Source organism: Pleurodeles waltl, chromosome 4_1 (genome assembly GCF_031143425.1).
Source record: "Pleurodeles waltl isolate 20211129_DDA chromosome 4_1, aPleWal1.hap1.20221129, whole genome shotgun sequence".
NCBI lineage: Eukaryota > Metazoa > Chordata > Amphibia > Caudata > Salamandridae > Pleurodeles > Pleurodeles waltl.
The window spans coordinates 258,969,052-259,041,140 of NC_090442.1; positions in this window are offsets into that span (position 1 = coordinate 258,969,052).

Genomic DNA, 72,089 nt, shown 5'->3' on the forward strand with positions numbered 1-72,089 from the left:
CTTGTTTTGGGTTTAGACCATCTCCTATAAAATGATGACCTTGATAGTTTATGTCCATCATCCTGGATTTGTACTTACTAGACTTTAATGTCAAAGTCATATATCATGTCTTTCCAAATATGAATAAGTCATCTTGATTAGGTTTGACTCTTTGCACCCCTTTTAGCACCATGCGCATGACTCACTGAAAACCTGAAACTATGAATACAAGCCAAAATGCTATTCTGATAAACTTAAAAGCACCCATAGGAAAAATGAAGGCCATCATTTTTTGTGAATCCTCATCCAACTGAATCTCATGTTAAGCAGAGGAAGGATCGAAAGTGAAAAAATATTTTACCCTTCCAAGGTGGATACCAATATTTCAAAATATGGAAGAGGAAATTTGTCCACTATCTCTTCTCCGATTAAGGCCTTAAGATCTATGCATAAACGGATCAACCTATCCTGTTTCTTGGCTACCACCGTTGGAGGCAACAACTCAACGATGCCTATACACAATCTGTTTAACTCTTTCCACCTAGCCTTGTATGAACAAAGGAAGCCTTTTCACTCTAGAAGAACCAGGTTTTGATTTATTTTCTTAATGTTATCTTACTCTTACATCCTTTCAAACAACCAATCCTATTTTTGAAAAAAAACTCCTTAAATTCCAATTTAAATTCTTCTTTGCTGTTACTTCCATCTTGAATTGTTTGTTACCTGTGGATTACTATTAGGATTTAGAGCGTCAATCGTAGGTGATCATGGTATAAGAAACCAATAATGCTATCTCCTTTGTAAGATACACAAAATGATTTCCACAATCTATACCTATTCATCTATACCTCCTTCCCTTCAATTTGTAAAGTTTCAGATGGATGCTCTTTAGTCTTATTACTCATTGTACCACTCCGTCATCACACACCACGTTGACATCGTTCTGAAATTTCCTTCCTTCCTTGCTACAACAACATTTATAAAAATATGCCTTCTTGACACATTTATTACTAACAGAATTCCATGCTGAATATCTCTGTCACTGGCCTTATGTGCTGAATTACCACAATGTAAACATTCAGCTTTGAATTTGTTGTTCTGTTTATGCACTTCTTCTTTCTTTTTAACCATACAAAGCTGATTTTTATCAACATTCTCTCCCACTTTAACCTCTTTTATAGTGTTTAATTCTGCCAAACTTTTTATGCTATATTACACCCTTTTTTGACTGCAATTCCTTCATCCAACACTGGTTAATCCTTCAACCACAATTCTTTCTTATCTGGTTGCTATTGCATCAAAAAACAAATTGATCACATATTGTGTCTCCTACTAAGCTCGCAATTTTGCAATTTGATGCTAGGTTCCTCAAACTTTACATTCATTGACACCATGTACTCTTTGTCCAAAATTAAATCTCATAGTAGTGCCTACTTTGTACAAAAATGTACATCTATTTTGTATAGCAACCTCATATTCATTGACAGCCCTTTGAGAGCACGCAGGTGCAGGATTTACAGTCTCATATCGGATGGATCTTTTTAAGTTGACTGAGACTCTAAGTGAGTTAGCAATAAAAAAACAATTCAATTTTGATGGAACCTATTTGGCTCTTGACCTGAGGTCCTACCATCTTTTACGAACCTCCTCGATGGAGCGGTGACTGACTCCAATGGCATTGATCTTGCTTTGTATGTTGAGCCAGATGTTTTTTTTTTTTTTAGTGTCAGGGACACTCATTGCTGCCTTCCCAAACAGGACCTCATGGTGTAGGCAGCACTCCTCAGTGAGGACCTCCAACTCTTTGTCAGAGAATTTAAGCTTTCTCTTCCTTCCAGCAGTGTTTGCCTCCTTAGTTTAGCTTGCTATGGCTGCAGTTGCTCCTCTCAGCTGGGTGTGCCTCTGCTGTCTGTCCTGGCTAGACTCCTCCCAATTCCATGGGAGGTACTTCCTAGTTCTGAGGTCAGCATCCAGCACCAGGAAGTGTAATTTCTCTGTTCTTTTGCACCCGTTCGCTAATTGCGACTCAGTCACAATTTGCGATTCAGTTACACCCCCATGTGCAATTTAGGAAATCGCAAAATTGATATGCTTTTTTTTCGTATATTCAGATTTGGGAGTGGGAAATTGCAATTCGCATAGAATCGCAATTTACAACTCGCAAAATTTTAGCTTCATACATGTGGCCCCAAGTTACATGGCAATTTCAAAGGTTCCAAATTCTTCTTCAAAATCTGATTAAATAGTGGCGGACTCTCAGTATACCCCTGCGGAACACAACACCACGTGATTACCTTCTCTTGGAACAAGAAGAAAAATCTGGCTGTCCTCGTGTAAAGGAATAGAAAAGAATGCATTACAGAGGTCAACTACTGTCCACCATTCAGCTGGCATGGCATCTGGTAAAATATGCTGGCTGGATTCAGTATCACGGGAGAACAAGGGATTACAATTCCATAGATTTTTCTCAAATAATGTACTATTATGTATTTGCCATTTGGGTTACTTAATCCCGTGATTGGTGAGTTGCATGGGCTCCCAATCAACTCTTTTACTAGTCCCTTCTCCAAAATGTCATTTATCGGGAGTGTAATTCCTACTATCACTTCTGGCGTCATTGGGTAAGAAGATGTTCTGGGGAAAATTGCACCTGGTTTAACCTTTACTTGTTCTGGCTCAACTCCTTTTATTAATCCAGTGTCTGAATCAGTAATGTCCCAGACATCTGTCTTCAATTTTTCATTCAGCTCCTTAGGCAAATGATTTAATACCAGCATCGGAAAGAACTCTGCATTCTCTCTCAAACCTGGTCTGATTCCCACATTTTCATCATCATCATAAATCTGAAAAATGGCTGTCTGGAGTGCAACTGATGGTGCAATTCAACTTGCACAATAGATCTCTTCCTAACAGGTTAGGAGGGCTTGAATCACATACATCATCTGATGTTTGTCTCTAAAAGACCCAAATCTTACTAGAACTTCTTCTGAAATTGGAATCATAACCAGTTTTTTTACAACACCTATGCTTGTATTATTCTTCCCGAGGGGGTAGGTCTGGCACTTCCGCTGTTCTCACAGTGGAACAGGCAGTCTCGATGTCTATTACAAACACCACTGAATGACCATTCACATTTCCATCTAAATATGGACCTCTCTGGTATACCATTGGGAACTTTGATATTTTTTTCAGGATTTTGGGTTATATTTCAGGATATTAAGGGGAGTTGATTTTGATTAAATCGGGGTCTGTTCACATCAAGCTAAATCACAGGGGGTTGTGGCATGGGCATCAATTGATTCTGATTCTGCATATAGGCTTGAACTTGTCTCATAGGGACATTTGATTGTGGGATCTGAGTGACATCTTGCATCTAATTACCATGATTCTGATCAGGATTAAATCTACATCCCGCTTCCAGTGCCCCACTTTATTGCATATGTGTCAGGCAGTAGTCTTCCTTAGTGTTGCAATATCAACACATGTCTCAGAATCTATAGGAACCCCTCTTCCTTTTCCTTGGTGAGGTCTGAACTCCTGTCAGCTTCACCCATCTCATTCCCTGAATAGCTATTGCATTGTCAACACCTGCAAAATTCTGAAACCCTTGCTATACTAACTTAGTCTGAGGTAGCATTATTTTCTTCCTGTTAGAAATGGGGTCTTTGGTTGGTAGTCAGGTTAACCCCTATCCAAGCAAGGAGCCTCACTCTAGTCAGGGCAAAGGAGAAACACACTTGGTTAACCCCTACTCACCCCATTGGTAGCTTGGCACAAGCAGGCAGGCTTAACTCAGAAGCAATGTGTAAAATAGGTGTACCAACACACAGTAATACAGTGAAAACACTACAAAATTGACACCACACCAGTTTAGAAAAGTAGGCAATACTTATCTAAATCAAACAAGACAAAAATGACAAAAATCCAACATACACAAGTTAAAATATGAATTTTCAAAAGAATAAGAGTCTAACTCCATAGAAAACAATAGAAACGATGATTTTGCACAAAGTACCTGGTTAGAGTAAAAAAATAAAGCCACATGGGCCAGTTTGCATCGGAAAAGTCAACTATGCATCGATTCCTTCCTTGCAAGGGAGGCCGTGCGTCGTTTCTTCTCTGGTCGGGTCGGCGATTTATAGTTTTTCTCCCTCGCAAGGGAGCGATGTATCGATTTCTCGATGGGGCACCTCGGATCCGCACAGAGTCGGCTTGCCTTTGATGCCCAGGGACGATGTGTGGAAAATCCTGTTGCACGGTGTTAGAATACTGCCCTGAGTGGGGTTTGCATTGTTATCAGCAGCTGCAAGAGGGTGTTGCGCGTTGTTTCTCCAGCTGCAATGCGTCGATCTCCCAGCACTGATGCAGGTGGAGCGTTGATTTTAGCCACAAAGCTGGCGGCGCACCATTTATCAGCCGCGTTGCAGATGGTGTGTCAAAAATTTCCCTGCATGATGTTCTGCGCATGGACGTTCAGCTCTTGTCTGTTAACATCACCTGTCAAGGGCCCAGGGACTGGATAGGAAACCACTTGGCAGGGCAGGAGTCTCAGCAGAGTGTCCAGATGTTAGCAGAGGAAGTCTTTAATGGACCTGAGACTTTAAAACAGGAGGCAAGCTCAGTTTAAGCCCTTGGAGATTCTTCACAAGCAGGAATATACCGCAAAGTCCAGTATTTGTCCCCTTTCACAGGCAGAAGCAGCAACTGCAGGATGGCCCAACAAAGATAAATCAAATATGCCAATCATCGATAAGCCAATTTACACATACATTTTGCATAGAACCACTTGCACTTTAGCACTGGTTAGCAGTGGTAAAGTGCCCAGGGTACTAAAGCCAACAAAAACAGGTCAGAAAAATTAGGAGGAAGGAGGTAAAAAGATTGGGGATAACCCTGCAAAAAGTGCCAGGGCCAACACTTCCTAATATTTTGTTGCTTAATTTCCTGTTCATCACTACAGTACTGTGTATGTTTCAAAAGCTCGTCCAATGACTCTGTCTGCCAACAAATTACATTCTGCTGTATATGCTGACAAATATCAAGTCGCAAACCAGGCACAAATTTGTAATAAAGAATCCCATATCTCCTGGATGTACATGTGTTTCTCCTGTATGCTGCAGAAAAGCTTTAATCAATCATTTTTTGAATTCATGTACAGTCTCCTTACGTTCTTGCTACATTCTATGTAATTTCAAATAATTCAGATACTTGGGAGGAATCATCATCTTCAGAATCTCATTTGCATCATTGTTTTTTTATTTGTATTTTGTCATTACTTCAGGAGATGGTGCATTTGTACCAGCTTCCCTCTGTGGTTGGCCATTGAACTGCTGTCTTACAGTCAGCCCACAAATCACTAGGCCCCATATATCAAAGAAGGTATCTAAACCAACTCACAAGACTTTCAACAATTTCACACACCTTTCAACCTGAGTTTATCATTGCATTGGACGGTTTCTAAATTTTGGAAATCATTAGTAAATTACATAAGATCACCTCTGCTCCATGGCACATGCACATATGTACCACTTGGTGTTTCTCTCAAGGGATATGCGCTAGTAGTCTCTTTATCTTCTGACTGCTCTTTTTTTCTTCTCCTCAGCTTCCTTCGCTTGCTTCCTTTTCTTTTCCTGTTTTTGGGCCCACTTAATTTTGTACTTCTCCATCTCACTCCATTTGCATACACATTTCACCAATTCTGTAAGATGTATTCACAAACCTGGCATGAGCATGTTTTTAATAGAATTATCATCTAGTTGTACCCTAAAGCTTCTCTGAAGGGGCACACTTTTTAAAATGTTTATATTGTGTTTGTTTGCTAGTTCTGTCAATTGGTCATGCACCTGTGCTGCTCTTCAGGTGATTTCTTTACATAAATAGTCTAATTCTTTTTATTGGTATGTTCAATAAGCTTGTTGTGTAAGCACCCTCTTAAGATTTCTTATTATTCTACTTTTTACTGTGGAATGTTCATTGATTTCTCTTTTTGGGTTTCTGGACCTGACGAGCCACTGACTACACTGGTGCATTGTGCTCAGTTTCTCTGCTTCTTCTGTCTTTCCGTACTTTCTAATAACTTCCTGTATCCATTCTGGAACCCATCCTTTCCTTACTATTTCATCTGCCTCATTAGGATATGTCATAAGGTCATAACATTTTGTGGTGGTGTCCAAACCATAATTTGTGAATTCTGTGAAGTCGGGATAAATCTGCTCTCTGTATTATCCCCTGAAGTCTGCTGTCTCTACAGTTGGCATAACCTGTGTAGGTTGCTATCTGTGATATTAACCCACTAGCTTGAGTAATTGTAACATGTTTAACTGACACCTCAGATGGAAATATCAACTGGGAAGTTCTCATCTGAGCAGGAGTACTAACTATAGCTTGCTGTCTCAAGGGTTGCATGACAACAGGCTGTGGAGCAATCAGGTGGGCCATTACTACTTGCAATGATATCTGCTGTTCAATTACTGATGGTGTATTTACAGGCATCAGTGTTTGCATTTGTCTAGTAACCTGTGATACTGCAGGATTTACAGGAGCAGTGGCACTTGTCAGACTATTTGTATTGGTTCCTACAGACGATTTATCATACGGAGGAGGACGTGTTGTTAACAGTTCCTCCAATATATCATCCCCTGAATCAATGTCAGTACCTGCCTCAATAAATGTTTGTTCTACCTGCATCTTACTTTCCCCCTTAAACTTCTTTTTAGGAGGCTTTTCCTCTTCCCTCAGTTTTCTCTCTTCTTCTTTTATACGCATAGGGTAAAATCTCCTCCATTCAGCTATAGTCTGTCTCCAAATTTGTGCTTTCTGGTCCCAAACTGCATCCCTGTAATTTTTCACTACTCTTCTTGTTCGTCTAATGTCTCTTTCCCTTGCATGATTTAAAGCCATTCTCTCCATTTGCATTACACTTCAAACTGAGTGGTTCTAGCAGGCAGGTTAGAATCACATAGCATTTCTCTCAAACGTCTTATCATTGCCGAATAAAAAATTCCCTATCTCAAATCTCAATTCACCCTCCTTTTCTGTAATTCTATTCCATTTTCGAAGCCAGAGACACGTATATTATCCCCTCTCAACCTGCATACAATGACTTGGTGTTCCTTCTGGGGGATTTTCTATCCCTCTCTGCCCGAAATCACCACATCTCATCTTACCACTCATCTTATTGCTTTTAAAATCTTCATTGTTATCAAATCTTAGGTTAATTGCAATGACCGGAAACAGTGCATCTTATCCGTCGAACTTCCACCAATCCCAGTGCGAACCTTCACTAACCAATAAGAGTGCAGCACCCTGGTATGTCACAACTCACTCTCTGCAGCAGCTACCCCTCCTTTACATTTTCTCTTTGTTCTTAACAGAAAAATCACTAATTATATGAAGTTTACCAAATCTTTGTCTGCTTCATCTAAAGAAATTGGAGGATACTCTCTCAATTTATCTGAGCAACACTCTTCTTTAAAAGAAGAGTTTATCAAGTTAATATACAATTCATTTGAACGAGTTCTTGACCTGCAATGAATAACCCAATTAGCATTGAGTTACCTTTGTGCATTAGGTTCCCCAACTACCTTTTCCTGTTAGTACATCCACATGAAAGACATTAAGGGGGTCATTACAACCCTGGCGGACGGAGTTAAAGGTGCGGTAATACTGCAAACAGGCCGGCGGACAAAAAAAGGGAATCATGACCGTGGCGGAAACCGCCAACATAGACAGCCACTTTAACACTCCGACCGCCACGGCGGTACAGACAAGCAGCGCGGCGGTCACCGCCAACAGACAGGCGGAACACAATGTACCGCCCACAGTATCACAACCCGCCAATCCGCCACCTTTTCCGGGGCGGATTCACCGTGGATAAAAACACGGCGGAAACAGCTTTTGGAATGGGAAAACAAACGCTCACCTTCTACACATCCCACGAGGAAGGAGGACACCATGGAGCCGGAATTACAAATCCTACCTGCCCTTGTCTTCCTTCTCATTTACGAACACCAGCAATGGCGGCGGCGAAGACAACAGTGAGTACTGCACCTACGACATAGGGGAGGGGGAGGCAAAAGTCAGGGACACACACACGCAACACCCCCACCCCCACCCTCACCCTCGCACATTACAACACACACACCAATGCATTTAAAAACATCACAGTAACAACCCACAACCCCCCCGGAAGAATGCAAAGACCAAAGGAAATCAGTTCAAAAATTGTAATGTATCAAAATACAGTTACCAAATATATACAGATATATATATACACATTCAAAAGTATATACATTACGAGAAGTAGTGCAGGTATGCACATATCAATGTACGTGCACCACTGGTCCAAAAATGCATGTGCGAGGCCCACAATAGATACCTGTCCACAAACTAAGAGAACACTGCTGGGGCATCAGATAGAAATACAACAGGCACCTTAGGGGGAAGGGAAGGGGGGGCACCTCAGCCGGATTACAGCACCACGCCAGATCCAGGACGGGGCTCCATGCCCATTGATGTATCCTGGGGAGTGCAAAGCCACAGTCTCTCAAGTCCATACAGTGGGTGGTTTGCCCACTGTTCCATCCTGGGGAGTGCAAAGCCACAGTTTCTCAAGTCCATACAGTGGGTGGTTTGCCCACTGTTCCATCCTGGGGAGTGCAAAGCCACAATCTCTCAAGTCCATACAGTGGGTGGTTTGCCCACTGTACCATCCTGGGGAGTGCAAAGCCACAGTTTCTCAAGTCTCTACAGTAGGTGGGTTGCCCACTGTTCCATCCTGGGGAGTGCGAAGCCACAGTCTCTCAAGTCTCTACAGTGGGTGGGTTGCCCACTGTGCAATCCTGGGGAGTGCAAAGCCACAGTCTCTCAGGTGGATAACAGTCTCCACTGGTTCTGGAGGGGGAATGGTGCCCACACTGCATTAGGCTCCCCGTGACGGTTCCTGTTCCGTCACAGTCCCAGCTGTACATGGGATAATGATGCTTGATGTGGCGGTGTTTCCTTGTTCAGCGGTGTTTTGCCATGGCGGTCTCTGCCCTGTTCAGCGGTTCTCTGCCCTGTTCAGCGGTGCTTTGCCCTGTTCAGCGGTCTTCACCATGGCGGTGATTCCCTTGTTCAGCGGTGCTTTGCCATGGCGGTCTCTGCCCTGTTCAGCGGTTCTCTGCCCTGTTCAGCGGTGCTTTGCCCTGTTCAGCGGTCTTCACCATGGCGGTGGTTCCCTTGTTCAGCGGTGCTTTGCCATGGCGGTCTCTGCCCTGTTCAGCGGTTCTCTGCCCTGTTCAGCGGTGCTTTGCCCTGTTCAGCGGTCTTCACCATGGCGGTGATTCTCTTGTTCAGCGGTGCTTTGCCATGGCGGTCACTGCCCTGTTCAGCGGTTCTCTGCCCTGTTCAGCGGTGCTTTGCCCTGTTCAGCGGTCTTCACCATGGCGGTGATTCCCTTGTTCAGCGGTGCTTTGCCATGGCGGTCTCTGACCTGTGCATTGGTGTGTGGCATGACGGTCCCTCATTGCCCAGCGGGGCTGGGCACTGACTCCGGCGTTGGTCTACTGACCAGTGACGATACTCCTGCCCTCCTGGGCAATGACTCCGGTGGTGGTGTCCTGACCAGTGACGATACTCCTGCCCTCCTGGGCAATGACTCCGGCGGTCTCCTGGGCAATGACTCCGGCGGTGGTCTACTGACCAGTGACGATACTCCTGCCCTCCTGGGCCAGTGACGATACTCCTGCCCTCCTGGGCAATGACTCCGGCGGTGGTCTCCTGACCAGTGACGACGGTGCTGGCGGTGGCGTCCCGGCCGCCGGGGAGGATGGCGCCCTTCTCCTCCGTGCTGCTCTCACCAGACTGTGCAGACTTCTTCTGGCACTTCACCACCTTTGGAGGAGTCACAGCTGACTCTGCAATCCCCCTGGGACCCTTGTGAGCAGTTTTGCCGCCAGGAGTCTTCACCCTGTCCCGTCGGCCACTTTCCAACTTGAGATGCTTTACAGGGGGTGGACTGGCAGTGCTTTGGCTCCGTGTCACACTGCCTGCCCTGGTGGCCAGTGCACTCCACACACCTGTAACACGCACCACTGGTACTGGAGTCTTTTTGGCTGAGGCGCTACCACAGGACTTATGAATTGGAGGGGTGGGGATGGGGGCAAAGAGGTCAACGTTGCTGAGGGAGAGTTTCTGACGAACACTGGGATGGGTAGCTGGAGGGGGTCTGGGAGTGGAGGAAGAGGATGTGGTTGTAGGAGGTGTCACTTTAGGTGTTTTGGGTGCAGGTACTGGAGGCTGTCGTGAGGTGGATGGATGTTGGGTGTGTGGGTGCCCGCGTTTGTGTACTTTGGGATGGGGCGTCACAGACACACTGGGAGAGGACACAGGGGACGTGTAAATGGGAGTGGGGGAAGTGAGTGCAGGTGAGCGGGGTGTGGTGGTGGGTGTTCTGGTGCGAGTCCTAGTGCCTGTAGATGTAGTGCATGCAGGTGAGAGTGTAGACGACACTGGGAGGGAGGAGGGAGACGACGACGAGGGGGACACAGTGGAGGTAGTGGATGTTGGTGTGTCTGTATGCGTGTGATGCTTGTGTGAGTGCCTGTGGGATGTGTGGTGCCTATGTTTGCCTGAGCTACTTTTGTGTGTTGAGGTGTATGCATGCTTGTCTGATGGTGTGCTTGGGATGGGCTGGGGTACAGGGGATTGGGTCTGGGTGGAGGAAGTTGGAGGGGGGAGGCTAGACACAGGGACAATGGCTGCCATCAGTGCTGAGGCCAGAGATTGCAGGGTTCGATGAAGGGCAGCCTGACCAGAATGAATGCCCTCCAGGAATGCATTACCGTGTTGCAACTCCCTTTCTACACCCTGGATGGCATTCACAATGGTAGACTTCCCAACAGTGAGTGACCTGAGGAGGTCAATGGCCTCCTCACTGAGGGCAGTAGGGGTGACAGGGGCAGGGGTTGAGGTGCCTGAGGCGAAGGTGATGCCCACCCTCCTGGGTGAGCGGGCACGGGGCAAATGCTGAGGGGCTGCTGGGAGGGTGGTGCTGGTAGCGGAGGGGTCGGCTGTACCTGTAGAAGTGTGGGGCACAGATGGTGCCGCCACCACAAGGGAGCTCCCATCGGTGGATGAGTCTGTGTCGCTGGTTGGTGATCCGGTGACCGACGTGTAGCTCCCCTCGCCCTCCGTCCCACTGGTGCATTCTGAGTCGGTGGTGTGGCCCTCCATGGCCATGTGGGATGCAGCTCCCTCGTGCTCTGGTGCCACTGTACCTCCGCCTGATGATGCTGATGCACAAAAGAACAGGGAGAGCAGAAAAAGGGGGGGGGGTGGACGACAGAAGAAAGACAAGTTGAGGGCATGGCTTACCGCTACCGTTGGCGGACAATACAGACACAGCAGCCCCCTGCACTACGCCGTGCTCTTGGCCCCTACAGATGCAATTCCTGGGATATGGCCTACATCGCTATGGTGGACATCTGCACACATGGATGCCACAGGGGCATGTATACCTGTACTTGGCACTCTACTGCGGTGGGGTGGAGTGGCACATGGCCTGCATTACGGAAGGGCCTAGCCTATGGAAGTCGCCTTGGCCTAGGGAAACCCACAGCCCTCCTCCCACACCCAGACCCCTCAACTGCGCACAAAGTCCCCAGAATGAGGGTGTACTCACCCCCTTGTGTCTGCTGTGATGCCCTCAAGCGCCCATCCAACTCAGGGTAGGCCACTGCCAGGATCCGGAACATCAGGGGGATCATGGGGCGGCGGGCACCCCTCCCACGTTGGGAGGCCATCCCCAGCTGAGCCTCCGCCGTCTTCTTGCTCCAGCGGCGAATGTCCTCCCATCTTTTCCGGCAGTGGGTGCCCCGTCTCTGGTGGACCCCCAGGGTCCGGACGTCCTTGGCGATGGCACGCCAAATGTCCTTCTTCTGGTGGGCGCTGACCTACATGACATGCACAGGGGAAGAAGAGAAGTCATTAGCAAGAGCACCGTCGAAGTGAGTGGCCCACATCCCTGCCCTTGCCATGTGGCACATGCATTCACAGTCCTTCATGTTTACTGCACTCTGCCCCCTTCCCTCTTACAACCAGCCCTCTCCACCCAGGCATAGCCCATACAACGTGCTCCCTGTGTACTTACCTGTTGGTCTGGAGGACCGTAGAGTAGCGTGTACTGGGGGAGGACCCCGTCCACGAGCTTCTCCAACTCTTGAGCAGTGAAGGCAGGGGCCCTTTCCCCAGACGCAGCAGCCATTGTCTCTTCCAGACCGAGGTCACAGCAGCACTTGCAGTGTAGGTCCTCTCCTGTCGAAGATCAGGTATCGAGTGATTGAACAGATAGAAAATGGCGGTCACGTCCGCGGCGGTGACGTCCGCGGCGGTGCGTCTCATCACCGCCGGTGCACTTCATCATTGGCTCCTGGGACCCATAGGGTCCAATGTTAGCCAATGCAGCAATGCGCCGCGGTCTTCGACCGCCTACCGCGACGGTGTACAACGCCAGCGCAGTTACATCACATCCCATTGTCCCACTTTAGAGGTCAAGCAGCCGCCATTTCAGGGGCCCACATGGCTTCATTTACAACTGCGTCACACATACCTAGGCCTACACTCGACACACATACAGGAAGATTTTTGTCTTTGGTGTCGTGTTCTGTGTATATGTGGGTACATACCTGGGATTTTGTTGACTCTGTGGTCGCTGTTGTCCTTCCTAGGCACCGTCAGCTGGGACATTTGAGAAGATGGCGGAATCCTCCGGTGTACCGACCGCTGGTGGACCTGTTGACAATGGAGGAGCGACATTTACTCATCACCTACAGGTTTGACCGTGCCACTATCCAGGAACTATGTACCCAGTTGGAGCCAGACCTGATGTCAGCAATCCGCCATCCCACAGGCATCCCCCCTCAAGTGCAGGTGCTGTCAGTGCTCCATTTCCTTGCAAGTGGATCTTTTCAGACAACAGTGGCCATGGCATCAGGGATGTCCCAGCCTATGTTTTCAAACGTGTTGTCCAGAGTGTTGTCTGCCCTGCTGAAACACGTAAGGAGCTACATCGTTTTCCCTCAGGTGGAGGATTTGGCTACAGTGAAAGGTGACTTCTATGCCCTTGGACTTATCCCCAACATCATAGGTGCTATTGATGGCACCCATGTAGCTCTGGCCCCCCCCCACAGGAGTGAACAGGTGTACAGGAACAGGAAGAGTTATCATTCGATGAATGTACAGATGGTATGTTTGGCAGACCAGTACATCTCTCAGGTAAATGCTATGTTACCTGGCTCAATGCATGACGCCTACGTCCTGCGCAATAGCAGAATCCCTTATATGATGGGTCAACTCCAGAGGCACCAGGTGTGGCTATTGGGGGACTCTGGTTACCCCAACCTGTCCTGGCTATTGACCCCAGTGAGGAATCCCAGGACCAGGGCAGAGGAACGCTACAATGAGGCCCATGGGCAGACTAGGAGGGTGATCGAACGCACCTTCGGCCTCCTGAAGGCCAGGTTCAGGTGCCTCCATATGACAGGTGGTTCCCTATTCTACTCACCAAAAAAGGTGTGCCAGATCATCATTTCCTGCTCGATGCTTCACAATCTTGCTTTGCGACGCCAGGTGCCTTTTCTGCAGGAGGATGGTCCAGATGGCGGTGTTGTGGCAGCTGTGGAGCCTGTGGACAGTGATGAGGAGGACGCTGAGGAAGAAGACATAGACAACAGGGAGTCAGTCATACAGCAATATTTCCAGTGACACACAGGTGAGAACAGTTTTCTTTTTACCATTACATTCACTTTCACACTTCTACCTCTATCCTGTCTGTCATTTCATAGCAGTATTTGGTCATTGAGTTGTACCTTTCCATTACGGTTTCACAGGTGTGGTTAGCAACGTGTGTCATCTGCTTGCATCCTTCAAGGACTTGTGATGTGTGACATAGGTATGTTGTCTTTACAATTGGAAACGCATGTTGACACTGTCATTGATTATACATATTTACCAAATCACAGACTGACTCCAGATTGTTTTGTGGTACAAGGGTGTTTATTTAAGTGCTCAAAAATGGAGGGGGGTAGTAATATGGTGATGGGGGACGGTGGAGGAATGTCCATGGCAGAGTCCAGTCCATTAGTCACACAGGTGCACTGCCCATATGGGCATAGGAAGTGGAGCTGGGGCAGTTCCAATCTGGACAGGGTAACAAAGTGAGACAGTGGGAGGACAATCAGGGTGGTCTCATTTCCTGGTGGGGGTCTTGCCATCTTGCTCTGTCCTGTTCCTGGATCTCAGTGACCGCTTGCGGGGTGGTTCTCCGGCTGCAGGGGGTGGGGTGCTGGTGTGGTGGTCCTGTGGTGGGGCATCCTGTCCACTAGCGCCGGCGGAGGTGGTGGGCAGTTCACCGTCCATGCTAGTGTCAGGGGCCCCTTGGAGTGCCACGGTGTGCCTCATGGTTTTTTGTATGTCCTTCAGCACCCCTACGATGGTGCCCAGGGCGGAGCTGATGGTTCTGAGTTCCTCCCTGAAGCCCAAATACTGTTCCTCCTGCAGGCGCTGGGTCTCCTGAAACTTGGCCAGGACCGTCGCCATCGTCTCCTGGGAGTGGTGGTATGCTCCCATGATGGAGGAGAGGGCCTCGTGGAGGGTGGGTTCCCTTGGCCTGTCCGCCCCTTGTCGCACAGCAGCCCTCCCAGTTTCCCTGTGTTCCTGTGCCTCCGTCCCCTGGACCGTGTGCCCACTACCACTGCCCCCAGGTCCCTTTTGTTGTTGGGGTGGTGGGTTATCCTGGGTTCCCTGTAGTGGTGGACACACCGCTGATTGACGTGTCCTGGGGACGGAGGTATGGGCCCGCTGGGTGGGTGCTGTGCTGGTGTTACCAGAGGGTGGAAGGTCAGTGTTGGGCTGTGCCTGTGCAAGGGGAACCGACTGTCCCGAGACCCACGATGGTCCGGGCTGGTCATCAGGATCCAGTAGGGCAGAGCTGCTGTCGTCACTGTGGGCCTCTTCTGTGGGTGGAGTGGAGTTGTCTAGACCCTCCGGTGTGGTGGGGTTCCGTAGTGGTCCTGCAGGGATATAAGAGCATGATTATTGCATTGTGTGTGTAATGGTGTGCAATGAGTGGGTGTTTGTGTACCCCAGTGCAAGCATTCCTGTGTGTGGGTTTGTGTGATGATGGTTAGGGGGTTGTTATGGGTATGTGCAGTGAGCATGCTTTGGTGACGGGTGACCATGCTTTGTTTTTGCATGCGGGGCTTGGTGTTGGGATGGGTGATTTGTGTTATGAGTACATTAGTGAGGAGTTGGAGTGATAGGGGAGGGGGTGAGGGTGGGGGTGTGTGATGGCATGCAGGTAGGGTGGGGGATATGATAGTTGAGATTTAACTTACCAGTGTCCATTCCTCCACCGACTCCTCCGAGGCCCTCTGGATGCATGATGGTCAAGACTTGCTCCTCCTATGTTGTTAGTTGTGGGGGAGGAGGTGGGGGTCCGCCACCAGTCCGCTGTACCGCGATATTGTGCCTGGAGACCACTGAACGCACCTTCCCCCGTAGGTCGTTCCACCTCTTCCTGATGTCCTCCCGATTTCTTGGATGCTGTCCCACAGCGTTGACCCTGTCCACGATTCTTTGCCATAGATCCATCTTCCTGGCTATAGATGTGTGCTGCACCTGTGAGCCAAATAGCTGTGGCTCTACCCGTAGGATTTCCTCCACCATGACCCTGAGCTTCTCCATGGAAAACCGGGGGTGTCTTTGGCGTGACATGGGGTGGTGTGGGTGATGTGTGGGGTGGTGTAAGTGTTGATGTGTGTGTTGATGTTTAGTGGTGTGTGGTGTTTTGTGCGTGTAATATTGTATGGGTGATGGTGTTGTGTGCCTCTGTGTGGTGGGGTTCTCAGTTGCTGTGCTCTCTGTCTATCTGGCCTTCCTCCGTGAATTGTGGTCGTAGGGGTTTGTGGGTGATGTGGGTGTGTGTTTTATATTGAATCAGGGGTGTGGGAGTGGTGTTTGTATGTGTATCAGGTATGTGTATTTGTAATTGTCCAATGTGGCGGTGTTTTGGAGATGTGTGTGTATTTTGAGCGCGGCGGTGTGTACCGCCAATGGAATACCGCAGTTGAAAGACCGCCGCGTGGATTCATGGGTCGTGATAGCATGGGCGTATTTCTGTTGGCGTGACGGTGGAGGTTTTGTTTTCGCCAGTTTATCACTGACCTGTGGTGTGGCGGTCTTGTGTGGGTGTCTGAATTTCAGCGGATTCCGAGATGTGGGTCATAATAGCTGTGGCGAAATTCCGCGGACGCGGCGGTGTTTTGGCGGTCTTCTGTCCGGCGGTAAGCGCCTTTTACCGCCAATGTTGTAATGACCCCCTAATTCTCTAACTTGGTGTAATCGATGTCTCTTGATTTACACTTTACCTCAGCAGTCAAATAACCTTTATGTATCCCGGGATCTTAGACTATTTCTTAGTCTGATAAACTCTTTACTTATTAAAACAAACAATCATTTAAAGATGTCTATGCTCATCGATGTAACAGCCCTATTGATATTCACGTCCGCTGAAAGTCTTCTCCGATTCAGGAACTGCCAATTCTGACCACCACTGACCACTTCTTCATCCTCTCACTGAAATCAGGCTTCAAGCATTCCTCTATTCTATCCCTCATCTACCCCTTGACGTCTTTTTAATCTTTTTCAGTTTCATTTTTCCTCCTTAGCACTCAACCATCCTTTGCTACCAGAAATTACTGCTGGGTGCCCGTCCCTATTACTTTCTTTAACTGAGCCCTCAATATGGATCTAAGAGTGGCTGAAGGATCCTTAAACTGGAATAACAATTACTTTATTTACTTAATTATATTTACTTATTTACAAATGAGTTCCTTTAGAGTCAATAAAGAGACTTCTTAATAGTTTAAAATCATTTATTGATGAATTAAAATAGTCTCATCAAAATTCTCAAGTTACAGAAACACAAATGAAGAGTGTCCTGAGTCTGTTCCTACTCTATTCGTCTTCATCCCACAAATGTAATACATCTGAAAAATTATTTCTTCTTAGTCTGAGAACATTCAGAATGGAACATTTAGGCCCTCATTCCTACTCTGGCGGGCGGCGGTCGCCGCACGCCAGGCGGTAACCGCCAATTGGCCGCTACGCGGTCAAAAGACCGCTGACGGCATTCAGACCTTCCCGCTGGGCCGGCGGTCGCTAACTATGTTAGCGCCCGCCGGCCCAGCGGGAAGGAGGGCTGCAACACAGGAGCCGGCTCCAAATGGAGCCGGCGGTGTTGCGGCCGTGCGACGGGTGCAGTTGCACCCGTCGCGCTTTTCACTGTCTGCTAGGCAGACAGTGAAAAGCTGGCTGGGGCCCTGTTAGGGGGCCCCTGGACACCCGTTCCCGCCAGCCTCTTCCTGGCGGTGACAACCGCCAGAAACAGGCTGGCGGGAAGGGGGTCAGAATCCCCATGGCAGCGCTGCTTGCAGCGCTGCCATGGCAGATTCGCCCAACCGGGGCTAATGTCTTGTGTGCTTACAGCTATCATACTATTCCAGAACAATTTATCAACTCTCTTTAAGACTTAATACAATCTATGCAGTGGAATGAATATTCAGTTTTAACTAACTGCTCAGCAACTAAACATTTCCCATGAACTTTTCTAAGTTCAAACCTACTCACTTAAGGAATAAGCCCAATATGGTTTCTCTAAACCATCCCCTCACACCACCTATATCATTCAGATAATGCTCTCTAATTACCTGTCCTCTGGGCTCCAACAGCAGCAGTGGCAAGAATTAGTGGTCAGTCTTGGTGGTCATCTCATCTGTCATCTCAGCTCTCTTGTCTGGTTTGCCATGCTCGTGAGTGTTCTGCCACCTACGACGCAGATGATGTCTAACTTTCCCTAGGACACCTTTTATAATAAATCGATTGATACAATAGTTATAATTTCTTGAGATGTTGAAACAGTAAACAATGCTTTGTCTTGCTAGATGGTGCGGATCGGATACAGTTGTTTTCTTTCTCATACACCTCAAATCCTGTAAGAACAATTTTACATACATAAATATAATACCTATGTAATTCCCACCATTCATGTAATGTTATTGTTTCCAATGTTAAAGTAATGTTACTTTTCTAAATACATGTCAGCACATTCCAAGGCAGTTTAGTAGGTGGGTAAGTGTGAAGTAATACTGGTCCTATTGTTTTAAAGAAAGATGTTATTTCACAGGACAGGAAGGAGTTCTAGAATAAACATTTAAAATAAAACAATTGTGTCAGCCTAATAAGTTTCACAAGTCATGCTGCATAGGTTAGACAGAGTTCAGAGCATGCTTTTAAATGTTCAAGCAACAGCAGATTACAGCCCTAGCTATTCCTTCATATGTTAGTAACTAATATTATGATTCTTAATTTTCTAATTTTCTATTGGGGCCTTATCACTTATATGGTATGACCCTTCATGTATGAAGTTTGCAACACTGGCAATGGCTAGCCTGGGAGGGGATAGGTGTCTACCATTGCACCAACCTGTCCTGAACCTGCAATTGGATGTCACTTGCACTGCTGTGAAGTGCATGAATTGCTCAGGACACCGTTCTGCATGGGTCCTTTGACATTTGTAGAGCCTCTTTGGTGGTGAGTGAAATCTGCACTGTTGTGGGACATTCAAGCACAGTTTTGTTCCTGAATGAGACTAGCGCCAAGGCCTTGTCGATCACTGCCACCTCAATGAAAGTCACAGCGTGAGTGGCTCTACTTCCTATACCCGCCACAAGCACAACTCCACAGTGCGTGCATCAAAGCGCGTGATCCCCTAACGATGCAATCAGTCAGATAGAACATGCAGGCTGGTACAAAAAAGTACTAGCAACATGCCACCATGACAATGTGAGACACCATTTTTGATCGGGCGCAACCGAAGGTATAAAGAACGCCAAGCTGAAGGCTTGGTAGAGGTTCCTCCCCAAATCACGCCGATATAAATAATAAATAAAATAACTAAGGGTTCTCAGTGGATCACACTGAAGCGCATGGCTGCACATATTCGTATATTAAAAACAGAGGAATAAATAAGAATTCGCTGTAAAATAACACTGATGTGCAGGGCTGTGAGAAGTGTTTGGCGTCTTGATGGATAGAGCCTAACAACAATACTTATGTTTGGAACACTGTCTAGTGAGTGGCTGTGCTGTACTTCAAAAATCATACTAACTGTGACTTAAGGTGACTATTTTTTGATTCCAGGAAATTCTAATGAAAAATACTGGTACATACTTATCTTGACAATATGAAGAGTGGTGCATACTTCACGTAACATTACTACAGTTTCTAGGAAATTCCTGTATTCATATTCTTGGAATATTTTTCTACTAAATCCTTATTTACACTCATTACAATGGTAGTAGCTAACATGCCTTCTTCCCCAGTGTTTCTGTCCAACATAGGAGAACCTCTTATACCATGGTAGAGATAGAAAAACATGTTTGATCGATGCCTTGTGCCAATAGGAGGGGAGAAGTTCTCAGCAGTTAAAAAACATGGGGGCACATTTATACCCTGTTTGTGCCGAATTTGCATCACTTTTTTGACGCAAATTCGACGCAAACTTAACTTAATATTTATATTTCGACGCTAGACACGTCTAGCATCAAAATATTGGAGTTTGCACCATTTTTTGGATTTGTGAGCCTAACCTGCACCAATGAGATGCAAGGTAGGCGTTCCCATCTAGGAAATAGTGATATCCCCATAGCCCCATATTTATCCACCTGTGCTAAAATGACGCATGGGTGGGAGGAGGGCTAAAATCAATCAGGAATTTGTAAAGCGCACTCCTCACCCATGAGGGTCTCAAGGCGCTGAGGAGGGGAGGGGATAGAGAAAGTGGGGGAGGTGCTGCTACTGTTCGAACAGCCAAGTCTTGAGAAGTTTCCTGAGGGTACAGAGGTCTTTGGTCTGGCGCAGGTGGGTGGGAAGAGTGTTCCACATTTTGGTGGCAAGGGGCGAGAATGATCTACCCCCAGTAGTAGTTCTACGGACGCGTGGGACAGTTTCGAGGTCGGTGGAGCGGAGATGCCGGGTCGGGGTGTAGAAGGAGAGCTGTCTGTTGAGGTAATCTGGTGCAGTGTTGTGCAGTGCTTTATGAGCATGGGAGAGGAGTTTGAAGGTGATTCTCTTGTTGACTGGGATCAGTGCAGGTCTTTCAGGTGGTCTGTGATGTGGCAGTGGCGGGGGATGTCCAAGATGAGGCGTGCAGAGGCGTTCTGGATGCGTTATAGCCTCTTCTGGAGTTTGGCCGTGGATCCTGCATAGAGGTCATTGCCGTAGTCCAGCTTGCTGCTTACAAGGGCTAGAGTGACTGTTCTTCTGGTTTCGGTGGGTATCCATTTGTAGATCTTTTGGAGCATGCGGAGGGTGTTGAAGCAGGAGTAAGAGATGGCTTTGACTTTCTGCGTCATGGATAGTGAAGGGTCCACGATGAATCCTAGATTGCGTGCGTGGTCAGTGGGAGTCGGAGTGGTTCCGAGAGTGGCAGGCCACCAGGAGTCATCCCATGCGGAGGTGGTGGAGCCGAAGATGAGGACTTCCGTCTTGTCAGAATTGAGATTGAGGCAGCTGTTCTTCCTTCCTTCGTGGAGGTAGGTCTTGGCGGAGTATTTGATGAGGGAGAGGATCAGCTGGGTGTTGGCGTATGACATGATGTTTAGGTTGTGGGATTGCGCAATGTTAGCGAGCGGGCCATGTAGACGTTGAAGAGGGTTGGGCTGAAGGACGAACCCCGGGGTACGCCGTAGATGATTTCGGTGGCCTCCGAGCTCAATGGGGGAGGCAGACTCTCTGGGTTTTGTCGGTGAGAAAGGAGGTGACCCAAGGCTCTGTCGCGGATTCCAGCATTGCTGAGGCATGAGCGTAGGGTGTGGTGGCAGACAGTTTCTAATGCGGCCGAGAGGTCTAGGAGGATGAGGGCCACGGTTTTGCCACTGTCCAGTATGGTTCCGATGTCGTCGGTGGTGGCGATGAGGGCAGTTTCGGTGCTGTGGTTGCTGCGGAATCCGGATTGGGAAGGGTCCATGGTGCGGTTCTCCTAGAGGAAGCGGGTTAGTTGTCTGTTGACAGCCTTCTCGATGACTTTTGCTGGGAAGGGGAGCAGGGAGATAGGCCGGAAGTTCCTGAGGTCTTTGGGGTGCACCTTGGGTTTTTTGAGGAGGGCGTTGATCTCAGTTTGTTTCCAACTCTCCAGGAAGGGGGCGGACTCAAAGGAGCTGTTGATGATCTTCTGTAGTTGGGGTAAGATGACGGAGCTTGCTTTGTTCAGGATGTGGTGAGGGCAGGGGTCAGATGGAGAGCCAGAGTGGATGGTGTTCATGATTTCGATGGTGTAGTTGTTGTTGACGGGGGTCCAGGGGAGCAGGAGGTTGGTCAGAGGTGAATCTGTGGGGTTGGTGGTTGCCAGGGGGACCTGGGTGCTGAAGCTGTCATGGATGTCTGCAATCCTGCAGTGGAAGTAGGAGGCTAGGGTGGTGCAAAGCTTGCTTTGCACCATTATTTAACGCCTGGTTCAGACCAGGCTTTAGGGGACCTGTGGACCCATTTTCATGGCTAAATGCCATGGAATGGGCCCACAGGTGCCCACCCCATGCCCCATGAACATTCCCACTGACACCAGAGGGACACCGGAGGATGGGGGACCACATCCCAAGTAAGTAGGGTAAGTTTTAAAAAAAAAATTGCCATTGGGGCCTAGCTTGGGGCCCCCTGCATGGCACAGGGTGCAATGGCCATGCCCAGGGGACACTTGTCCCCTGTGCTGGCCATTGGGGTGGTAGGTATGACTCCTGTGTTTCCTAAGACAAAAGTCATGTTTTTGGTGGTTGTGCGCTAGGAAATGGTGCTAGTCTAGTTAGAGGCATTTTTTGATGCATAAGCCTCTCCTTCCCTACCGCCACCCCCACCTGGCTAGTGTTTATTTTTAAGGCGCTAGCCCAAGTTTGCGCCATTCCTTTAATATGGTGTGCAGCTGGCGCTGTACAATGGCGCAAGTCAGCGCTATACTTTTTGCTGCAAAACAGCGTTTAAATATTTTTTTAAAATCTGACCCAGGGTGTTTTACTACACAGCTTAGGTGTAGAAGGCCGCAATAATAATGACAGCTTGGAAACGATTTCTATAGGGCAAGATGGGTATGCAAGAGATATTTTTGAAATGTCTGTATTAATGTTGGAAAAACACTTTGACGCAAGAATTAATGTAATGTTGGAATGCCATAAATTTTTTATGGCAGGAGAAGAACCAAATTGTAAGGAATTTCATAGCTTGTTTGCGAACCTTGGCACGCACTTGTGAATCTGATCCCCTGACTCATTCCCTCATTAGGGATCAGTTAATGTGATGTACCAATAATATCCAAGTGCAGGAAACGTTACTGGCAAAATATCCTGACCTCAGGGAAGTGATTGACAATTTTGAAGGAGTAGAGAGTACAAATGTATGGGTGTTTGAAATGCGAACCGTACCTTCTTCTTTACACAAAGACTCTCCTAATTCTACTGTAAATTAAATCATGGGGGAAGTGTTGGATCAGATCAAACCAGAGGTAAAACCAAACACAGGGCTCGAAAAATCATTAAAATGTTACTAGACCGGCAGGTCGAGTAACTTAAATAATCTACTCGACCTAACTGTATGTACTTGACCCGTAAACGGGTCTCAAATTGTGTGATCCTAGGCAAATAGTTTACAGTCACCTTTTTCTTAATTCTCACATATGATTCCACCTTCAAATATGTGAGCTCAGTATTTCTGCAGTACAAAAAAAACTCTTTTGTTTGATTAAGTAGACTAAAGTTTGCTGCATGCATCACAAGAATCTAGCACACATACCCATGAGGTCTAGCCCACATAACCTAGGACATCTTTTAGTTTGCTAACAACTTTGCCATCAGGGCAGAAGTGTTTCTCAGTTCATTTAAACATTCAATTTTAATAAATATATTACTAAACCATGATGTGGTAACATATTGTCATCTACACACAATAACTTTCCAAGATAAAGCTATCTATTGTATTAACAATCTGTGAAAATTGGGTTTCAGAAAACATATCCTTTGCACATCAACATGTAAAGTATTCTGATTTGTTTTCATCCTATTAAAATATTTTTTTGTCACACAGAAATATAAAAAAGGGCTTTCACAACAACTGAAATATATTTTGAAATGTTTGCACAGTTGACTTAGTCATTTAAATGCTGTGTGTTAGGAAAAAGAACTTTTGAACTCTGTCTGTGAACACAGAGCAAATGTGGCATAAGAACAAGATTTAAAGGCATCTGTTATTGCCCCTCCACTTTTCAACTGAATAGAACATCTGTTTAGTGTCAACTCGACAGAAGGGACGAGTAAGTATTAAAAATAGCTCGACCTGATCAAATAAGACTCACAAATGCGAGTGGTCGAGTGGATTTTTCAAGCCCTGAAAACAGCATGGGCAAAGAGAACAAAAGCATGAAAATGAAGTGTTATCGCTGTGGTAATCATAGTCATGCCGCTCAGCACAGGCAAAGAGAACAAAAGTATCAAAGTGAAGTGTTCTCACTGTGGTAATCCTGATCATGCCGCTAACAGAACTCAAAATTATGCCAGGAATTCCATTTGTAGGAAATGTGGGAAGAAGGGTCATGATACTCAAATGTTTAAGAGGGACATGGGTCAAGTTGTTAAGATGGTGAGTGAAGATATTACTAAGATGGTTTTGATGATAAAACCCAATCCAGAAGAGGTAGACGCAGGTCCCTTAAACATGCCAGAGTATCATATTAAACTGGAAAACAAGAAGTGGTTGTTTTAGCTGACTCAGGTTCATCCTATATGATGGTGGGTGAAAAGAACTGGGAAAAAGACTTCCAAGATTAACATATCACCATAATTCCCCTGATATAAACACTGTGAGGTATAGGAGATCCAAGATTGATGTTTTGGATTATGTGGCCATGAGAATCACATTCATGGAGACAGATACAGTGGGAAAGGTGTATGTAGCAAAAAGATAAGACAATTTGTAAGGTTGGGGTCATCAGCATAACATGCAAATCATATTAAATCCCAATGCTGCTCAACCAGTTTTGTCTTTATCACCAGATCAGGAGCTGGGGAAGTATTGTTGCAATTTCCTAGTGTGTTAGGTGACAAATTGGGACTCCTCAAGAATTTTGAACATTATTTTGAAGAAGAATGCTGTTCTTTGTGTTCATAGAGTGAGAAAGGTTCATAATCTATGTTAGAGCCACTGAAAAAAGATCAATAAGTTAATTGAGAATGGAGTATAGAGGAAACTGAATCTTCAGAATGACTTGCTCCTATTGCATGGACACCAAAATATGGAAGTAAAGAAATTGGGATGTGTGCGGATTTTAGATAAATAAATAAGCACATTTGGGTTGATCGCCAGCCTCTTCCCAAAATCTCTGAGGCCTTAACTATGCTGGGTGGTGCCAAGGTTTTCAGTGATCGGGACCTCTCATCTGAGTATTATCAGTTCACAGTACAGGATAAGTCCAGACATCTGACATAATTTCTCACACCTTTGGGGGCATGCCACTTTATTAGGATGCCTTTTGAGTTGGCATACACGGCTGCACGTTTTCAGAGGATTAGGAAAAAAGTATTGGAAGGTGTAACAACATACCTTTCTTTCAGGATGATATTTGATTTATGAGAAAGACCTTGAAGATCATGGTTGTACTTTGGTAAATGTTTTAGAGAAGCTAGCAGAAGCAAGTTTAACATTAAAGAAGGAGAAATGTCAATTTCATTTTGGAGCAGTTTTATATCTGGGGCACACTATCTCTGCTGAGGGGATCAAGCCAAACTTGGAGTTGGCTAACTTGATTATTAAAGCACCAGCACCATGTGACAAAGACCAAGTGAGGGATTTCCTGAGGTTGCCAGAGTTCTTATATTTTAGCCAAACCCCTCAGAGCTTTAGAGAAGAAAAGTGTGAAAATTTAGTGGTCTGTTGAATGTAACAAAGCTTTTGAGAGTCTCAAATGTTGCATTGGCAGAATGCCTACCTTAGGACACTTTGAATTTTCAAAGAATGCAATTTTAACCACAAATGCTAGCCTTAAGGGGTTGGAAGCAGTACTTTCACAGATTAATGGTAGTGAAGAGAAAGTGATGCCAATTGCACCTCGATCACTCAGGGATGCTGAAGGACGGTGTTCCATCATTGGGAAGGTAGGCCTTGGTGGGTGCTTGGGCAATTCAACTTTTAAAATGTTACCCGTGGGCATGCCGTTTGTGGTCAGGTGTGACCATAGACCATTAGTTCAAGCATTCCCACCATAGACGATGATCTTACACCTAGGTTAAAGAGATGGGTGAAATGGTTGAGTGATCTTCACTTCCAGGTGGAGTACATCACTAGTTCTAAAAATATGGTGGTGGATTGTATATCTCGACTGCCAACTGACAGATATGTGGTGTTGGTTGATTCTGATCAGGTCAGTTGGGTCTGGAAAAGTGCATTGCAAAAAGATGAATGGCAGTTGGCAAGAGATGAGGATGAAGAAACAAAAGAACTCAAGGAGTATATATTCAAGGGTTGGCCAGAATATAGCTCTTTCTCAGGGTATGAAAGGTTTTTAGAATGTAAGGGAAGAATTGACTTGAAATGAGAATACGCGGGTCAAAACTACTTGATTAATCCCACCCAGAGTCATGAGAGAAAAAAAATGTGAATTTGGCACATAAGGGCCATTTGGGAAGAAACCTCACCAAAGCAAGAGTGAAAGGTTTATATTGGTGTCCTGGAGTAGATCTGGATGTGAAAGGGGCAGTTAAAGATTGTGTTCCATGTGCCAGGAGTGACAAGAGTAAAACAGTAAATAGAGCTCCTATGTCTTATTTGGAGATTCGAGAGGAACCGTGGGGAAAGTTAGGATTGGATTTTGCTGGTCCTATCTTCTACCATCTTATGAAAGATATGTTATATTGTTGGATTACTTTTCCATGTGGGTGGTTACCTAATGGGCTCGTTCAGTTGACATCAGGGTCAACTTCTTCCAGGTCAACTTGCGAAGGTGGGCTGCAAGGGATTATCATGGACAATGGAGTCCAGTTGACATCACAGCAAATGCAATAATTTTTTAAGAGTTTGTCCATAGTTCATCTTAAGACAATGTTATATTAACCACAAGCTAATAGTCTTGGACCAGAACTGTACCAAATCACAGCAGAGGATGATGGTGGAGATGGTACTTGTGAAGAAGTTTGGATTTGGTAAGAAGGGAGATTCTGATTTCATGAGTCCTCTCTGTGGGTTAAATCTGTGATTAGGAATATTGTTTAGTTAGACAATGGTTATGTGTGAGTATGTCCAGATTGGCAAAATGGAATGGAGTTAAGCCAGACAACACTAATGTCAGAGTGAATGTGGAGAATGGTCTGTCCTGGAGTGTCTATCCATGGACATGGGGACTTCAATGACAAAACTCCTTCCATAAATACTATGAGGTCTTCTACCAGACCCATGTGGTGGAAAGATTACATTGTGTCTTGATTATCTCTATTATTTAGAGCAGCGTAGTTGACAATTTAATGGCAGTGTTTTTTTAAATATCTTTTCATGTAAATTGTTTTTGTGTTATGTAGATCTTGATATATTGATTTCCTTGCATTTTTGACCAACTGCACTGTTTTAGTCCTTTTGTGTAGCAGTTTGTTTGATATGTTATATACTCCTATAGGAACAGTTACGTTTTATTTTTCCTCCATGTTTTTAATAAGGTTCTTGGTGACACTTACCTGGTGTATCTCTTCATGTATGAACTTTACGCCACATACAATGGCTTCAACTGCTCCATTGTGCTATGTTGAGAAAAGAGTTACGCACATAAAAAACTAGAAAGATGAAAAAAGGAAGTCCTTGCGGATCAGGGGGAAGGGAGGGATTCCTCCAAGTACCTGCCACATGCTTGACCACCTTGAATTGAGAAGGGAAGGTGAAGGGGTTGCTAGAACTGAAACACACGCCAAATTGTATTGAGTCTATATATGTTGATGGTGTTGAATCTGCAAAGGACTGTAGGAATGAAAACATGATAGATGCAACATCGAGTCTCTCACATCAGAAAGTATACAGAATGTAATTAGTGCAGTCATTTTGAAAGACTTCTGGCAGTCTGTTGCAACGCTTTAGAATATCCCATAGAGAACTGAATCTTGGTTCAACGTTTCAAAGTTTTCACACATTGTAGCCTTCTGCATAAAACTCCACTGCAATTCCTTCAACCATGTCAGAGCAACAATGCAAAAACTGCTTTGTTATATCTGCTAGGCTTTTGCATATAGGACTCCCCCCACTATAGTTTGCATTGGACACTGGCATGTTGACTATCTAGAGAAGGAAGCATCACTAAATCCAACCCTTGGTCAGGCTCTTGAAGGTGCATGGTCAAGTGAATGGTGCTAGGGAACTTATATGGCACTTGTTCTCCAGACCATTTCATTAACCCCATATTACTTTTTTGATGTCTGGAATGTTGCCTTCTCAATCTATGCTTTTATGTACTCCAACCCTTAAATCAATTTATCACTCACCCACACAGAATTCCTTATTACGAACGGCCTCGACAATTAGCTGATATTTCCCCACCAGTGGAATTACCAATACCAGGAGTACTGGTAACCCACGGGGTGTTCAGATTCCACCCATCATGAGTTCAGCCATCAGAGTCCATTAATAAATTAGGAATTACCAGGGAATCCTTGTCTCCTGGGGCAATTCCTCATATTTGGCTGGACTTCCACCCAGATTCTTTTGCTTTTAGTGGCTGAAAACTCTAGACGAAAATGAGAAATTCATAATTGCGATGTGGCTATTGCAATTAGGAGGCTCTGAGTAATGATGGCCTTAATAACGAACACTGCCTTTTCCCGATAACATAATGACACTAGAGAATGAATGGATGTTCAGAGGAAATCTACCATGTGAGTGAGCAATATCAATGAAATCATTTGAGTCTTTACAACTGATCTTTATATGGTCCATATCTTTGATTTTGGGATTTAGAGCGATGCAGGGGGGGTGTCCACCTGAAAACGTATGAAAGATGCATTTTTGGTAGGAGTGAGATGAGATTTTTCACACAATAAGCTACAGGCAATAAAATATGTTTATCAAAGGAGAGAGACTGAGAGTGCTTGTGTGTGTTTGCACACACGCCATGTATGACTTAGGCTCTGATTAAACAAAAATATATTGTCTAAGTGGACAATTAGGCTGGTGCATGTGGATCGCAATTCCACTACAACAGGATTCACTACCTTGGTGAATCACCAAAACTGCTGAAGAGGTGCTGAAAAGGAAATCCCAACACTTCTATGTTTATAGTCCCAAAACAAATGAAGGAAGCCTTGATGCAGACATGAAGGCATCCTGTCAATCCAACTGGGTTAAACAACACTCCAGATTTACAGTGTCCCTTAAAGGCACTATGTAAATGCATGTGTGAGGGTGTCCATCTGCTACACCCCCTCAAACACACACAATCTGTATTATTTATCAGACTTACTGCACGTCTCACACAGTGCCGCATATCCGTTGGCTGCCCGGCACTCTTCAATGCACATCTATGCCCAATGAGTATCCACACAAAGGAGCGGAGCTGAGATCCCAAGCCCTCTCCAGAGTGTAGTAGGGTTGAGATCCCTGGGGATCAAAATAAAGGATCTCTGTAGTGGTGACTCGTCAAGAGGGCTGTTCTGCCACCTGTAAGATGTAACATAGTGGTCCTATACCATATCCTCACTGCTCTTTAATCCATTTAGTCGTGTACATAAGAGGGCAGGTCTTCCCCATGTTACCATGTCCCTTTGCCCTATCTGGATCCTCGAGTCATGCCCTGATGCTGCCATGGAGGAGTAAATGGCAGAGGTATCCATGTAAGTAGAAAACATAATTCCAGTGTTGTTGCTCTATATGTGTGAATGATAGTGCATGAGTACATAGGTGTGAATGAGTGTGTATGAGAGTGAGCGTTTAAGTGTGGTTGCGTATGAGTAAGAATGAGAAAGAATGAGAGAACATCAGTGGGAGTCAGTGTGTGAGATTCAGTGTGTGAATGAGTGTGTTTGTGATTGTAACTGTGGTAAATGTGTGTAAATGAGAATGAGCGAGAAATTGGGAGTGAGAGTATATGCGTGTGTGTATGAGTATGCTAAGAGTATTTGTGTAAATGTGTGTAAACAGTGTGAGTGAAAGAGTGAGTGACAGCAAGCATGAGAAAGAATAAGTAATTGAAACTGAGAGAGGGGCATAGGAGCGAGTATGAGTGTGAAAGAGTGAGAGTGAATGTGAAGAGTTTGCCTATTTAGGTTGTTTTCAAAATGTATTTTAGATATGTTGACTCCCAATATGCTTTTACGTCCAACAAATTCATGATATTTATTATGAATTTCTTTCTTTGTGTGCCTTTTTTCTTTCTGGATTCAACGCTATCATTTTTTGATTTATCAGGCCTGGATACTTCAGTGAACTAAATTACTTTTCTTTGAAAGTGGATGTGAGAAACAATTCAGTGTTACATAGTTATATGGGTCAATGATGCAGCTGTAGTACAGTCTCAGTTAGTTTAGTAATGTTCCTACAATGTGGAAAACCCTCAGGTACTCGCAGCTGTGTCATTCCCTTCAACCATGTTGTTGCTGACAAAGTATACAATATGTTACAAAAACAACTCCTACTTTTGCAAGATACCAGACAGGAATGCATACAGTGTGCCTAAATTTAATCTAAAGCAAAAAGAACAGATGACAGATGGAATACTGAACAATGCAAACATTTACCCCCAGTCACAAAGATCTAGGTTAATTCCATCATTTTTTTGTCCGCCACTCCAGTTTGGACCCAGCCGTATGCAAATCAGACATGACCTTGATCCCCATGGGAACAGTCCAGCCTGAACTACCAAGCCAGGTCCTCCCTGGACCAGAAACAAGCATCATGGGACCGGTTTCAGGGTATCACCCTTCATCAGCCAGGCTAGTTTGATAATGTTTCTCCAGACTTTTCCAGCTCTGGTTCAGTCTGTTTTTTCTTGGCTGTCCCACTCTCTCGGCACAGCAGCTGGGCTGCTCTTACTTGGGCAGTCCCTTGTTTGAGGGTGAGGCACTCCTTCCCATCCCTTAGCAAGTCAGGCCACAGGCATACCCACATCTATCCAATATGACACATAAGCTTTATGTAATATTCTCTCACCTCTCCAAGACAGGCTTTTAAATATGCAAATTCTGAAACTCAGAAGTCCTTCGAGTACTCTGTGAACTACATCCTCCCTTGGTAAGTGAAGAATTTTGAATTGGAACAAGGTGAGATAGTTTGAGTTCCACTTTTTATACACACTTGCCCTTAGGGGATGTTGATCCCACTGTCAATATCCTGAACCAGTCAGGACTGGTTTCTTTTGGTAGTTAATTTTTCCTTCTTACAGTGAGTAATGATGATGCTGGCTCCAAGTAAAGCACCCATAATATGAGAACAAATGAAATGTAAAGCATCTGTACCTGGCTTTCATCAGCCTTCTGGAACAGCACTCAAATGAGAGACAAAATGGGCAGCAGATGAGACAAAATGGACATGCCCTGCTTATAAGATTCTGTTTGCTTAACAACAGAATCTGCTGACTCACCCCAGCGTCACTATTATCAACCCATATGCACTACTCAGGAAGACATATTTAGGAGACCCTTATTAACATATCCTAATGAAATAACTAGAGCAGACCTGTCTACATCCACCCACACTTCTCATGTGAGACTGCACCTCAACCTTCAACATGATCTATATCTTACCAGGAGTATCCAAAATGAGTTCCATTGCAATCTGTGATGAATGATGTAATACAATCAACTGGTTCTGCTCTTACATGAATGTAGCCATGATGCCTGTGCTTAACCTATCGTCAACATGTAAGCATATCAAGATTTTTTAGAAGCTTTACTCTCTGGAAGGAACAGAAGACGTGCTCCAGGGTATTCTAAAGATGGACACAATCACTTTTGCTCTGATCTGTAATACTGAGCGTTCTGCTACTTCTGTTGTTCATCAACTACTTACGGTTTGACACTTGTTACATCCTACCAGCTGCTCTACTATCTATAGATTTATCTGTAATGACACTGCAGTTTTACTCTATGTTTTTTGGAAACCATTGTATTTCACAAAACATATTGAAACACCCTACATTACATTCTATTATGTGCTACCTGCTGCTCTGCTTTCTATGCATTTATTTCTGAAGATGCTAAACCTTGTACACTACAGTATATTTGCTTCAAAACATGTTATCTCCTTAAGTATGTGTTAGAAATGGGGTCTTTGGTTGGCAGTCAGGTTACCCCCTGTCCAAGCAAGGACCCTCACTCTAGTCAGGGTAAAAGAGAATCACCCTCAGTTAACCCCCGCTGACCCCCTTAGTAGCCTGGCACAAGCAGGCAGGCTTAACTTCAGAAGCAAGATGTAAAGTATTTGTACCAACACACACAGTAACTCAGTGAAAACACTACAAAATGACACAATGCAGGTTTAGAAAAATAGATAAGACTTATCTAAACAAAACAAGACCAAAACAACAAAAATCCAACATACACAAGTCAAGTTATAAATTTAAAAAGCAAAAGAGTCTTAAAACCTTTAGAAAACAGTGAGAACGTTGTTAGTGTACAAAAGTACAAGGGTAGCATCAAAAATAAAGCTGCACAGGTGAGCGTGCATCAAAAAAGGACAGCGATGCGTCGATTTCTCACTCGCAAGCGAGAGCGTGCGTCGTTCCTCCTCCGGTCCGGTTGGCTTGCATCGTTTCTTCTCTGCCGCAAGAGAGCTATGCGTCCATCCGGATGGGCACCTTTGGGCCAGGCAGGCTTTGCTGTGATTTTCCGTGCCCAGCGATGTTGCATCGAAATCTGATCGCACAGTGTCAAGAAACCGCACTGCATGGGGGCTTGCGTCATTAACAGCAGCCGCTGTGGGTGTTGCGCGTCGTTTCTCTAGCCACGTTTGTTGATCTCCCACCTGCAATGCAGGTGGAGTGGCGATTTTAGCCGTGAGGCTGGCAGTGTGTAGTTTTTCAGCCGCAAAGCGGGTGGTGCGTCAAACGTTTCCCCGCACGGCTGTCTTTGCGTGGATTTAGGTCCTTTTCCACCAGCTGCACCTTTCAAGGACCCAGACACAGGTTAGGGCACCACTTGGCAGGCCAGACTCTCAACAGAAAGCCCAAGTGCTGGCAGAGAGAAGTCTTTGCTGTCCCTGAGACTTCAACAACAGGAGGCAAGCTCAGTTTCAAGCCCTTGGACATTCTTCACCAGTGGGAAGTCACATAAAAGTCAGTCTTTGTCCTCTCTCAGGTAGAAGCAGCTACTGCAGGCCAACCCAGCAAAGCACAGTCACAGGCAAAGGGGCAGTACTCTTCCTCCAGCTTCTCCAGCTCTTCTCCTTGGCAGAGGTTCCTCTTGGTTCCAGAAGTAATCTGATTTTCAGGGGTTTGGGTGCTCTTCTTATACCCCTTTCTGCCTTTGAAGTAGGCCTACTTCAAAGAAAAGTCTCTCTTGTTTTTAAGATCCTGACTTGCACGGGCCAGGCCCGAGGAAGACACCAGGGAGTCGGAGACTGCATTGTGTGAGGGCAGGCACAGCCCTTTCAGGTGTAAGTGACCACTCCTCCCCTCCCTCCTAGCACAGATGGCTGATCATGATATGCAGGCTACACCCCAGCTCCCTTTGTGTCACTGACTAGAGAGAGGTGCAAACATCCCAACTGTCAAACTGACCCAGACAGGGAATCCACAAACAAGCAGAGTCATAGAATGGTTTAAGCAAGAAAATGCCTACTTTTTAAAAGTGCCATTTTCAAACACACAATCTAAAAACCAACTTCTCTAAAAGATGTATTTTTAAATTGTGCGTTCAGAGACCCCAAACTCCACATGTCTATCTGCTCCAAAGGTAATCTGCGCTTTAATAATATTTAAAAAAAGGCAGCCCCCATGTTAACCTTTGGGAGAGATAGGCCTTGCAACAATGAAAAACGAATTTGGCAGTATTTCACTGTCAGGGCATGTAAAACACATAAGTACATTTCCCGCCTTTAACATACACTGCACCCAGCCCATGGGGCTACCGAGGACCTACCGTAGGGGTGCCTTACATGTATGAAAAATTGAATGTTTAGGCCTAGCAAGTGGGTGCACTTGCCAAGTCGAATTGGCAGTTTAAAACTGCACTCACAGACACTGCAGTGGCAGGTCTGAGCCATGTTTACAGGGCTACTAATATGGGTGGCACAACCAGTGCTGCAGGCCCACTAGTAGCATTTGATTTACAGGCCCTGGGCACCTCTAGTGCACTTTACTAGGGACTTACTGGTAAATCAAATATGCCAATCATGGATAGCCAATGTACACATACAATTTATACAGGGAACACTTACACTTTAGCACTGGTCAGCAGTGGTAAAAGTGTCCAGAGCAAACAAAACAGCAAAAACTGAGTCTAGCACACAGAAACAGCCTGGGAACTAGAGGCAAAAAGTTAGGGGAGACCATGCCAATGGTGCCAAGTCTAATAGTATGTGTCCCACATTACCTACATATGAACTCGGTGTACTGAAGTCCCCTGTAAATCTGATGAATGTTGTACAATAATACATCTGTGTTCTATTATTATACTAGTCAATGCATGCTTAGCTGGACATTGCCTGGTATTCTCACACCTTTCCTCTTACAGTGCTCTGAAACTTGGTTGGGTGGATTTTGCACAACAAATAACTAAAATTAGTACATTGATGCTCTTTAGGGGTGTCAGCTTTCTGCCCCTGCCTTGACTTTGGGATTCGTGACAGTGTACAATGCACAGTGTACAATGCAAACAGGGGTCCATGTTTACTTTTTATAATTACCACTCGTTCCCATTTCCAAGGCCCCTAGCAGCTCATAGGGTTATTTAAAGGACTAGAATAAGAAGTCAACCTTATGACATCATTAGTGGTCAAAGGGTGCATGCGTAATGTTTTGTGCTGGCTGGTAAGCATTTTGTTTAGTGCTTGATGTAGTACGTTTAGGGTTGTTTTAGGTCTGCCCTATAGGCCAGCTTTAACTGCTGCACCAAAATATTGTATTTAAAAAAACATCAGACATAATATAGATAAGTTGAGGGTATTTTTGTCAGAAGGCTTCATCCATTGGTATGTTGCATTGTCAATCACATTGTGCCTCAGCCTACCACGGCATACAGCATGGATAAATGGATCCGCACTCAGTGCTAAATTTGTAAAACAATGAGTGCCGGTCGCCAAAGCTCTGCCCAAATGCCCTCGGCTGGTGCTATTAAATGTCTATGCGCTGAATATGAAAAGTGTGTATTTGGCCCCTCTTTAATCAACTACAAGATGCTCCCTGTCCCTTTAACTCACCTGTGCAGGTTCCTATTTTCTCGTTTTGTACAGGTCCTTGTTTCTCTTCCTTTTTTTTATTCATCTTTTTATTGAAAGTATATGGCGGAAACATATTGGTGTGGCCTGTTTTTTTGTGACATAGATACAATTGTAAAAAAATATATATATATTTGCACCAGCAATCAAATGATTGACCTATTGGCTTTGCCAATGCTTGTTTCCTTCTTGCTTCCAACCTGCTCTTTGCGGTTGACAGTGAAGAGACTATATATGAGTGCATCCTCTGTCATGCTATATAACCCATGCACGTGTTTACTGAAACAGTTCTCTGACTTCAGCACAAAGCCACACAACTATCAATTAATTCTGAAACCTCCTCGTGTGGCCGTTAGGTGGCAGTAGCTTCGGACAAATAGAATCAGTCTCTTTCTAGGACTCGGTCGTTCGACTTTCCAAGACGCAAAGCACTATGGCTGTAGAGCAGAAAATCTGGTCAGCAGAGTGCTCGCCAACCAAACAAAACAAAAGATCCCGCAGCCCCACCCCGCTGTTGTTTCTCAGCACAATTCTTCCCTTCATGAGATCATCAAAGTTGATTGCGCTGCCCTAAGGCCGCGCTGAAGCGTTCTGTGGAAACCAGGCCATCCCTCTGGGTGCATAAATGACTCAAACGGCACTGACAGCCATGAATCTTCAAATGAGGTTGTATAAACCGGCTGATCTATTTTGGTGATTGGTGCAGGCCCAAGGTACGAGCCTCAGATGGCAAGGATGGAATCAGAGCGCCTCATTTATTCAAAGTTGCTTTCCTTTGATTAACGTTGCGCGGCACGTTATCATGCAGCAAAAGGGGCGCAGAGGCACATCTACGGCCGCTACAGTGGACAAACGAAACGCTCCGGCGTAGTCAGCTCTGCGCGCCGGGTTGGGAAATACACGGGAGCCTTGTTAGACGCAAGCTGGGACTTCACAGGAAGCCCTTCTTCAACACGACTTTTCCATTAACCATTATCCCTTTGCGTGAAGCACAAGTGGGCTGCAAACACTACTCGGCTACGTCGGATTTGCAGTGTGTTCTGTTCTCGAGTCGAGTGTGTTTCGTTTGGTATGCAGAGCATACGCCCCAGTCAGAGATCTGTTTGTTTAACTGGTTCGTTTATTATCTGTGAGGCCTCGGTGCATGCGCTGGGTGTATTATTTTACACAGTGTTATTTGGTGCCATTAACGTATCGGCTATTTGAGGACAATTTGACTTTGTTAAAATTGCTTTTTATTTTAGACTGTAAAAAATAACTTTAAAAACCGAATTGCTATTTTCGTGCTATAGCGTAGCATGGGTGCCATGAGCCTTGGTAAAAGCAAGGAAAACGGTCCGTTGTCTGCTATCGAGGTAGTAAAATAGATAAGTTATCAGGGTTTAATCGGCCCCTCAGGACTCGGGGCCTCAGTGCTCATGCACCTGCTGCATCGATGATAGCTACGCTGCTGTTTTCGGGTTAGCTTTCATTACCCTTTTGTCCCTCCCTCTCGTAAATTCCGTATATTATGAGGCAACGCAGCCCCTACAGACACTGATCACCACATAAAAGCATGAATATAAATCCCCTACTCGTCACTCATTCTGTTTTTTCTTTGTCCCTGTGTACTTAACCGGTGCAGCCGTGGGCTTAACTGCGGGCAAGAAGAAACGTGGAATTCTTGTAAAGTCAGGGTGGAGTGCTTTAAGGCAGCAGTCTCTCCTTTGATTGCCACTATGCTGCTGGATGGACCGGTTTTCAGCAACTAGCTTCTTTGATCGTGTCAGGATGGTGTCTGGCTGATCCGATGATGATGGGTCTGTGCTTCTAGGTTGGGATACAAAAACAAGGAGCAGTGCTATGTGGGAGCAGCAGGGCAGTAAGGAATTAAAGGGAGGCATCTATCACCAGAGGACAACCCATACTAGCCAGAAGGAGTTGGACTTTGGGGTCTCTGCAAGCATCTCCAAGCTCATGGGTTAATGAAGGCAGCAAATGTACGAAAAATTGAGTTAGCTGTTTCTAAGGCTTTTGCTGCAAAAGAGAAGTTCAGAACCAAGACATCCAAGGTTTTGAAACCGAGTGGTACAACTTCTTGGGTTGGCTCATTTCACTCGGACTCTGAATTACCAAGGGAAGTATTTTCACAGAAAGGATGTGCCTGAGCTGTGGACCACTTCTAAAAAAATGTTTGATTCTCCCTGTTTGATGCCTCAGAGGATGAGGAGGGGTTGCTTCTGTTAGAGAGCAAACATTATTAATAAAAATGTGTCACTAAAACATAATGTGAAATAACGTGTATTAAAAGGCCTAACTGAAGAAAGTGTGTTAGAAAAATAAACGTGTGCTCAGAAATATGATTGCTCTGGTGTCAGCCACAACAAAGTATTATGTGAAAAAATAATGTCTAATACAAATGTATTTTGTTTAATAATAATTAAACGTACTGACAAAAGATGATTAATAATATATACTAAAAGGTTAATGGTTTAAATTTAAAATTAAATGTTTTATTTTTTATGCTTAGAATTAGTTTAAAGGCCTAACGTTTTAGTAATTGTTAGAAATGGGGTCTTTGGTTGGCAGTCAGGTTACCCCCTGTCCAAGCAAGGACCTTCACTCAGTTAACCCTTGCTCACCCCCTTGGTAGCTTGGCACAAGCAGGCAGGCTTAACTTCAGCGTCTAGGTGTAAAGTATTTGTTCCAACACACTCACTAACTCAGTGAAAACAGTACAAAATTACACAACACAGGTTTAGAAAAATAGGTAATATTTATCTAAACAAAGCAAGACCAAAACGACAAAAATCCACTATACACAAGTCAAGTTATGAATTAAAAAGCAAAAAGAGTCTTAAATCATTAGAAAACAGTGCTAACGCTGTAAGCATGAAAAAGTACCTGGGTTGCGTCAAAATAACACCGGTGTGCGTCGGAAAAGGCCAGTGATGTGTCGATTTCTCACTCGCAAGCCAGACCGTGCGTCGCTCCTCCTCCGGTCGGGTCCGCGTGCATTGTTTTTCCTCTTCACAGTAGAGCAATGTGTCAATCCGGACAGGCCCCTCGGGTCCGGGCAGGCTTTGCATTGTTTTTCCGTGCCCATTGAGGTTTGTGTCGAAAATTCTGCCGCACGGTATCAGAAAAAACGCGCTATGTGGGTTGCGACGTTATCAGCCTCCGTCAGCGGGTGTTGCGTGTCGTTTCTCCAGCCGCGTGCATCGATCTTCCAGCCATGAGGCAGGTGGAGCATAGATTTCAGCTGTGAAGCCGGCGGTGTGTCATTTCTCGGCCGAGTCACGGAAGGTGCGTCAAAACTTTTCCTGAACGGCGGCCTGTGCGTGGATTTTCAGTCTTGGTCTGCCAGCTTCACCTTTCAAGGGCCCAGGAACTGGATAGGGCACCACTTGGCAGCGCAGGAGTCTTAGCAGGGGAAGTCTTTGATGGCCCTCAGACTTCAACAACAGGAGGCAAGCTCAGGTCAAGACATTGGAGATTTATTCACAAGCAGGATGCACAACAAAGTCCAGCCTTTGTCCCCTTTCTCAGGCAGAAGCAGCAACTGCAGGATAGCTCCACAAAGCACAGTCACAGGCAGGGCAGCACTTCTCCTCAGCTCTTTAGCTGTTCGCCAGGCAGAGGTTCCTCTTGACTTCCAGAAGTGATCTAATTTTTCAGGGGCTTGGGTGCTCTTCGTATACCCATTTTGGCCTACTTCAAAGGAAAGTCTCTCTTGTTTGTCAGATCTTGCCTTGCCCAGGCCAGGCCCCAGACGCACTCCAGGTGGAGCCCAACGGTCAAACTGACCCAGACAGGGAATCCACAAATAGGCAGAGTCACAGAATGGTTTAAGAAAGAAAATGCTCACTTTCTAAAAGTGGCAGTTTCAAACACAATCTCAAAACCAACTTTACTAAAAGATGTATTTGTAAATTGTGAGTTCAGAGACCTCAAACTCCACATCTATCTGCTCCGAAAGGGAGCCTATGCTTTAATCATATTTAAAGGCAGTCCCCATGTTAACCTATGAGAGACAAGGCCTTGCAACTGTGAAAAAAAATTTGTCAGTATTTCACTGTCAGGACATATAAAACACATTAGTATTTCTCCTACCTTACACATACACTGCACCCTGCCCATGGGGCTACCTAGGGCCTACCTTACGGATGTCTTACATGTAAGAAAAGGGAAGGTTTAGGCCTGGCAAGTGAGCACATTTGCCAAATCGAGTTGGCAGTCTAAAACTGCATACACAGACACTGCAGTGGCAGGTGTGAGACATGGTTACAGGGCTACTAATGTGGGTGGCACAACCAGTGTTGCAGGCCCACTAGTAGCATTTGATTTACAGGCCCTGGGCACCTCTAGTGCACTGTACTAGGGACGGACCAGTAAATCAAATATGCCAATCATGGATAAACCAATCAACAATACAATTTACACAGAGAGCATATGCACTTTAGCACTGGTTAGGAGTGGTAACGTGCTCAGAGTTCAAAAGCCAACAACAACAGGTCATAAAAATAGGAGGCAGGAGGCAAAAAGATTGGCGATGACCCTGTAGAAGGAAAAAAGTCCAACAGTACTTTTTATGAAACACGATGTTTAAATGTTGTGCTAACTTTGCAAATAATGTTTCCTCAAACATCCTGTGAGACTTGCGTAGTAGAAAAGTCTGTCTTGCTCATGTTGCATATTTTGTTCTTCCTCGAGTTAATTCTTGCTACACTTAAAAATTGCTTGAGTCTTTGGCAGGAAGCACATGTCATGCTTCCATGTAAAATAAAATGTAATTTTGTACGGAAGCTGATGACCATAGACGAGAGAGGAGTGGCATCATAAAACCAAGCCTGGGTGAAGAGAACAGATACATCTTAAGCACAGATGTGTGTTATTAGCAGCACACTAAACCACCTCATAGTCTTGTTCAATAGAAGATTAGTTAGTACATTTTGTGGCTTTAATATAGCAAAGCTTTAGATGAGGTAAGTCAGTTACCCATTTTCTGAGCTTCTTGTCAGTTCTGCATTTTCTGTGATTCTGTCCAGTTCTCCATTCACCAAGCTACAAGATGCTGCTTAGTTCTTGCCTGTGATTCTAACAGTTCAGTTATATCAGGCCCAACTTTACTGAACTTTTTCCCTTTCATGTTCCGATGCTGATTAATTCAGACCGGATGTTCCTGCACTCTGCTGATGAAGACACAACTGATTGCTGATAATTTCAGAGAGGTATAAACACTGTGCATTTGTCTTCCTTTTTGCAGGTTTTCTCTTTAGAAAATCCAACCGCTTATTTTGTTTAGCGCCATAGTTAGATGTTTACCAAATTAATTTTTGTCTTATTTTAAGTTTTGCAGGAAGCCAACCCATGCTTTTTGAATTAGAGTGTTAGGGGGAGGCCGCCCGCCAAACATGCGCATCCGGAAGACCGCCACTTCGGTATGCCACCTGCTGGCCCTATTATGAGTTTCCTGCTGGGCCAGCGGACAGAAACATCGTTTCCACCACCTGGCCGAGCGCGAAACTACCCACAACATTGACGCCAGCTCGTAATAGAGCCAGCGGCAATGTTGCGGTGCGTTGGGTGCGATAGTACCCATCACGCTTTTCACTGCCTGTCAATCAGGCAGTAAAAACCGTGATGAGGCTCTCCATGGGGGTCTCTGCACTACCCATCCCAAGTGTATGGGCAATGCAGTGGCATTTGATCCAAAGCTGGCAGAAACAGGGGTCGCATTTAAACCACAAGCACGGCCAGGCCATCAGCCGGTGTAAATGTGGCGGTGCCAGCGGTGGAGACCGAACTGCCTCATTTGGCAGCGGTCCTACCGCCACTGACTCGTAATGAGGTCCTAAATGTATACAGCTAATATTATTCATTTATTTATGTTGTTATTCTGTGTTGTTCTTTTGGAGTGTTTAATGGTTAATGTTTTAGTTAGATTGAGATTCTTTAGACGATTTGGACAACCTGTGTTGTTTCTGTAGTTCTATTATTTGGTCTTGCACATGATTTAAGTGACTTTAACATTGTTAATTTGAGGGCAATAAATGTTTAAACTTTACTAAACTGGTGAGGTGATTCATGGGCACATAGTTCATGGTGTATATAAATTACTGACTCAATATTGAGTTTGTTGATTATTTGATGTTACATTTGTTGATTATTGGTTTATATTGTCTGGTTAGATGATTTAACACTCCTACCTGAGTCAAAAGGTTCAAGTCTACTTCTGAGGGTAGTTGATGTCACTGCCCTTTTACATTTCGCCTAACCTGAAATAGGAGGTCACAAGCTCACAGAATTGGTAGAAAAGGAGGATGGTTGTGTCTCAATAGGACAGAATCATCTGATGGTTACGTCACAATAAGAGGGAAATCATCATCCTGGATGTGAGAGATTTGGTTTTGCCAATGCTTGTTGAAAAGTCTGTTTTTTGTTGTTGTTTTTTTTACAATTTGCTTTTCTCAATGCTTGTTTAGATGAAATTTGGTATGTTCCCAATGGTGTTTGAGTTCTGAGTAGGGTTTGTGCTTACAATGCTTTGGCAAATCGCAGGTTAATTGTGATGTATGAGAGAAGTAGGGAGTTTGCGCACTCCAATGTAGTTGAGTAGTGAGTTTGCGTACTCCAAAGGGTAAGCGTGGGGAAGTTGTCGTACTTCAAGTGAATGTGGCGCTTTGTGCTTAAAAATTGCCCATGTAGTTGTTGATGTACGGACTCTTCCTGGTCTAAGACTCGGGAGTATTGTACAAGTAAATGAGACACTTGGTGGTTGTTGTAACTTGTTTGCTGTGTTAGATCAATCAGACGTGGTTGACAAATAGTATTCTTAGTGTACGTGTTAAGGGAGTGCTAGTTTGACAGCTACCTGGTGATTTGCGAGTACACAATGATAGTCTGGTATTAGTCAAGGGTAAAATTTGCAGGTCGAATTTTACTTGCATATGAGAGAAATCCATAAGTTGAAGGAGTAGCTATCAAGGCTAAAAACCACTATCGAAAATTCTGTAAAGCTTCCGAAGTGATTGAGCCCCTACCTGTAGTAAGCAGACAAATTGGTTTGTTGATTTTTTTTCTTTAGTACTCACAATATTTTGCATTTAGTTTTCGTGTGATTCGAGTTTGGAGGACGAGTCCGCAAGACTTTGTCACCCATTGTGTGAGCAAGTGTGACGTCATTGGATCCGCCCTCGGATAGGTCGGTTGGTGAGAAGAAGCCACAAACGGATTGGTGGATAACCGTGAAGCACAACTGGCCGACAGTAGCAAGCGAAAAGGATTTTGGGATTGAATTAATTCCTGTTTTGAATTTAATTCATAGTTTTGAGTCAATTAAAGGTGAAAATGAACATTTTCAAAGTGTTAAAAATTGTGATAAGACGAGATGCTTTAATTCCATTCAGGTGCACCGGCATACAGTGTAATTGAGGAGAAAGGTTCTTCAGCATATATTTGGTTAAAACAGTGGAGCAAAATTACAGAGACGGAAGAGAGTTTAGCGTTTCTGACTCACTGAAGTTTTAATGTGAGAATCTTAAAAAATTTGAGAAGAGTACTTCTTGAATTAAAGCCCCCTCCTAGACCAGCACAATTTGAAGCTTCAGCTATTTGGGAGCTAGTGGCCAGACAACAAGAGAAATAAAAATTTGAGATCCCAATGAGAAAAGCTGAGAAAACTTTGCTAGAAGCAGGATGGGACAATGAGCAGACATTTTGGAGAACAGAAACCTTACAGGGTATTGGACTGTATCCTGTAGTCACAAGAGAAATAGGACAGTGTTAGACCAACGACAAAGAAAAAGAATAAGGATTGTTAGACTTGTGTGCAGTTTTAAACTGCCAGTTTGACTTGTCAAGTGTATCTATTTGTCAGGCCTAAACCTTCCCTTTTTATACATATAAGGCACCCCTAATGTAGGCCCTAGGTAGCCCCATGGGCTGGGTGCAGTGTATGTAAAAGGTGAGACATGTACTTATGTGTTTTACATGTCCTAACAGTGAAATACTGCCAAATTAGGTTTTCACTGTTGCAAGGCCTATTTCCCTCATAGGTTAACATGGGGGCTGTCTTTAATTATTATTAAAGAGCAGATACCCTTTGGGAGCAGATAGAAATGTGGAGTTTAGGGTCTCTGAACTCATAATTTAAAAATACATCTTCAGTAAAGTTTGTCTTTAGATTGTGTGTTTGAAAATTCCACTTTCAGAAAGTAGCCATTTTCTTGCTTAAACCATTCTATGACTTTGCTTGCTTGTGGATTCCCTTTCTGGGTCTGTTTGACAGCTGGGCTGTTTACACCTCTCCTCTAGACAGTGACACAAAGGGAGCTGGGGTGTAGCCTGCATATCCTGATGAGCCATTTGTGCAGAGGGGAGGAGTGGTCACTTACACCTGAAAGGGCCGTGCCTGTCCTCACACAATGCAGTCTCCAACCCCCTGGTGTGTGTCTGGGGCCTGGCCTGGGCAAGGCAGGATCTTGAAAACAACAGAGACTTCTCTTTGAAGGAGGCCTACTTCAAAGGCAGAAAGGGGTGTAAGAAGAGAACCCAAAATCCCTGAAAATCAGATCACTTCTGGAATCAAGAGGAACCTCTGCCAAGGAGAAGAGCTGAAGAGCTAAGAAGATGTGCTGCCCCTGCCTGTGGTTTGTTGGGCTTTCCTGCAGTTGCTGCTTCTGCCTGTGAAAGGGAACAAAGACTGGACTTTGTGTTGCATTCCTGCTTGAGAAGAATCTCCAAGGGCTTGAACTGAGCTTGCCTCCTGTTGTTGAAGTCTTCGGGCCATCAAAGATTTCCCCTGCCAGCACCTGGACTCTCTGCTGAGACTCCTGCCCTGCCAGGTGGTGCTCTATCCAGTTCATGGGCCCTTGAAAGGTGAAGTTGGCAGACAGGAACTGAAAATCCACCACAGATCGCCGTGCGGGGACATTTTCGATGCACCTTCCATGACGCAGCGGATAAACCACGCGGCACTGGCTCTGCGGCAGAAATCAACGGTCCACCTGCATCGCAGCTGGAAGATCGACGTGGCTAGAGAAGTGACGTCCAACACCCACTAACGGAGGCTGATAAGGACGCAATCCCCACATAGCGCAGTTTTGTGATACCGTGCGACCGGATTTTCAACGCAACATCACAGGATGCGGAAAATCAACACAAAGCCTGCCCTGACCTGAAGTGCCTGTCTGGATTGACGCATTGTGGGAGAGAAGAAACGATGCACGCCGACCCGGCTGGAGAAGGAATGACGCACGGTCTCGCTTGCGAGTGAGCAATCGACGCATCGCTGGCCTATTCAACATACACTAGTCAGTACAGCTTTATTTTGATGTTACCCAGGTACTTTTGTGAAATAGCAGCATTCTCACTGTTTTCTAGGGATTAAGACTCTTATTCTTTCGAAAATTCATAACTTGACTGTGTATGTTATATTTTTGTTGTTTTGGTCTTGTTTTGTTTAGATAAATATTACCTATTCTGAAACCTGTGTTGTGTCATTCTGTAATGTTTTCACTGAGTTACTGTGTGTGTTTGTACAAATACTTTACACATTGCTTCTGAAATTAAGCCTGCCTGCTTGTGTCAAGCTACCAAAGGGGTGAGCGGGGGTTAACTGAGTATAATTCTCCTTTACCCTGACTAGAGTAGGGTCCTTACTTGGACACGGGGCAACCTGACTGCCAACCAAAGACCCCATTTCTAACAAGGATCTTGAAGAAATTGAGTTGAATTCAGATGAAGCTAAAAGATTGCTGACTTATGGCAGTGACTCAGATGATGAATTTATAACACAATTATTGAGAAATCGTCCCCACCATATGCAGCACAAGAGGCATCAAGGTACTAATATTAGTCCAAGTGCACCATCTCCAGTTGTGATAACACAAAATCAAGTACAGGACGCAACTAATGTTTCTGCTATTACAATAACTCGAACTCCTGGGATTCAGACTGTAGCACAGCCTGTAGTTTATTCCACAGTTCCTATTGTGAGTTCTGCACTGATTATTACAATACTGGTGGCACCTCAGATTTACCAGAAACCAATGACGCCTCAGCTCGAATCCACATCTAATTCAGTGACACCTGTGCACGTTGTTAATCAACCTCAGACAATGCTAAGGTATGCTCCAGCAACAGTAATGCAAACAAGTTTCTCAGTACTTACAGGTCAGATTTCTGGAATAATTTACTTGAGAAATCAGAATGTTCCATCAAGCCGAGAAGCACTAACAGTTCCTGTCACAATTAGTCCAATTGTCCATTGTATGCTCAGAGTAATAATGAGAGCAATATACAAAATCTTGTTAACACAAATTCAGAAATGGAGAAACTCAATGCTACTGCAAGAATAATGACTCCAATAAATCAGACTTTTGACAAAACAATTCAGCTTATAGACTTAACTTATTCTAGGGTTTCACAAAATTGTGAGTCTCCAAATTCAAGTCAAAACTAAATCCAAGTGTGAATTCATTTCTGATAACACCTGAGAGAGTAATGAGTGCGCCATGTAATACTCCACAATGTGTGCCCAATGTGAATAATAATGTTTCTTTACAAGGTTTGACAGCTGAACTGTTAACTGAATCGTTGGAGAAAGTGAGTGGAGCATCAGCAATGAAAACAGTTGCTGAAAGGGAAAGAACACTAAACCTAGCAACACTAAAATTAGAATTAAATGAAATGATGGAGGGAACACTTGAATTAAATAGAATTGACTCATAATGAAGATGAGTTATGCTTCATGTGTAAATTTATCACAAACAGAGCAGGATTAGCACATCAGAAATTATCAGAACTTTCAGAGAAATATGAAGTGGATATTGTGAAACCTAAACCATTAAAGAGAAGTTACAGATTAGAATTCAATTCAAAAGACATTAAGAACATGAGATCACCTGGAATGGAAATTGACATTAGAGAATTAATCCAAAGTATTCAAACATGGGGAACATTAGATAAATGGGAAGGCAGATGGGTTAAGAAAAGAGAGTCTGCAATTTGAACTCTATTAATACACAGCAGACTGATAGTCCAGTAAAGATATTACCAATGAGAGAAATTCATGAAGGGAATTATGTTCACGTCCCTTGGAGCAGGAGTGATATTTTGTCATTGACTAATGATTACCCGAGATTGAGAGAGAAACCAGTGGAATGGTACCAACAAACAGATAGGTTTGCGAAACTTGCAAAATGCCTGTGGAAGGATTTAAATACTCTTTTAGAAACAGTGGTCCCAGCTGATTTATTGGTTGAATGCAAAAGGAGTATTGACTGGCTGACAAGAGAACCTCCACAAGAACCAGTTACAATTGCACCATCTCCGGGAGTAATGAAAAGTTATTACAAAATGATTGAATTTTTGAATGAGAATTGTCCCCAAAGATATTGATCGGCAGAGAATTGATAGGGCAGTTTAAGAAGCAAAGGAGTCAATACATGTATATTATGAATGGTCGTGACAGGCATTCAAGCTTTGTAGTGGTACAGAATCCATTGAGCTCAGACATGATTCATTTTGTATTCAGATTTGTTGAAGGATTGAGACCTGACATTGGCCACATGATTAAGAGTCATTTGATTTGCTGGCAAGCAAAACCAGTTAATGAAGTATTGCCGTTTGCTAAATATTGCAGTGACGAGATTGAAATGAAGCAGAAGAGATTGAAAGAAAAGGCAAGGGTGATGCAGATTAGAGCAGCACAATCAAGGATGCAGGGAATTCTACAACAACAGGGAAACATGCAGATGGTTCAGAGTCAGGGATTAGCAAGAGGCAGAGGACATGGTGGTTTTGGAAATGGAAACGGAAATCATGTAGGTGTTGATCTGAATACTAAAGTTAACTTAGGTGATATGCAGACAATGAAGAAAATGCTACCTTGTCAAGCTTGCAGGGGTCATGGACATTGGAAACTGGAATGTCCAATGATGGTACATCAAGGTGTTGTGCAGATGAATGAACATAATCAATTTCCTAATTTGAGAGGAAAGAGAATTTGGAATCCTAATGTAAATGTTTAGAATATGAATAACCAGATGCAGATTCCTCTGAACATGCAAATTCCCCAACAGCAGGTACAGGTGCCACATTTTCAGGTACTTCAACTGCAAATGCAACAGCACATGCAAATGATGCCACGTCAGCAAATACCTCAAGCTCCAACGGCACAGCAGCAGATAGTGATTCCTCAGCAGAACATGGGTCAAACTTCAAGTCAAAACAGTGCACCATGCATATAGCAGTTTACCCTATACAGTGAGGATGAATCGAGTAATGAAATTATGAATGAGAGTTCGGATGAAGAAGAATGTGTGCTAGCAGCTTCATTAGAAGTAGGCTAGAGTGGTCCTTATGTAAATTGAACAGTAATGGGTCTTTCCTGGTTGACACAGGAGCTACACACTCTACTGTCAGAACTTGAGAACTTCCTAATGTGCCCCTTCCTGGGAAAACAGTACATGTTGTATGAGTAGCGAACTGGCACTTGACAAATCCGATTACTGAGCCGATTCCTGTTAAAATTGGTAACTTTGAAGGAATGCACAGATTCGTAGTCTGTGACTCAAGTCCAGTATGCCTATTGGGAAGAGATTTGTGGTGCAAAACAAGATGTTTGATTACTTGCACAAATGATGGAATTGCCATCCAAACGGATAGTGATGATAAAGAATCCTGTTTATCAGTTGAAAACTGTAATTTGATTAATGAAGAGTTTCCATTGATTACTCTTTAACCTGCATTTACAGTATTAGACCTGCCAATAGATTTATGAGTTTAGTTATTTAAAAAGTTTGGGATCTTTCTGGAAAAGATATTGGTCTAATTAAAGGAGTTGAACCACTCAAAGTCATAGTGAAACCTAATGCAGTTTTACTGAAAACCCCTCAGTATCACATGGCATCAGATGTAATTGAAGGAGTTACTCCTGTAATTGCAGATTTTGTTAAGCAAGGATTTTTGAAAGAAGTGCTGAGAAGCCCATTTAATTCACCTATTATGGGTTTGCGAAAACCAAGTGGGAAATTTCGCAGGATTTGAGAAAAATGTATGATATTGTGGTCAAATGTTGTTCAGTGGTACCCAGTCCGGCAGTAATTCTGTTTCAAATTCCATGTGACGCAGAATGGTTCACAGTGGTGGACTTGTCACAAGTATTTTTCTCAGCGTCTCTTCATGAGGATAGCCAGTTTCTTTTCTGTTTTAAGTTCCGCAATTGTGTATATTGTTGGTATAGGATCCCACAAGGCTTTTCAGAATCTCCATCCATATTTAATCAAATATTGAAAAAGAATTTGGAATCATTGGAAATGCCTTTCCAATCAACATTGGTTCAGTACATTGATGATTTACTGGTTGCTTCAAAGACACAGGAAGCATGCAGGCAAGATATTGCCTTATTGAATTATTTGGGTGAGAATGGACATAAAGGCCCTGATTAAGACCTCGGCGGATGGAAAAGCCCATCCGCTGAAGTTCCGGCGGGTAGGTTGCCGCCAGTGTGGCAGCCTCCCTGCCAGGGCCATTACTTGTTTCCCGCTGGGTCAGCGGGCAGAAACTCAGTTTCGGCCCGCTGGCCCAGCAGGAAATGGCCAACAGCATTGTCTCCAGCTCGTAACAGAGCTGGCGGCAATACTGTGGTAACCCGTCGCAAAAGTGCATGGGCAGTGCAGGGGCCCCCTGGGAACCCCTGCACCCGTCTTCATCAGGATTTTCACGGCGGTGCTACCTCCATGAAACCACTGGTGGAGAAGGGGGTCATAATCCCCAGGGCAGCGCTGCTTGCAACACTGCCCTGGCGGATTAGGACTGCCACACAAACGTGTAGTCGAAATCTGGCGGTCCAACTGCGGAGGTACCACTGTGAATGTAATATGGCACTCGGACCACCGCATTGGTGGCAATCTGACCGCCACCACGACCTTGGTGGTCATTAGACTGCCAGGGTTGTAATGAGGCCCAAAGTGTCCCCAGCAAAATTACAGTACTATCAAAAAGAAGTGAAGTATTTGGGACATCAAATAGAGACAGGTGCTAGAAAGGTGTCTAGAGAAAAGGTAACAGCTATTTTACAAATGAATCCTCCGGTTACTCAAAGAGATGTCAGGCTGTTTTTGGGAATGGTGAATTACTGCCGCCAATGGATTCCCAATTTTTCTGTTATTTCTAAGCCCTTACAGACATTGACCTACAAAGATGTTACAGAACCGGTTCCATTTGATGAAGCTTGTCTGAAAGCTATTACTGAGCTGAGAGAGTGTCTGTGCAGATGTTAGGGTTTGTGCACAGCAAAGAGCATGTCCCCTCTCACTGCACTAGTGGGTTCTGTAATAGCTCCTTTTTAAATTTACTATTGAAAGCCTTTCTTGTTATCTCACCTTCACCCCCCCCTAGGCTTCTGTGTATGTTGTTTAATGTGCTGTTTTGTTTACACATTGGGCCTTGCTTTTACCAAGGCTTCTTTAAAACACTCCGCTCTAGGCCATGTGTTAATTTAACTCATTTGCATAATAACTGAAACTCTGCACACCTTTCAAGAACATGTGCAGCATGTGAGGACCACACCCAGCTCTTCAAACCACACCCAGCTCTGCACACCTTTCAAGAACATGTGCAGCATGTGAGGACCACACCCAGCCCTGTCTATAAAAGGCAGCCCCCGAGCCTCACCCAGTGCTTGTGCTCGTCTACCTCCCGCTTACCTGAGGACAGATCCCTCGGCGCTGGCACTCCTGCTCTCTACAGACTTTCATTGGCTTCAATGGGCGCAGCTGCTGGCTCTTCCTTCTTCCGGTTTCCGGTTCCTCCTTGCCTCAGCCTCTCTCCTACAAGCAACCTGCAAAAGAGAAAGAAGACAAGGTTAGACTGATCAGTATCTCTTGCCAGCAACAAGTAAGTGCAAAACTTTTATTACCTGAAAGAACTTTGACAACAATTTCTGGATTCGTGTATAGACAATTTGAAACAAGATACCTTCCACGAACATTGTGATTCAAACTCTTTGTTACAAGAATACTTTGCGGAACTTTGTGAGGCAAACAGTAAATCAAGGACTTGCACAAATTACATGCTGTATTTTGACGTAAAAGTACAGTATTTGTTTTATAAAAGATTCTGGAAATATGGGAATAGTGAGTCTGCTATTGGGAATTTAGGCTTTAGTTATATTAAGATGAATGTTTGATATTGGTAATTCTGATAACGGTATTTGTTTAATGTTTTAGAAGCTTTAGAGTAATAGAAAGCACATCCCAGAGCAGTAACACATTCCAAACCTGGAAACTAGAGACCAGGATCCAAGAGGTACTTTTAGAAGAAATTTTTTTATAAATAAAGGGATAGTCAGGAACCCAGTTAGGAATAGGTTGTACTTATCTGTTCTTTGTTTATGTTTCATTAGGCACTAGTTTCTACAGAAGTCAGAGAGGGCCGCAGATTTGTGCAGCACTTCAACAGTGGAAACGCAAGAACGGTGTTGTCTCTTTATTTTATTTTATCCACTTCCCCCCTTCCATTGAGCTTCTGTTCTTAGTGCACTGTTTTAAAAACTAGTGTGCTGGAACAAGCAGTTTCAGGGTGGGGTCGGATTGTCTTCAACCTCCATCAGAACTGAACAAGGACTCAGGTGAGCTGGGCTTTGACAGAAGCACAAGCCAAAAAAAAAAAAAATCAGTTCTGGTGGACGATGAATATCGGGGAAGAAATAGAGGGCATTGACGTCATGGATATGGCGCAGGCCCTAAATGAGGATTTGGTTCATAATGAATCAGTGTCTGGCATCTTGCAACATATGCAAGAGGAAATAGAGAGATTAAAGATGGAGAATACCTCTTTAAAACAGGATTTAAGCAGGTATAAATTTAGGGTATCTCAGTGGAACACAGCTTTTACGCCTTTGTTTAAAACCTCCTCAGAGACAGGGGCGCCATCAAAACATACAACTTTGCCTCCCCCAGTTGAGGTCGCTGTTAATCTTCCTAATGCTGTGCCCTTAGCAGCACCTGAACGTTTTCATGGAGATAGTAACAAATTCCATGTTTTTATCAATCAATGTCAATTACACTTCGTTTGTAAGCCACAACAGTTCCCTACTGATGCTACGAAAGTGGCATTCGTCTTGTCTTATTTGGGTGGCACAGCAGCCAATTGGTCAATTCCTTTCGTGGAGAGAGATGATCCCATCCTCCATAATTGGAATCAATTTAAACGTACCATGACCAGCCTTTTTGCAAAACACACTTTCATGCAGGCAAGTGATAATGAGCTTTTAACTCTTAAAGAAGGTAACAAGGATTTATTGACCTATCTCACTAGTTTTAATCGTTTACTCACCGAGACACAGTGGCCAGAAGAAAAGCGTGTCTCCCTTTTCTATAAGGGTTTGAGAGACGAGTTAAAAGACGCGCTGGCTCATATCGTTGATTTGCCAGAAGACTATTTGGACTTTGTAGATTTAGTTGTGAAATTAGAACATAGACTAGGAGAAAGAAAGGGAGATAAATACAAACTGGAATCACGGTTAACTTTTATTAGACACGAGAAGAAAGACCCAGATAATAAACTCCCTGAACCTGAGCCTATGCAAATAGGGACACTCAGAGGTCCACTCACATCAGAGGAAAAAGAAAGAAGGAGAAAACTTCAATTATGTTTATATTGTGGAAGGGCAGGTCACTTTGCCAGAGAATGTCCAGTAAAGCCTAAAAATCCACGAAAGGGTGCTGTTTCCTCCACCTCCTTAACTGAATCGGGAAACGATTAAGCTCGACAAGGAGAGAGGTTACTTGTTCGAGAAAACATCTTAATCAAACCTCTAATGCTGCAGCCTTCATGGTACCGCACATACCTAGACATTTCATAATTCAGGTCGTTTTAATTGTTACTACCCAAGTGAGGCATTCTCTCCCTGTCCTACTAGACTCAGGCGCGACAGGAAATTTTGTGGATAATAAGTTAGCTGAAAACTTAGGACTTCCTATGTGCCTAAAGCCTTGTCCAGAAGCAGTATGTGCAGTGGATGGGTCAGAATTGACCTCTGGATTAATCACAAAACAAACAAGTCCACTTGTTATGGTCTGTAAGAACGGCACACAGAGGTGATTAGCTTTGATCTGATAGATACTCCTAATTTTGGTTTGATTCTCGGGGTACCCTGGTTAACAACTCATAACCCAAAAATTGATTGGGTGAATAGAACTGTTACTTTGGATTCCTCTTTCTGTAGAACCAATTGCTATCAAGAAGCAGGTACAGAACAGAGCACAGTATTACACTGTGCTAGTGTTACACAAGATGAACCAAGTCTCCCTCCTGAATATTCTGACTTCAAAGACGTCTTTGATCCAGTAAAGGCTAGTGCGCTGCCCCCACATAGGTCTTATGACTGTCGTATAGATCTTATCCCAGGGGCCCCTTTACCTAATAACAGAGTATATGCTTTGACTGACGAAGAAACCAAATACTTAAGAACCTACCTAGATGACCTACTACAGTCTGGGTTCATCCGTCATTCCACATCTCCGGTGTCATCTCCACTCTTTTTTTTATCCCGAAGCCGGATAAATCCCTGCGCGCGTGTATCGATTATAGAGGACTAAATAAGGCTACAATAAAGAATAAATATCCTCTTCCTCTAATACCTGTGTTGTTGGATCAATTAAGACATTCTACTGTATACACTAAACTAGATCTGTGGGGAGCTTACCACCTGGTCCGAGTAAAAGAGGGGGATGAGTGGAAGACCGCTTTCAAGACAAAGTTTGGTTTATTTGAGTACACAGTAATGCCCTTTGGGTTATGTAATGCCCCTGCGGCCTTTCAGTTCTTTATAAATGAGGTCCTACACGAATTCCTGGACGTTTGTGTCATAGTATACATAGACGACATCCTCATTTACTCTAAGAACTCAGAAGAACATACCCAACATGTTCGTGCAGTATTATCAAAGTTAAAAGAAAATCATCTTTTTGCTAAGTTAGAAAAGTGTACTTTTAATGTCAGCAAGGTGGACTTTTTAGGATACTGCCTGTCACCTCAAGGAATAACTATGGATGTAAAGAAAATCAGTGCTATTGCTGATTGGCCAGAACCATCCTCTGTAAAAGATATTCAGGAATTTCTGGGTTTCGCCAATTTATATAGGAGGTTTATTGCACATTTTGCAGACATTGCGGCCCCAATAACTACCTTGTTGCGGAAAGGGCAACTATTTCTTTGGACTGATGAGGCGGCACACGCCTTTCAACTCCTAAAACAAAAGTTCACTTCAGCCCCAATTCTGAAACATCCTGATCCTGACTTGCCTTTTTTTGTTGAAGCGGATGCTTCACAAGTAGCTTTAGGTGGAGTTCTCTCTCAACGAGATGCAGTAGATGGCCAGTTACATCCTATAGCCTTCTATTCCAAAAAGTTATTACCAGCTGAACAAAATTACACTGTGGCTGAAAGGGAACTACTAGCTATCAAAGTAGCCTTTTCAGAATGGAGGCACCATTTAATGGGAGCCAAGTACCCAGTTACAATCTTTTCTGACCATAGGAACCTACAGTTTTTTGGATCACTTAAAGCACTAACACCACGTCAGATGCGCTGGTTAATTTTTTTTAGCACATTTGACTTTGTAATAACCTATAGACCAGGTGCACAACAAATTCAATCTGATGTGTTATCTAGATACGGACATACCTCAGACATGAAACAAGATAAAATAGGAGAACCCATTATTCCTCCCCAAAAGTTTTTGGCACCAGTACAACAGAAGGATTTCATCACAGATCTATATAATGCACACATGCAAATAGCACCTCAGAATTGGTTAAAGGATTCCCATAACACAATACAACGAGGTTTATTGTATCATGACAACATGCTGTTAGTGCCCACCTCTGAATTACAAACACAGGTGATAATTTGGCATCACGCCTCACCGTTGGCAGGTCATCCTGGTTGGGTAAAAACCCTGGAAAATGTGCAAAAACACTTTTGGTGGGACACTATAAGAAAGGACATTAAGCAATTTGTCACTACCTGTCCAATTTGTGCAAGACATAAATCTTCTCATAAGGCCCCTGACGGCTTGCTAATACCAATGCCAACACCCAAACAACCTTGGCACACTGTGAGCGTAGACTTTATTGTAGGTTTACCACCTGTAAAATCTTTCACAACAGTGTTGGTTATAGTGGATTTTTTATCTAAAATGGCACATTTTGTACCATTACGGAAATTACCCACGGCGGCAGAATTTGCCGATATTTTTATAAGGGAAATTGTGCGTTTACATGGTTTGCCAAGCAAAGTGGTGTCAGACCGAGGGAGCCAGTTCAACTCTAAATTTTGGAAAAAATTATGTAAAAAACTGAAAATAGATGTGGCATTATCCACTGCTTTCCACCCAGAGACAGATGGACAGACTGAACGACTGAACCAAACCTTACTTCAAACGCTACGTTGTTTATTGGCTGATTATTCTAGTGAATGGTTGGAAGCTCTCCCTGTAGCGGAGTTTGTTTATAATAATACTGAGCATTCAGCTCTACTTTGCTCACCATTCTATTTCTTGCAGGGGTATCATCCAAGAGCTATACCCATTTTGTTAGAAGATTCTCTGTTACCTACAGTAACGGATAGACTAACGAGGTTAGGTGACATACAAGACAAAGCCAGGAAACATTTATTAAAGTACAAGGAAAGCATGAAAAGACAAGCAGACAAACACAGATCTGAGGCCCCAATGTGTAAAATCGGTGACAAGGTATGGCTCTCCACAAAGAACCTAAACATAGAGGGATCCCGAAAGCTGCAACCACGTTTCATTGGACCCTTTAGTATAACTGCCATAGTAAACCCGGTAACAGTAAAATTAGATTTACCAAAAGAATATCCAGTACATACTACATTCCATGTGTCCTTGCTTAAGCCGTACAATCCAAAAACCCGACCTGAACCACCGCCTCCACCCATACCAATTAAGGGAAATCTAGAATATGAAGTGAAAAGCATAAAAGACTCAAAAAGAATTAGTGGACGTCTGTTTTATTTAGTAGAATGGAAAGGATATGATGAATCTGAGAATTCATGGGAACCAGCATCATATGTACATGCCCCACAGCTGATTAGACGGTTTTATTTAAAAAATCCAGGAAAACCCCGTCCTGTAGGAGGGCCTTTGAGGGGGGCAACTGTTAGGGTTTGTGCACAGCAATGAGCATGTCCCCTCTCACTGCACTAGTGGGTTCTGTAATAGCTCCCTTTTAAACTTACTATTGAAAGCCTTTCTTGTTATCTCACCTCTCCCCCCCCAGGCTTCTGTGTATGTTGTTTAATGTGCTGTTTTGTTTACACATTGGGCCTTGCTTTTACCAAGGCTTCTTTAAAACACTCCGCTCTAGGCCATGTGTTAATTTAACTCATTTGCATAATAACTGAAACTCTGCACACCTTTCAAGAACATGTGCAGCATGTGAGGACCACACCCAGCTCTTCAAACCACACCCAGCTCTGCACACCTTTCAAGAACATGTACAGCATGTGAGGACCACACCCAGCCCTGTCTATAAAAGGCAGCCCCCGAGCCTCACCCAGTGCTTGTGCTCGTCTACCTCCCGTTTACCTGAGGACAGATCCCTCGGCGCTGGCACTCCTGCTCTCTACAGACTTTCATTGGCTTCAATGGGCGCAGCTGCTGGCTCTTCCTTCTTCCGGTTTCCGGTTCCTCCTTGCCTCAACCTCTCTCCTACAAGTAACCTGCAAAAGAGAAAGAAGACAAGGTTAGACTGATCAGTATCTCTTGCCAGCAACAAGTAAGTGCAAAACTTTTATTACCTGAAAGAACTTTGACAGCAATTTCTGGATTCGTGTATAGACAATTTGAAACAATATACCTTCCACGAACATTGTGATTCAAACTCTTTGTTACAAGAATACTTTGCGGAACTTTGTGAGGCAAACAGTAAATCAAGGACTTGCACAAATTACATGCTGTATTTTGACGTAAAAGTACAGTATTTGTTTTATAAAAGATTCTGGAAATATGGGAAAAGTGAGTCTGCTATTGGGAATTTAGGCTTTAGTTATATTAAGATGAATGTTTGATATTGGTAATTCTGATAACGGTATTTGTTTAATGTTTTAGAAGCTTTAGAGTAATAGAAAGCACATCCCAGAGCAGTAACACATTCCAAACCTGGAAACTAGAGACCAGGATCCAAGAGGTAATTTTAGAAGAAAATTTTTAATAAATAAAGGGATAGTCAGGAACCCAGTTAGGAATAGGTTGTACTTATCTGTTCTTTGTTTATGTTTCATTAGGCACTAGTTTCTACAGAAGTCAGAGAGGGCCGCTGATTTGTGCAGCACTTCAACAGTGGAAACGCAAGAACGGTGTTGTCTCTTTATTTTATTTTATCCACTTCCCCCCTTCCCTTGAGCTTCTGTTCTTAGTGCACTGTTTTAAAAACTAGTGTGCTGGAACAAGCAGTTTCAGGGTGGGGTCGGATTGTCTTCAACCTCCATCAGAACTGAACAAGGACTCAGGTGAGCTGGGCTTTGACAGCAGAGCACCAGCTCTGGGAATGCCTGACTACATGAAATAATTGTAACTGTTTTGTCATGAACGTGATTGCTGTGCACCTTCTGTTTTGATGCAGGTACAAGGTGGTGTAAATCGACCTGTAGCATATTTTTCTGCTACATTGAATCCTGTGGCTGCATTTTTGCCCATCTTTTTTTTAAAATGTGGCAGCGGTTGGATTGAGTCTCACGCAGTGTGAGAGTATAGTGAAGGGACATCCTTTAACTGTACTGGTCCCTCACTCGGTTGAGGTCTTGCTTACCAGGACCAAGACTCAGTATTTGACAAATGCCAGGTTGACAAAATACGAATTGTTGATTTTAGGTTCCCCAAATGTCACCCTCAGGAGATGCACTGTGCTTAATCCAACAATTCTGCTGCCTTTAGACATTGCTGAATCTGAAAATGTAAATAAAGTTGAACATTACTGCCTACAGATTACTGAACTGAGCACCAAACCTAGACCTGACATTGAAGACACACCATTAGAGAAAAATGATCAACTACATTTTGTTGATGGTTCCTAAGAGACAATGCGGAAATATTGAGATCTGGTCATGCTGTATGTACCATATCTGGCATACTCGAAGCTTCGTGGCTTCAAGGACTATTTTCTGCTCATGTGGCCGAATTGGTGACTCTTACTAGAGCATGCCCAGCTTAAAATTATGATTTTTACAGACAGCCAGTATGGATTTGGTGTTGTGCACGGTTTTGGGCCGTTATGGTGACAGAGAGGTTGCATGACCTCTTCTGGCTAACCAGTTAAAAATATTGATAAAATTAATGATTTGTTACAAGCCCTACAACTGCCTGAAAATATTGTGGTGGTTAAATAGAGTGTACACCAGCGGTTGAGTGATTTCATCTCCATGGGAAATTTCTACGTGGACAAGTTTGCCCGTTTTTGTGCATTAAATTGTATCACCTTTAATGAAGAATGGAAAAATTTTTGTGTGGTGAATTCTGATGAGACAAGTCAAAATGTAATCTTTTTGTAAGTAATTGAAACTTAGGGAGGAGATAAAGAGACTCCAAGATGAGGTTCTAGACTAAGAAAAGAAAAGCTGGTCAAAATTGTGTTGTACTCAAAGAGATAGTGTTGAAATTTGGGTTTCAAATGAAGTACAGGTGGTCTTGCCAAACTGTCTACTTGGCGCAAATGGCTAGATATTATCATGATCAAACTCACATTGGCAGAGATGCAGTGATTCGAACATTTAATCAATCCTGGTTCAATCCAAAGTTTAGACAGGTTGATGAAGCAATTTGTCACAGATGCATTACATGTCAACAAATGAACGTGAGAAAAAGAACTGTTGTTAATTTGAGTCACATTGGAAGAGCAGGTGATCGATTTATCAGAATACAGATGGATATCATTGAGATGCTTATGTATGGTGGTTTGACATACATGTTGGTGATTGTATATTTAGTCACTGGATTGAAGCCTACCCTACACGTAGAAATGATAGCCACACATTAGTAAAGCTGTTATTTAGAGAGTTGATTCCACGATTTGGGTTCCCTGGCTTTTTAAAATCAGACAGAGGAAGTCACTTCTCCAATAAGGTGATTAAATCACTATGTTCATCCTTAAACCTTGAGCAGAAGCTGGACTGTAGCTATCAACCTGAAGTTTCTGGATTAGTAGAACAAATGAATGGAATGTTCATAGCTCTATTGGCAAAAATGTGTGCATCCACAAATCTGAAATGGCCAGATGCTTTACTATTGGTTCTAATGAGCATGAGAAGTACATCTGACAGCAAGACTGGACTCCCCCCACATGAAATCGTGATGGGCAGAGCAATGAGATTGCCAGCTGTTCATGCAAATGCACTTGTAAACATAACAGATGACTTGGTGCTGGATTACTGCAAGGATCTAGCTGATGTGGTTCACTCTTTGTCTCACCAGGTGGAAGCAACAGCCGTGCCACCATCCCAAGATCCGTGTCGTAGTCTCCGAGCTGGAGATTGGGTGGTGATCAAGAAGCACGTGCGAAAGACTTGCTCGGAGCCTAGGTGGGAGGGACTTTGCCAGATTATTCTCGTGACTACGACTGCTGTCAAGTGTGCTGGAGATCCAAATTGGGTCCATGCGAGCCACACTTGCAAAGTGTCTTGATCCTCTGGAAGAAGATCCAGTGGTGCTGAGAGCACCGGCAGAAGTAATACAGTCGTAAGAAGAGCAAGTGACAAAGACAGAGCAAGAGACTGTAAAAGCAAAGAGTGCAAACTGGTGAAGATCCAGGTACACCTCTGAGAGATAAAATAGAGGACAATCCTGATATTCCTCTATCAGCAGAATCAGAAATGAATGTAGCAGGAGAGTCAGGTCTAAGGAGGACTCTCCCAGAAGCAGGCGATTAGGAAAAAGAGATTAAGCAGATCTCATTTCCTGAAGAAGCCGAAAGTGGAGTTGAGTTGGACCAAAGTCATGCAGATTTGACTCCTCCTGAAGTGGCTGATTGTACAGGTGAAGCAAGTCAAAGAAGTGCTTGTCAAAATCCTTCTGAACCAAGAAGAATAGTAAGTCCAGTTTTGCCATCACTGTCTAGAAAAGTTACTGTCGAGAATAAATGAAGAAGTAGAAACAACAGAAGAAACAGATCTTAGTGAAGGAGAAACAAGTGCAAATCAAAGAGAGTTGCAAGTCGAAGATACACAGGTCCTGAATGGGCATACCTCGCAGCTGATGAAGAGGAACACAAGTTTATGACCTTTTGTTTTGATCATGCAAATACAATTCTACATTTTGGAAATTGAAATCGCATTTGAACTGAGTTTTGAAATCACATTACCAATTGAAGAAGAGAGACAATATACACTGGAAGTAATAGTGATCAGCAGATCATGATCTAACAAGACACATTTGAAATGATTTTGACAAAGTTGTAAACCGATTTTTGACAAGTTCTGGATAAAAGTCTGAAAGCTGCTATAAATAATTGCAGAGAAGACTGAAGATTAGTTTTGATTTTTGTTTGGCTGTATAGTTAAATCTATTTTTTCTTTTTTTCACTTTCTGATTCTTTACATGCCATGGATACCAATTGTAATAGAAACAATGGGTGTTGCAAATATATGTGTGTTGGATTGGTAGTTTTATGTGTGTTAATATGTTTGTTGTTGATTGTAATATTAAGTTGAAACTAACTATGCAAATCCTCCAGAGACTACTACACTTTCTAAATTTGAGAAGTTTAATAAAGATGAGAAATACTTACACTTAGTTTACAAGTTCTTTCTTCTAATGTTTTCTATCGCTTGTATTAATATGTTGAGACAATGGATGTGAGAGAATGTTATGTATGTACGCAAATTCCTTCATCAGTGCAAAAAGGAATTACATATCATAGCTTGCCACTAACATATGGGATTAGTTGCAGTCTTCTTTTAACAAGGCTTTATAATCAGGAATATATACAATATTTTTAATCAAATTTCGATTTAGTCTTTTCTTTTGTTCCAGTTAATCAACATTTGAGTAGTGAGATTGTAGCAGGTTGGACCTACACTAACATTTGGGACTGCCTTTGCCCATAGGAATAACTTAACATGTACACTTTCACCTTTTGAGAAACAACATTTCCTGGATCAGACTGATGATAGAAGAAAGGAATTAAAGAAGAAGATAGAGAAGGGTTTAGTGAAACACACTTACAAGGATAACTATGCATATGGTGTAACTAACACACAAGGGAAGTTTGCTTTAGACTACCAATGTAAAGGAAAGCTTTGTATATACAGACCACAATCCAGAACTGATACTAAGTTTGTGGGAACGAGTGAATGCAGACATGTATTTCTCTTTAAGAATACATGTGACTTTATGCTGAATGAACAAGATCCTGCGATTCCTGGGGTTTATTACATCTGTGGGAAAAGTGCCTATTATCGTCTCCCTAAGGGATGGTATGGTACTTGCTACTTGGGAGTGTTTTTTCCTAACTTTATCATACTGACAACATAGATGAAATACATGAGAACTTGAGACCGAGATCAAAAAGGGCAAGTTATTTGTAAATAATTGGAAATATATCTGGAGCAATTATTCCTTCTGTAGGAGTTGTTCTGAATGACATGAAAATCAGAAACCTGTCTACTATTGTAGATAGAATGCAAACAGATTTTTCTGGAGCACTTATATTGATGAATACTGAAATGGTTGCAGTATTTTTGATGGTTCTTCGGTTAGACATCTTTTTAGCAAAGGCAGGCAGAGTCTGTCGGATGCTCAGAGCGAAAAATTGTTGCACTTTTATCCCTGATAACAGTAAAGAAATTAGGAGTTTCATTAAGAATTTGATGGACCTAAATTCAGATCTAAAAGACCGGAAAGAGCCAAATATGTGAGAAAACATAGGCAAAAGTTTTACTAAAGTGAAAAATTGGTCGGGAAACCTTTGTCAGGGTATTGTGGAAATGACACTGAAACCATTATTAATAGTTGTTGTACGTCTCATTCGCATAATCTGATTTTACAAATTGTATAAATTCATGCAAATGCAAAGGATGAAAAATGAGCAGAGGAGGGAAGAAATAAAAATGGAAAGGATGAGAAGCAAATACGTTCGTGGTTTAAGAAATTCTGAAGAGTGGAGAAAACCAGGAAAGTTTAATAGCAGATATACTAAACAAACTAGGTTTTGAATTGTCTCACTAGTATTAATATATTCTTTTGTGACAACACATATAGTCGTTCGAGGAGGGATTGTTAGAGAGCAAACATTATTAATAAAAATGTGTCACTAAAACATAATGTGAAATAATGTGTATTAAAATGCCTAACTGAAAAACGTGTGTTAGAAATATAAACTTGTGCTCAGAAATGTGATTGCTCTGGTGTCAGCCACAATGAAGTGTTATGTGAAAAAATAATGTCTAATGAAAATGTAGTATGTTTAATCATAACTTAATGTACTGACAAAATATGATTAATAATATCTACTAAAAGGTTAATGGTTTACATCAGTGGTTCCCAACCTGTGGGCTGGGGACCCCTGGGGGTCCGCGAAGCCTCCTCAGGGGGTCCGCGGCTGCTTAAAACATTTAATAATATTGGGTCCCAGCTATCAGTAATGACTCCTCGGGGGTCCCCGTGTTCCAATAATGATTCAGTGGGGGTCCCCGGGCTCCAGTATTGATAAAATGGGGGTCCACAGAAGTCAAAAGGTTGGGAACCACTGGTTTACATTTTAAATGAAATGTTTTATTCTTTATGCTTAGCATTAGATTAAAGGCCTCACATTATAGTAATTTTCCAGAAACACAATATTCAAATGTTGTGCTAACTTTGCAAATAATGTTTCTTCAAATATTCTGTGTGACCTGTACAGTGGAAAATTCTGTCTTGCTCCTGTTGCATATTTTGTTCTTCCTTGAGTTAATACTTGCTACACTTAACAAAGGGCTTTAGTCTTTGGCAGGAAGCACATGTCATGTTTCAATGTAAAATAAAATGTAATTTTTGTACTGAAGCTGATGACCGTAGACGAGAGAGGAGTGGCACCGTAAACCAATCCTGGGTGAAGAGAAGAGATACATCTTAAGCGCAGATTATGTGTTTTATTGGCTGCACACTAACCCGCATCATAGTCTTCTCCAATAGAAGCTTAATTAGTAACTTTTGAGGCTTTAATATAGTAAAGTTTTAAATGATGTAAGTCAGTTGCCCATTTTCTGAGTTTCTTGTCTTTTCTGCATTTTCTGAGATTCTGTTCAGTTCTCCATTTACCGAGCTACAGGATGCTGCTTAGTTCTTGTCTATGATTCTAACAGTTCAGTTATATTAGGCTCCACCTTTACTGAACTGTTTCGCTTTCATGTCCTGATGATGATTAATGAAGACCTGATGTTCCTGCACTTTGCTGATGAAGACACAAATGATTGCTGATCCATTTAGGAGAGGTATACCCAATGTGCATTTGTCTTCCTTTTTGCAGGTTTTCTCTTTAGAAAATCCAGCCGCTTATTTTTGTTAGCACCATAGTTAGATGTTTTCCAAATTAATTTTTGTCTTATTTTTATTTTTGCATGAAGCACACACATGCTTTTCAAATGAAAGTGTTAGTTAGGGATGCCTGACCTAATATTTGATCTTGAATGTATATTAATTAATTGTGATTTATTCAACTGCACAAACTAAATGTATACTGGTTCTATTAATCACTTAATTCTGTTGTTATTCTCTGTTGTTCTTTTAGAGTGTTTAATGGTTAATGTTTTAGTTAGATTGAGAATCTTTAGGCGATTTGGACAACCTGTGTTGTTTCTGTATTTCTCATTTGGTTTTGCACATGATTTACGTGCCTTTAACATTGTTAATTTGAGAGTAATAAATGTTTACACTTTACTAAACTGGTATGGTGATTGATGGCCTCATAGGGCATTGTGTGTATAAATTACTGACTGTATATTGAATATGTTGATTATTTGATGTTAAACGTGTTGATTCTACGTCAGGACCGGAGGGGGGATTAGGCTATTCTTTCTTCACTTTATTTTCCACCAACGTATGACAGGTCCAACCCTGCGTCCTCCCTTCCTCTCTCTTCCCTGCTCCGTCTTCAGATAAGTCGCACCTTTTTTCTTGGCTTGTTCTTGTTGTTGCTTTGCTTGTAATTGAGTGCGAAGTGAACGATTACTCGCATTTCTTTGTCTAGCCGCGGGAACGTTGCCGTTTTCTTCGCAGCTCTTCCACTTCGGCACCATGCGCGGTGTGGTCTCCTGACCGCTAGAGGGCCCGCGCATTCCTGGCGTTTCAGGCATTCCGCGCATTGAGCATTTGACCCCGGAGGCGATCGCGCGTCAGTTTCGCATAGTCACTGTAGCGATCCTGACGCATGATCTCCAATCTCGCTCCGGGAAGGTTCTTGGTTACATAATCCCCACATATTAAAAAGGTGGGAGCTGGCAAACTCACCTGGGGCCTGACACCCGAGGGGTTAAGCTCTCTATCTTTTTCTCCACAGGGACGCGGCCCAGGCCTCGGAGTTGGCACGTTTAGCCCTCCGCCCCACAGGATTTCAGGAGGAAGTGCGTCCCGATCGCCTTTGATGCAAATTTGAGCGCTGTGCGCTTTGATCTACTGCTAAAGCATATATATTGCCCTCAAGTCACTACAGTTAACTACTAGGCCCGAGGGGCCACAGCGAGTTGACATGGCAGAGAAACGCCGTTTGGATGATACCCCAGGGGAGTATATGGAGGAGAAACAAATATCCTATCGTCACATTATGGACGACTCCATTTATAAGGTTGTCACTCAATTAATGGCTCCCCTTGAGAAGAAGTTTTAATGGCATCTCAATGTTCCCTTTCCCTGCCGGCCAAGGACTCTGCTGGACCCTCAAGTTTTTCCTCTCGGGGACGCACAGGAAGCCCAGAACTAACGCGTGAGCGCGCATGTGAAGATGCCTTGAAGGCCTTTGCAAGCCTGAAAAAAACCCATCTCGAACAACCCCACGATCCTGATTCTCACAGTGACAAACTCAGCGATTCTTCGGATGTGGATTTGGATCCTGAGGGTCCTACCCTCCAGGCTAAGGACCCTGCAATGGAGGAGGTCCACACGGATGATATGCTTGACCCTGAGGATCTGGTTCATCCACGGTCAGCGGAATGGTTGCGGGCACCCACGGTGGCTGCCTATGTGGCGAGCCGCCTTCGTAAACCTCTAGATAAGGAAGTCTGGAAACGCCTTAAAGTGGAGTGTCCTCGCCTCTCTCTACAAGATAAGGTAGTCCTGACTCCTGAAATTGACACCAACATGGTGACGTTCCTGGACAAATTTATCAAGGATCCCAAGAAGGGGATCGATCAGTCGTGGCGAGCATGCCAGGACAAGTTGTTAGACATGGTTGGCCTGCTCACAAAGATTTTGGATATGGCAGAGGATGCCAGAACTTCAGGATCCCTCATATCCCCGGAGGCCTTGTCAGGTTGGGCCCAGCGAGCGATTATCCTATTGGGCAATGCCAATTGCGCTCTTTCTGCGGAAAGACGCAGGTCTCTTCTGATTAAGGTAGACCCCAAGTTGGGGGAACTGGCTGCTTCGGAAGCAGGCCTTGTCGCTCAAGACGGCCTCTTTAGCCAACCCTTCATCAGGGAACTCAGTAGGTTTGTCCCTACCTTCATGTCCTTAGATAAGACCCAAACCTCCATCAAGAAGGTTTTTCCGTCCCGGGTTTTCACTTTGGCCAATCGAGGAAGGGGTTGCTCAGTTGGCCGTGCCTCCCAGAATGCCCCCAATGGACGAAGACAATGGCAAGATTCCTCTCGATTTGGGTCTTTCTACCCGACTCGCCGTTTCTCCAGGACCAGAGGGCCTAGGGGCTGTGGCAGAGGCAATCCCCACACCTTCAACTCCCAACAAGGTGAGTCTCTCTCCCAATATGGGATATGCTTTGAGGGGCAGATTGGTGCCCTTCTATCGCAATTGGGAAAATCTTACTTCGATGCATGGGTTCTTCAGACCATAAACGGTTCCATATAGAGTTTTACGAATTCCCCGTACAGGTAAGGAGACCTCGGCCGTTGATTTTTTCTTTGACAAAGATGCATCTTATCGATGCCGAAATCTCCAGCCTCTTGGAGAAACACTCTATTGTTCCCACCTTTCTCCATCCTTTCGGGGTTCGTCAGCAACATCTTTCTGGCCGAGAAAAGAGAAGGAGGCTATTGCCCTGTCATCAATCTGAGGGAATTCAATGAATGGGTAGTGTTTCATCATTTCAAAATGGAGGGCATCATCTTCGGGACCTCCTCAAGGTCAACGACTGGATGGTACGGCTCGAACTCAAAGACGCTCATTGACGGTTCCAATCTTTCCACCCCACCGTCGTTTCCTTCAGTTCCAATGGAGAGGGCAGACGTTCGAGTCCCCTCCCTTCCGTTCGGCCTTTCTTCTTCCCCTTGGTGTTTCACCAAGCTCCTTCGTCTAGTAGTGGAGTCGAGTCTCTCCGCTCCAGAGGTATCAGGCTTATAATATACCTCGACGATCTTCTCCTGATGGCCAGTGTCCTCACCGTCTCTCTTTTCACCTCCAGTCGTCTATCCACCTTTTGGAATCCCTGGGATTCGTTATCAACGAGGCAAAATCAGCCATCATTCTAACCCAATCTCTCCAATTTCTGGGTTTTGTGGTGGATTCGGTCAAAGCCACACTCAGCCTCCCGACCCGCAAGCTGTCCAAGATTCGGCACAAACTCAGATGGACTCTAACCAAGGGTACAACTTCTCTACGCAACCTGGCTCACATTGTAGGCCTGCTTCCTGTCCATCCAAGCAATTTTTCTGTGTCCCCTCCATTATCAGGCCCTTCAAGGGGTAAAGATTTCCCATCTGCAGAAGGGCCTCATTTATTCTTAGGTGGTTCCCCTGTCGGAGGAGGCCAAGGAGGAACTCCACTGGTGGATTTTGCACATGGAGGCGTGGAACGGTCGCACCATTTTCGGTTCTCAACCAGATCTGGATATCGAATCCGACGCCAGCTCCTCAAGTTGGGGAGCGTGCTCTGGGAAATTTGCCACAGGTGGAGTGTGGTCTTCAGACAAACGTTCCCTTCACATCATTCGCTTTGAACTCCTGGCGGGTTCTTTTGCAGTGCAGTGCTGGACGAAAGACAAACCAAAATGCTGCGTCCTGCTGAAAATGGACAATGTGGTGGCTCTACGTAACATCAAGCATCTGGGGAGCACTCGTTCGAAGGCTCTGTCCGATCTGGCGACGTCCTTCTGGGAGTACTGTCTCACCCACCAGTTTTCGGTGGTGCCCGAACACCTCCTGGGAGTCTCCAATCGGGTAGCAGATTGGCACTCCCTTCATTGGCACGACGCAAGTCTATGGAAACTACATGTACGGGTGTTCCCGGCGATCCAAGCCAGATGGGGTCCTTTCTCAATGGACCTTTTTGCATCCCTGCTGGATCATCAACTCGAAAGATATCACAGTTGGAGACCGGATTCAGAGGCGGTAGCCACAGACGCGTTCCTCCAGGATTGGTCCCAGGAGCAGGGTTATGCTTTTCCCCCCTTCGCAATGATAATGAGAGTATTATCCCAACTTCGGAGACAGCAGGCGGACTTGACGATGGACACGCCGATATGGAAATCTCAAGCCTGGTTTCTAGTTCTAATGGAACTTTCTTGGGATTTTCCAATCAATCTACCCCTGCTTCAAGATCTCCTTCTCATTCCGTCGGGTCTTCCCCATCCTCTTATCGAGAGGGGTGGTCCCAGCTTGATGGCTTGGAGGATTACCGGAAATGCTGGAAAATCCCAGCCCAGCCAAAGCCTGGTCGGAGAGATGGACTCAATTTTTCTCCATATCACTGTAAAATCAGAAGATTCCTCTCGTACAAGGACTGCAGGATGAAAGAAAGTGAATAAGGCCCTAAGGAAAGCTTTTGCAGCAGAGAATTCGAGCCTCAAAGCTGTTACTTACTCTGCCTATAAAGCACAATCTCTAGTCAGAGACTTTGAAAGTCTTTCAGTGTGATCCAAGAGGACACTGATTGTTCGGAACAGCGGTTCTTAACCTTTTGACCTCTGTAGACCTCCACTGTATCATTATTAAAATGCAGGGACCCTCCACTGAGTCATTATTGGAAGACCCAGCCTAAGCAGTTTCTATGAACTTCAAGGCAATACACAAAAATACAAAAACATGTATACCCCAAACAAATGCTGAAATATTGAAATAGTTTAATTCGCAATCAAATATAAATATAATTTTCACATTTTTTAATTTGTATTCATTTTAATATTATTTATTTTAGTAACACAGTTGCAGACCCCCTGAGTGCGGATTGGTCGAGAAGATTCCCTTAGATGGCAAGAAGCTTTTTGGCAATCAGTTGGATGCCAAGATAACCAAGGCAATTAAGGACAGAAAGCATGCCATAATGTACAAAGGAAAAGCTTCCAGTTCTTATAAGGCATAGAATCTACATTCTTTTGAATCTTATAAGAGGGATATAAAGGCTTCTTCTGCTTGGAGAAAGACGTTTCAACCTAGGAAATTGGGGAAAGGAAGATGAGCTACCCGGTGAAAAAAGCCATCTTGATCAGAATTTTGGGGGAGGGCCCAAACCGTCCGTCCCAGAGGTGGGGATTTCCTACTCTAGACTGGAAAGACAAAGGAGTCCCTCAGTTAGATGGGCTGCAAGTTTTCCTGCCAGGAGTAGGAGAGCGTGTCAGTGTAGGCAGCTCCCCGCAGAGCTGAGTGACAAATGGGTCCCATGCCTCTTCTCACCAGGAGGAGGGAAACGGGACGGGCCAAAGCCCAGGAGGTCCCATGTTCCTTCTCAAAGAGAGGGGGAAAGTTGGGGAATATCCAGCGCCCAGAAGGTCGCATGTTCTTTCTCAAGATGAGTGGGGTAGTCGGGAGCGAGCAAGAGCCCAGAATACCCTACACCCAGCCCCTGCGGCTGGTGGATCCCCAAAGGGAGTGCCAGGTGGGGATGCTGGCCTGTGCTGGAGGAAAATCCACTGAGGGGGTTTCCTAGTAGCAGGGGTAAGTGAGGGAAAGACCAGAACCTATCGCCCATCTGTATGGGATCTGGGGAGGTACCTCTTCCAAAAGGGGGACAGGGGAAAAATAACTCACCCCTGGCCCCTGTTCAGCCCCTGGGTATAGACTGTGGGCTGGAGGACCAGGCGCAGTAGGCCATCCCTGGCCTGGTCAGAAGAGAAAAGGGAGAAAAGTGCAAGACATCTTGGGCCATCTGCCCCCCTTTCGGGGGCCACCAAGGGCAGAGGTCCTTGGATGGGTGGGTGCTGGGTTATGGATGTTGTGGCTGTTGGTGCCCTTGGCCTAGTATTGTTCCAGTGAACTAAGGTGGCCCAGGGGTAGGGCTGGACATACTACCCCCAGGGTAGAAGGAGTCACACCATAGGGTGGGCCCGAGAGCTGCAAAAGGGATCCTACTCGGATCAGGGGGCCTAGAGCTGAAGTGGGTACCACCAGAGTGGTGGGCCATCGTCTCCGCTCTATCTCCCTGAGCCGGATGGTTTATCAAGGGAATGATTAAACCACCCTGGTTTTAGGCTGGGAGAAGGGGGTGTTGGAGATGTACCTTCTTAGGAGATTTCCCTGAAACGTTTTGATTTTTCCTCTCAGCTTTTTGCTGACTCTCTTGTCATGGCCTTAGGACTCTGGGCACCTTCCCACTGTACTGTAGTGGGAAAGTGCATGCATCCTTCTTACATATGCCAGGAAGGGGTGCTATGTGATTGGGTGAGGTGCTGTACTCAGGAGTGCCCTTTAAAAAGGTACACCACATACCTGGGGTGGGTACAACCCCCGCTACTGGTGGGATGCTCCACGGAATGTGCCACCCACCAGAATAGCCTGTCAATCTTGTATCAAGCCTGCCATAGAAGGCCTGGGGAGGCGTGATTGCACTGGCGCTTAGGGTGGCATTTCTTACTCCTTGGCCAACCCTGAGTGGGCTTTACACTACCCCTAGAACACCCTGTGAAAAGCGGAGTAGGTGGTAGCCGGAAGGTAAGACAGGTACACATAGGTGTACCATGCCCCGGTAGTGAAGAAACCCCACCATACCTAAGTGGTCTGCTCTTTCCATGGGTCTTGCTGATTCTCTTTTAGAGGCTTAGGGCCCTGGACACTTTCACACTGTAAGTACAGTGTGAATGTGCGCATCCCCTTCCTACATATGTTTGGCAGTGGTGTGGTGTTTTCAAACACGTGCTGAGCCTGCCATTCGAGGCCAGTGCCTGCTCGTTTGCACAATGGTATTTTCAAACCTGTGCTGAGCTTGCCATTGCAGGCCACTGTGTGTGTCCTTGTACTTACTGTGTTTCTAAATGTAGTCAATACCCAAGTGTATTCTCACTACCTCTGAGGGTTGGTTGCTCCATAGGTCAACATGGGGGAATGGGTGAAATCACTCTCAGCTGCTATAGTGGGTTGCTGTGGAGCAGCCTTATTGGATCCGTAGTGATACACCCCTTCCTTTGGTAAGGGTGGTTTTGTAATTATTAGCTGAGAAATGCTACTTCTGGAAAGTGGGCATTTCTCTGCTCTAAAGTTTGTTGTGTGCCTTTCTGCCTGGCTCCGGTGGACACCGAAGGTTGGAGGAGCACATCTGTGCATTCCCCAACAACAGTTATAAAAAAATGGTCCCGAAACTGGAATGATAGACCTCTGCCATTTGAGGGCGTGGCTGGATAGATTGGAGGGAGAGATTTTGACATTTGGCCTCTGGGGGCCAGATCATGGCCCCACTAAAGATTAAGATCTGCATTCCATGGCCCCATGGCAGACAGGACTCAAGTTTAGGGGGAGACATCTGTGAGTCATAGAAAGAACCTTTGAACCACCCCAACTTCAAAGGCACACTACAGTATCACTACTGGTGCCATTCTGCAGCAGGGTATAGATACACTTTGGACATGGGACCAGAGACCCTGGTCAGCATGGTGCACACTGCCAGAGGAATCTGTTGTGCACAAGGAGCATTACTGCCCTTAGAAGGGACTGAACACCCTTCCTGAATTGTCGCTGGCCTGGGCAGACTGCCTGCTGCCGTCTGGCACCTTGAAGTGTGCTCTCCAAGGGCTTTTCGGCTTGTCCTCTGTTCATTGTGGTGGTCTCAAGGACATCAAAGACCTTTTGCAAGGGACCTACTCTATCTGCTCGTGACACCTGGAGAACGGTACCGTCCTAAATGCCAACATCATCTGCTGGACTCCAACTGAGAGTGTGGAGTGAGCATGAAACTATTAATTGCGTTTGGAGACCAGATTGCCTGCAGTGGAGCTCTAAAAGTATTACTCACATCTCTGGAGTGTGTCCTTTGCATCGTGGCCTCAGCACACATAAGCGTCTTGCTGGTGGGGAGTGGATTCACCAGTCACGGTGTCATGCCGACTATATGCTCATTGTGTGCGGTGTCCGATTCACAGGTTGTGACCCTCGGAGAAGAGACGTAACAGTAGTAGTGCCTCATTCTATCTTGTGTGGCACTAATGAACTTGTGCCTGTGTGTGACTGGAATTCTCTGCTGTGACCCGTATCAATACACACCGGGCATTGTTCCTCATTTCCAGGGAGGTACTGAATGTGTAACGCTTCTTTGTAAGTGGACGCCACTGTCTGGTGTGACCCGTATCAACGAGCACTAGGCATTGTGCCTCATTTCCAGGGAGGCACTGAAATTAAAACTCTTGATTTAAGCTAGCCTTGCTTATTAGGGGTGACACCCCGAAACTAGGCTCAAGATGATTGTTTCTGGCCCAGGGAGGACCTGGCCTAGGAGTTCAGGCTGGACTGTTCCCATGGGGAGCAGGGCCAAGACCGATTTAGATATGGCTGGGTCCAAACTTGGGTGGCATGGTCAGCAAGAGAACAATATATGCAACCCAGATCTGTGACTGGGGTGATTGTTTGAAAACTTTCAGTGTTCCTTCCATTATCTTGTTGTGTTGCTATCATTTCCAGAGAGGCATGGAATTTGCAACTCATCGTGTGTGAAGCTGGAATTGTCTGGCTCAGCTCAGATCATTGCACACCAAACGTTGTGCCCAGATTGCCTGGGTGCAACTTTGATGAATGTGTACCTGACTGGGTGCCTCTACCAACCAAGAGGCTCCCCTGCTAATATTCCCTTTTCATCAAGTGTTCTTTTTGGCCCCTCTGTGTGGTAAACTATCTGCCCTCTCCTCACCGAGCCCCCAACAACAGCATGTGACAGTTAATATTGCCCAGATGGGCCTGGGTGGTGAGAGTTTCTGCCTGGGCCAAACGAACGCTTCCAAGAGTGATCAGAAGTGGGCCAGGAAACTGTGCAACCTCTTTTTCCCCTCCTGGTGCTTTGCAGAGCTGGGCTGGTGCCCAAAGGCACATTACAGAATCCTTTTATCGAACAAACTATTGCCCTCAGCCACTTCTGCTCTGCATCGTATGGGTGAACTTCCTGAGTGGTGGCTACCCCCTTTTGTTTGTCAACTGCCTCCAATCAGACCTGCTACTTAACCCCCTACCTTCTCCCCTGGGACCTCAACTAAGTGTGTCTCTGGCCAAGAGTGGCCTAATCTCATGGGGGAGTGCATGACCCCTTTCTAATCCGTGAGTGTGGGGTAGTCGGAGCGAGACGGAGGGTGGAGGTGGGTTTGGCCCACAGGGTCTGCATTGTGCTACCAATTGACCAGCTGGATATCAGTTGCACGGCATTACAGTGCTGTGTGCATGTGTGTGTGTTTAAGCGGGCTCCACATGGACCTGTCTGATATCGTAGCACTGCGTAGCGGTGCTGGGTAAATGTGCCCATGTGTGGGAGTGCCTACATGAAGATGCCTGCTAGTGATTAGATCGACCGGTGATGCTCCTTTACACATTGATTTCTTGTTAACTGGGTACTACATTTGACATTGGTTCTACCTGTGCAGTTTTAGCCCACTTTGCTGCTAAAATTGTTGTCATTATCGGTGTGTACATATTCCTGATATTGTTGTGAAGTGGGGTACATCGTATAACTGTGTGGGATTACATTATATTAATTTCCAGAGTAGGCATAGTTCTGCCAATGTATCGCTCTGCATAAGGGTGCTGTGGGGGGCAATGTAGGATTTCTCTCAAGTGCGCATGCTACTGATGTCATTTTAACATAATGCTAATAATATTACCAGGTGTGATTTATGCCCAGAAGTCATGATTTTTATGTTGGGTGTCTTGAATACAAACTGTGTTTACCTACCACACGTGTGAAGTCTCTTTTGTGACTCTCAGTGCCCTTATTGTGTGCAAGTGCTCTGTCAATGCTTTACACAGTGCCTCTATGGTAAGCCGGACTGGTCAGTGCCAAGCTACTCAAGGGTGAGGACGGGAGTGATAGGTTCTGCCTAGCTGAGACCCAGCAACAACCAACCAGAATGTGCCGCCTCAAACACCGATGCCAATCTCACAGTGTGGGTTGCCTGGTTAGAGTCTCATCACGTCCAGTGTACTTGGGCCCTAATTCAGAGACTCAGACCCTCCAACTGGAGGGAATAGAAGCCATTTGTCTAGCTCTGTTGGCATTTTCTAGATTTATAGGGTGAAGG